A 70,290-nucleotide genomic window follows, 5' to 3' on the forward strand; every position below is an offset into this window, starting at 1 on the left:
ACTGTGACAACTGATGTCCATGGTCTATCTCCTGCTAAGCTCAAGAAGTCACTGATTTCCAAGGTTATCTATACAATTAATGCATTCCAGCAAGTTCTTTTTTTTTAATATTAACAAACTTATTTTAAAGTTTATATGGAGAGGCAAAGACTCACAATATTCAACATAGTGTTGAAGGAGAACAAGCCTGAGGACTGACTTCAAAGTTTACCATAACGATGGGGCGCCTGGGTGGCTCAGTGGGTTAGGCCTCTGCCTTCGGCTCAGGTAATGATCCCAGGGGCCTGGGATCGAGTCCCGCATTGGGCTCTCTGCTCAGCAGGGAGCCTGCTTCTCCTCATCTCTCTCTCTGTCCGTCTCTCTGCCTATTTGTGATCTCTCTCTCTGTCAAATAAATAAATAAAATCTTAAAAAAAGTATACCATAACGATAATTGTAAGCAAGATATTGTAATACCACAGAAAGGCTAGATTAAAGGAACAGAATATATATTATCAATTATATTTTATATTTAATATAAAAGCAAAAGCAATACAAGAGAGCAAAATACAATCTTTTAAACAAATGGTTCTGGAGTAATGGTGAAGCTAAATGTAAAAAATATAAAATAAAAATAAAATAAAATAATAAAAAAAAATAAATCCAGGCAGATATCATACACTCTTCACAAAAATTAACTCAGATTGGATTATAAACCTAAACATGAAACATGTAGAAGGTAATATATAAGAAAATTTAAATGACCTTGGTTTTGGAAATAACTTTAGCTACAAAAGCACAAGCACTGAAATTAAAAATGTCTACTCTGTGAAACACAATGCCAAGAGAATGAAAAGGCAAAGCACAGACTATGAGAAAAAATTTGCAAAATACACATCTGGCAAAGGACTGTTAATCAAAAATACACAAAGAACCCTTAAAACTCAACAATGGGGGAAAAACCTGATTAAAAATGAGCCAAAGACCTTAGCAGATACCTCACAAAAGAAAATATTACAGATGGCAAATAAGCATATAAAAAGATGCTTCACATCATATGTCATCCGGAAAATGCAAATTAAAACAAAAAAGAGACACCAGTACATACCCAGAATCCAGAACACTGACAACAGAACATGAAAATGTTGGTGAGGATGTGGAGCAACAGGAATGTTCTTCCATGTCTATTGAGAATAAAGAATGGAAAACAACTTGGCAGTTTTTCTTACAAAACTAAACATATTCTTGCCAGATGATTCAGCAGTAGCTGACAGCCCTTTTCTCGAGGGAGCTGTTTCTGCGAATTCAGGGTATGGTGCCTGGTAGCAAGCCCAAGTCTACCCTACGGACTGTTGTCCAAGGAGATGCTGTGCCCTTGGGACCAGAGGCACAGGACAGGGCCTGCCTTCTGCCCAGACTCCTTCCTCAGAGGGGAGCACGCGCCCCTGCCCTAGTCGTCCCCTCATGTCTCCTTAGCAGCCAGGCTTCCATCTCTCCGCACAGGGAACGGGTGACACTTGTCTTGCCACCAGCCTGCTGTACGTGCCACGGCAGCCTATCCTGCTTCCCGAGCGTTTTCAGACCCCAAGGCCAAGGGCTCCTCTTCTCCGGGGGCAGCGTGCTGCGCCTTCCCCAGACGTGCTCCATGGGAGGGCGGGGACAGACATGTCCCTTTCCTTAAGGCCCTTTCAGATGTGCAAACACATTTCTCTCTCAGGCAGAGGGGATGCTAGGGCAAAGAGAATTTCGCTCCATGCGGGTATCTTCCACCGTGCTGTGGGGACTAGCTCAGGCAAGCAGCAGCAGCATCCCCAAACCCAACTCTGATTTCCCAATGAATGCTGCGCTTTCCCAGAGGAGATGCCCGGGCAAAGAGCCTTAAGCTGTATGCGAGTTTCTCCCACCGTGAGACTGGGCTCAGGCAACCAGCCCACAGTACCGACTCTGATTTCTCAGCGAATGTTGTGCTTTGACAGAGGCTTTGGGCTTGGAGCAAACCGCACTTCACCACTGCTTCCTCAGCAAGGCTTCGTTCGTAACAGGGAAGAAGAGCTGCCTGAAAGCTGGTGCCTCTTGGGCCTTGCTTTCCTGGGCTCCAAGTTCGCGCCCGGGGTTCACCTTGCTAAGCCGAACTAAGCAGACAGTCACAACCCTGCAGCAGCATGCGTGTCCTAGCATGGCACTCTATACCTATTACCATCTCCTGGGGTAGGTAAGGCTTTGCCTTTTGTTCCGGCGCTCAGGCAGACATGGGGTCTAGGCCAGTGCCTTCACCACAGGAGGACGCGACAGGATCCTTGCACACGGCCCGTAAACTTGGATGGGGAACTGTGGGGGACAGTCTCCACTCCTTCCCCGGCACACCCCCTGCCACCCACATCGCTGCCACATCTAGGTGGAAGACGGCATCTGACTGCCCGTTTCTCCATGGGGTTGTTTCTGCGAGTTGCGGGTATGGCACCTGGTGGCAAGCCCAAGTCTGCCCTTGGGACAGGTGGCCAAGGAGATGCTGTCCCCTTGGGACCAGAGGCACAGGACAGGCCTGCCTTCTGCCCAGACTCCTTCCTCAGAGTGGAGCACGCGCCCCTGCCCTAGTCGTCCCCTCATGTCTCCTTAGCAGCCAGGCTTCCATCTCTCTGCACAGGGAGCGGGGGACACTTGTCTTGCCACTGGCCTGCTGTTCGTGCCACGGCAGGCTATCTTGCTTCCCGAGCGTTTCACGACCCCAAGGCCAACGGCTCCTTCTCTCCTCTGGGGGCGGCGTGCCGTGCCTTCCCCCACACTTGCTCCTGGGGGAGCGCGGTGACAGACGTGTGCAACCACGCTTCTCTCTCAGGCAGAGGGGATGCTAGGGCAAAGAGTATTTCGCTCCATGCAGGTATCTTCCACTGTGCTGCGGAGACTAGCTCAGCAAGCAGCAGGAGCAGCCCCAAACCCAACTCAGATTTCCCAATGAATGCTGCGCTTTCCCAGAGGAGATGCCCGGGCAAAGAGCCTTTAAGCTGTATGCGAGTTTCTCCCACCGTGAGACAGGGCTCAGGCAAGCAGCAGCAGCCCGAAGAACATTTCTCAGCGAATGCTGTGCTTTCGCAGAGGCTTTGGCTTGGAGCGAACAGCACTTCGCCCCTGTTTCCTCAGAAAGGCTTCAGTCGCGTCAGGGAAGAAGAGCTGCGGGAGAGCTGGTGCCTCTTGGGCCTTGCTTTCCCGGGCTCCATGTTCGCGCCCTGGGTTCACCCTGCCAGGCGAACTAAGACACAGCCACAACCCTGCAGCAACGTGCGTGGGCCTAGGATGGCACTCTATGCACACTACCATCTCCCGGTGTCGGCAACGCTTGGCCTTTGGCACTGGACCCTCAGGTGGACTCGCGGACTAGGTCAGTGCCTTCCTCACAGGAGAGGAGAGGCGACAGGATCCCTGAACACTGCCCGTTACTGGAATGGGGAGCTTTCGGGGATTGTTGCCACTCCTTTCCGGCTCACCCCCTGCCACCGACAACGCTGTCACATCCTGGAGGAAGATGGCATCTGACTGCCCGTTTCTCAAGGGAGCTGTTTCTGCGAGTTCAGGGTATGGTGCCTGGTAGCAAGCCCAAGTCTGCCCTACGGACAGTTGTCCAAGGAGATGCTGTGCCCTTGGGACCGGACGCAAAGGACAGGCCTGCCTTCTTCCCAGACTCCATCCTCAGAGTGGAGCATGCGTCCCTTCCCTAGTCGTCCCTTCATGTCTCCTTAGCAGCCCGGCTTCGTCTCTCCGCACAGGGAGTGGGTGACATTTGTCTTGCGACCGGCCTGCTGTTCCTGCAAGGGCAGGCTCTCCTGCTTCCCGACCGTTTCCCGACCACAAGGCCAACGGCTCCTTCTCTTCTCTGGGGGCGGCGTCCTGCGCCTTCCCCAGACTTGCTCCTGTGGAGCTTGGTGACAGACGTGTCCCTTTCCTTAAGGGCCTTTCAGTTGTGCAACCATATTTCTTTATTAGGCAAAGGGGGTGCTAGGGCAAAGAGGATTTCGCTCCATGCGGGCATCTTCCACCATGCTGCGGAGACTAGCTCAGGCATTCAGCTGCAGCATCACACACATCCATCCGATTCTGATTTCCCAACGAATGCTGTGCTTTCCCAGAGGAGATGCCCGGGCAAAGAGGCTTTCGCTGTATGCGGGTTTCTCCCACAGCGAGACTGGGCACAGGCAAGCAGCAGAAGAGCCCGCAGAACCGACGACTCTGATTTCTCAGCAAATGCTGTGCTTTCGCAGAAGCTTTGGCTTGAAGCGAACAGCACTTCGCCGCTGCCTCTTCAGCAAGGCTTCAGTCGCGTCAGGGAAGAAGTGCTGCGGGAGAGCTGGTGCCTCTTGGGGCCTTGCTATCCCGGGCTCCAAGTTCACATCCTGGGTTCATCCTGCCAAGCTGAAATAAGCAGAGACACAGCCTCGACCCTGCAGCAGCGTGCGTGGCCTAGGATGGCACTCTGCTCACAATGCCATCTCTCAGCATAGGCATGGCCGGCCCTTTTGCTCTGGCATTCAGGTGGACAGGGGACTAGGCCAGTGCCTTCCCCATCCTTGAGGAGACGCGAGAGGATCACTGCACACCGCCCGTGTCCTGGGATGGGGAGTAATGGGTAACTGTCCCTGTTTCCCCGGGACACCCCCTGCCTCCGCCAATGCTGCCACATCCTGGAGGAAGACGGCATCTGATTGCCCGTTCCTCCAGGAGGTGTTTCTGCAAGTTCAGGGCCGGGAGCTTGGTGGCAAGCCCACGTCTGCCCTCTGGACAGGTGGCCAAGGGAGATGCTTTCCACTTGGGACCAGAGGCACAGGAAAGGCCTTCCTTCTGTCCAGACTCTTTCCTCAGATTGGAGCACGTTCCCCGGCCCAATCGTCCCCTCATGTCTCCTTAGCAGCCAGGCTTCGTCTCTCTGCACAGGGAGTGGGTGACACTTGTCTTGCCACTGGCCCACTGTTCCTGTCAGGGCTGGCTCTCCAGCTTCGCGACCGTTTCCCGACCACAAGGCCAATGGCTCCTTCTCTTCTCCTGGGGCAGCTTGCTGCACTTTCCCCAGACAGGCTCCTGAGGAGCCCAGTGACAGACATGTCCCTTTCCTTAAGGCTCTTTCCACAGGCGCAACCACGGTTCTCTCTCAGTTAGTGGGGATGCCTAGGCAAAGAGGATTTCGCTCCATGCAGGTTTATTACACCGTGCTCTGGAGTCTTGCTCAGGCAAGCAGCAGCAGCATCCCACAGACCCGACTCTGATTTCCCAAAGAATGCTGTGCTTTCCCAGAGGAGATGCCCAGGCAAAGAGCCTTTCGCTGTATGAGGGTTTTTTCTCCCGCCGTGCTGAGAATACTAGGCTAAGGCAAGCAGCAACAGCAGCCCACAGAACCGACTCTGATTTCCCAGCGACTGCTATGCTTTCGCAGAGGTTTTCAGCTTGGCGCGAACGGCACTTCGCTGCTGCTTCCTCAGCAAGGCTTTTGGGTGTTCGCTCTGTCGCATCAGGGAAGAAGAGCTGCGGGAGAGCTGGTCCCTCTTGGGCCTTGCTTTCCCGGGCTCCATGTTGGCGCTCTGGGTTCACCCTGCCAGGCCGAACTAAGCAGACACAGTCACAACCCTGCAGCAACGTGCGTGGCCTAGGATGGCACTCAATGCACACTACATTCTCCCGGTGTAGGCAACGCTTGGCCTTTTGCACTGGCCCTCAGGCGGACTCATGGACAAGGCCAGTGCCTTCCCCACAGGAGAGGAGAGGCGACAGGATCCCTGAACACCGCCCGTTCACTGGAATGGGGAGCTTTGGGGGATTGTCCCCACTCCTTCCCCGGCAAACACCCTGCCACCGAAAACGCTGTCACATCTTGGGGAAAGATGGCATCTGACTGCCCGTTTCTCGAGGGAGCTATTTCTGTGAGTTCTGGGTATGGCGCCTGGTAGCTAGCCCAAGTCGGCCCTACGGACAGGTGGTCAAGGAGATGCTGTCCCCTTGGGACCCGAGGCACAGGACAGGCCTGCCTTCTGCCCAGACTCCTTCCTCAGAGTGGAGCATGCATCCCTGCCCTAGTCATCCCCTCATGTCTCCTTAGGAACCAGGCTTTGTCTCTCCGCACAGGGAGCGGGTGACACTTGTCTTGCCACTGGCCTGCTGTTCCTGCCACGGCAGGCTATTCTGCTTCTCGACTTTTCCCGACCACAAGGCCAACAGCTCCTTCTCTTCTCCTGGGGGGTGGCGTGCTGCGCCTTCCCCAGACATGCTCCTGGGGAGCGCAGTGACAGACGTGTGCAACCACGCTTCTCTCTCAGATCTCAAATACACAACATAACCCTACACCTAAAGGAGATGGAGAAAGAACAAGAAAGCCTAAACCCAGCAGAAGAGGAATAATAAAGATCAGAGCAGAAATCAATGAAATAGGAACAAATAAACAAACACACAAAAACCACAAAAACGAAGAAGAACACAACAACAACAAAAAAATAGAACAAATCAACGAAACTAGGAGCTGGTTCTTTGAAAGAATTTATAAGATTGATAAACCCCTTTCCAGACTTATCAAAAAGAAAAGAGAAAGAACCCAAATAAATAAATTCATGAATGAAAGAGGAGAGATCACAACCAACAAACACCAAAGATATACAAACAATTATAGGAACATACTATGAGCAACTCTACGCCAACAAATTCAACAATCTGGAAGAAATGGATACATTCCTAGAGACATATAAACTACCACAACTGAACCAGGAAGAAATAGGAAACCTGAAGAGACCCATAACCAGTACAGAGATTGAAACAGTCATCAAAAATCTCCAAACAAACAAAAGCCCCGGGCCAGATGCTTCCCAGGGGAATTCTACCAAACATTTACAGAAGAATTAATTCCTATTCTCACGATACTGTTCCAAAAAAATAGAAATGGAAGGAAAACTTCCAAACTCTTTTTTTTTCTGAGGCCAGCATCATCTTGATCCCAAAACCAGACAAGGATCCCATCAAAAAAGAGAACTACAAACCAATTTCCTTGATGAACACAGATGCGAAAATTCTCACCAAAATACTAGCCAATAAGATTCAACAGTACATTAAAAGGATTATTCACCACGACCAAGTGGGATTTATTCCAGGGCTACAAGGTTGGTTCAACATCTGCAAATCAATCAATGTGATACAACACATTAATAAAAAGAAAGAAACAAGAACCATATGATACTCTCCATAGATGCTGAAAAAGCATTTGGCAAAGTGCAGTGTCCCTACCTGATTAAAACTCTTCAAAGTGTAGGGACAGAGGGCACATATTATTAATATTATCAAAGCCATCTATGAAAAAACTCACTGCAAATATCATTCTCAATGGAGAAAAACTGAATACTTTTCCGCTGAGGTCAGGAACCCGGCAGGGATGTCCGTTATCACCACTGCTATTCAACATCGTACTAGAAGTCCTAGCCTCAGCAATCAGACAACAAAAAGAAATTAAGGGCATCCAAACTTTGCCAAATTGGCAAAAGAGAAGTCAAACTATCCCTGTTTGCAGACGATATGACACTGTATGTGGAAAGCTTAAAGGACTCCACTCCAAATCTGCTATAACTTGTATAGGAATTCTGTAAAGTGTCAGAATATAAAATCAATGCACAGAAATTGGTTGCAGTTTTTTTTTATACCAACAACTGACTGAAGAAATAGAAATTAAGGAGTGAATCCCATTTACAATTGCACCCAAAACCCTAAGATACCTAGGAATAAACCTAACCAAAGAGACAAAGAATCTATACTCAGAAAACTCTAAAGTACTCATGAAAGAAATTGAAGAAGACACAAAGAAATGGAAAAATGTTCCATGCTCCTGTATTGGAAGAACAAATATTGTGAAAATGTCTATGCTACCTAAAGCAATCTACACATTTAATGCAAACCCTATCAAAATCCCATCCATTTTTTTCAAAGAAATGGGACAAATCTTCCTAAAATATATATGGAACCAGAAAATACCTCGAATAGCCAGAGGAATATTGAAAAAGAAAGCCAAAGTTGTTGGCATCACAATTCCAGACTTCAAGCTCTATTTCAAAGTCGTCATCATCAAGATAGTAGGGAACTGTCCCCAAAACAGACATAGATCAATGGAACAGAATAGAGAGCCCAGAAATACACACCCTCAACTCTATGGTCAACTAATCTTCAACAAAGCAGGAAGGAATGTCCTATGGAAAAGAGACAGCCTCTTCAACAAATGGTGTTGGGAAAATTGAACAGCCACATGCAGAAAAATGAAGTTGGACCATTTCCTTACACCATACATGAAAATAGACTGGAAATGGATGAAGAAGCATAATGTGAGAAAGGAATCCATCAAAATCCTTGAGGAGAGAACAGGTAGCAACCTCTTTGACCTCAGCAGCAGCAACTTCTTCTTCCTAGGAACATCGCCAAAGGCAAGGGAAGCAAGGGCAAGAATGAACTATTGGGATTTCATCAAATCAACTATTTTGATTTCATCAAAAAGCTTTTGCACAGCAAAGGAAACAGTTAACAAAGCCAAAAGATGACTGTCAGAAGTTATCTGGGAGAAGATATTTGCAAATGACATACCAGATAAAGGGCCAGTATCTATCCAAAATCTATAAAGAGCTTATCAAACTCAACACCCTAAGAACAAATAATCCAATGAAGAAATGGGCAGAGGACATGAACAGACATTTCTGCAAAGAATACATCCAAATGGCCAACAGACACATGAAAAAATGCTCCACATCACTCGGCATCAGGGAAATACAAATCAAAACCAGAATGAGATACCACCTCACACCTTTCAGAATGGCTAAAATGAACAAGTCAGTCAATGACAGATGCTGGCGAGGATGTGGAGAAAGGGCAACCCTCCTACACTGTACGTGGGAATGCAAGCTGGTGCAACCACTCTGGAAAACAGCGTGGAGGTGCCTCAAAAAGCTGAAAATAGAACTAGCCTATGACCCAGTGATTGTAGTACTGGGTATATACCCTCAAGATACAAACGTGGCATTCTGAAGGGGCACATGCACCCAAATGTTTATAGCAGCAATGTCCACAATAGGTAAACTATGGAAAGAACCTAAATGTCCTTCAACAGATGAATCAATAAATAAGATGTGGTATATATGTACAATGGGATACTATGCAGCCATCAAAAGAAATGAAATCCTGCTATTTGTGATGACGTGGATGGAACTAGAGGGTATTATGCTTGGCGAAATAAATCAATCTGAGAAAGACAACTATCATATGATCTCCCTGATATGATGAAGTGGAGATGCAACATAGGCGGTTTCGGGCGTACGAAAAAGAAAAATAAAAGAAGATGGGATTGGGAGGGAGAAAAACCATAAAAGACTGAATCTCACAAAACAGACTGAGGGTTGCTGGGGGGGAGGTGTGTTGGGAGAGGATGGTGGGGGGTATGGACATTGGGGAGGGCAGGTGCTATGGTGAGTGATGGTGAGTGCTGTGAAATGTGTAAACCTGGTGATTCACAGACCTGTACCCCGAGGGATAAAAACACATTATATGTTTATAAAAAATTAAAAAAAATAATTTAAAAAATCCATTAAAGAAAAAAACACATATTGCAAGCCCAGAGCTAATCTCATATTCAATCAAAAAAGTTTGAAAGTTTTCCCCTTAAAGATCAGAAAAAAGACAAGTGTGTCCACTTTCACTACTCTCATTTGACATAGTACTGGATGTCCTAGCCAGAGAAACAAGGAACACAAAGAAATAAAAGACTCCAAAAAAAAGGAAGAAGTAAAATTTTCTTTTTTTTGGATAACATGAACTTACATGTAAAAGAATCCTAAAAAATTCATAAAAATTTTGAATAAACAAATTTAGTAAAGCTGCCAAATACAAGATAAATATATAAAAGACAAGAATTTTGTTTTGTTTCGTATTTTTAATAGTTTTTCATGTCATCCTTGCTCAGTGATCACGCTAATCTCTGCATCATTCCAATTTTAGTATATGTGCTGCCAAAGTAAGCACAAGACAGGAGCATTTTAACACTCTAATGATGAACTATCTGAAAAAATAAAGAGAACAATCTAATTCACACTAGCATCAAAACTAATAAAATACTTAGGAAAAGATTTAACTAAGAAGATGAATGATCTGTACCCCCATAAACTATGACATTGATAAAGAAATTGAAGGAGACACAAATGGAAAGATAACTCATATTTATGAATGGTAAGAATTAACATTGTTAAAATGTCCATACTACCGAAAACCATCTGTAAATTCAATTCCTATCAAAAATCCAATGTTAGGGGCGCCTGGGTGGCTCAGTGGGTTAAGCTGCTGCCTTCGGCTCAGGACATGATCCCAGGGTCCTGGGATCGAGCCCCGCATCAGCCTCTCTGCTCAGCAGGAAGCTGCTACCTCTTCTCTCTCTGCCTGCCTCTCTGCCTGCTTGTCATCTCTCTCTCTCTCAAATAAATAAATAAATAATCTTTAAAAAAAATCCAATATTGTGTTTTTTTACAGAAGTAAGTAAAGAATCCTAAAATTTATATGAGACAAACAAATAATCAAAGCAGTTCTGAGAAAGAATGAAGAAGCGAAATTACACTTCTTGATTTGAAACTATACTACAAAGCCCCCATGCTCAAAACAATAAAGTATACTGGCATAAAAACAGACCAATAAACAAGTAGAACAGAATTGAGAGTCCAGAAATAAATCTTTTCATACAGTCACCTAATATTTGACAGGGGCCAACATATGTAATGGGTAAAGATAGTCTGTTTCAGTAAATGATATTTAAAACTGAATAGTCACATAAACCAGCATGAAACTGGAACCTTATATCACTCATAAATCTTAACTTGAAATAGATTAAAGACTTAAATGTGATGCATGAAACTAAATTTCCTAAAGGAAAACATAGGAAAAATTCTCCTTGACATTGGTCTTGCCAATAGTTTTTTGGATACCAGACCAAAAACACAAGCAAAAAAAAAAAGCAAAAATAAATAAATGGTATTATATCAAACTAAAGTTTCTGCATTGCCAAAACAAAGGGAATGAAAACTCAATCCACAGAATGGAAGAAAATACTTACAAATCTTATATCTGAAAAGAGGTTAATAACCAACAGATACAAATAGAAAATAATATATAATTAAAAAAATAGCAAGAAGGATCTCAATAGACTTTTTATTCAAAAAAGTTATATAAATGACCAACAGGAGCATTAAAAAGTGCTCAACGTAAAAAAACTCAGGGCAAAGTCATTATGTGTTGTTTTTGTTTACCTCTGAAAAACACAGCAAGATATTACTACCTATTAGAATATATACTACCAAAAAATTAAAACTAACAAATTTTGGTAAATATTGGGGAAAATGGGGAACTTATGCACTGTGATAGGGATATAAATTTGTATGGAAAACAGTATGGAGACTATTCATATTATTAAAAGTAAAATTACCATATGATTCAGTAATCCCACCTCTAGGTATATATCTAAAGGAAACAAAGTCACTATTCGAAGACATATCTGCACTCTTATGTTCATTATAAAATTATTAACTCTAAGCAAGAGATGGAAATAACTTCAGTATCCATTAATGGATGAATGAATAAAATAAGTATGGTAAATATATACTATGGAATACTACTTAACCATGAAAAATTAAGAAATACTGCCATTTACAATACCATGGATGGATCTTGAAGGTATTATACTAAGTGAAATATTTCAAAGATTTTATATATTTTTTTTAATATATAATTTTTTATTTTTTATAAACATATATTTTTATCCCCAGGGGTACAGGTCTGTGAATCACCAGGTTTACACACTTCACAGCACTCACCAAAACACATACCCTCCCCAATGTCCATAATACCACCCCCTTCTCCCAAACCCCCTCCCCCCAACAACCCTCAGTTTGTTTTGTGAGATTAAGAGTCACTTATGGTTTGTCTCCCTCCCAATCCCATCTTCTTTCATTTATTCTTCTCGTACCCACTTAAGCCCCCATGTTGCATCACCACTTCCTCATATCAGGGAGATCATATGATAGTTGTCTTTCTCCGCTTGACTTATTTCGCTAAGCATGATACGCTCTAGTTCCATCCATGTTGTCGCGAATGGCAAGATTTCATTTCTTTTGATGGCTGCATAGTATTCCATTGTGCATATATACCACATCTTCTTGATCCATTCATCTGTTGATGGACATCTAGGTTCTTTCCATAGTTTGGCTATTGTGGACATTGCTGCTATAAACATTCGAGTACACGTGCCCCTTTGGATCACTACGTTTGTATCTTTAGGGTAAATGCCCAATAGTGCAATTGCTGGGTCATAGGGCAGTTCTATTTTCAACATTTTGAGGAACCTCCATGCTGTTTTCCAGAGAGGTTGCACCAGCTTGCATTCCCACCAACAGTGGAGGAGGGTTCCCCTTTCTCTGCATCCTCGCCAGCATCTGTCATTTCCTGACTTGTTGATTTTAGCCATTCTGACTGGTGTGAGGTGATATCGCATTGTGGTTTTGATTTGTATTTCCCTGATGCCGAGTGATATGGAGCACTTTTTCATGTGTCTGTTGGCCATCTGGATGTCTTCTTTGCAGAAATGTCTGCTCATGTCCTCTGCCCATTTCTTGATTGGATTATTTGTTCTTTGGGTGTTGAGTTTGCTAAGTTTCTTTATAGATTCTGGACACTAGTCCTTTATCTGATATGTCGTTTGCAAATATCTTCTCCCATTCTGTCAGTTGTCTTTTGATTTTGTGAACTGTTTCCTTTGCTGTGCAAAAGCTTTTGATCTTGATGAAATCCCAATAGTTCATTTTTGCCCTTGCTTCCCTTGCCTTTGGCGTTGTTCCTAGGAAGATGTTGCTGCGGCTGAGGTCAAAGAGGTTGCTGCCTGTGTTCTCCTCAAGGATTTTGATGGATTCCTTTTGCACATTGAGGTCCTTCATCCATTTTGAGTCTATTTTTGTGTGTGGTGTAAGGAAATGGTCCAATTTCATTTTTCTGCATGTGGCTGTCCAATTTTCCCAGCACCATTTATTGAAGAGGCTGTCTTTTTTCCATTGGACATTCTTTCCTGCTTTGTCGAAGATTAGTTGACCATAGAGTTGAGAGTCTATTTCTGGGCTCTCTATTCTGTTCCATTGATCTATGGGTCTGTTTTTGTGCCAGTACCATGCTGTCTTGATGATGACAGCTTTGTAATAGAGCTGGAAGTCCGGGATTGTGATGCCACCAACGTTGGCTTTCTTTTTCAATATCCCTTTAGCTATTCGAGGTCTTTTCTGGTTCCATATAAATTTTAGATTTGTTCCATTTCTTTGAAAAAGATGGATGGTACTTTGATAGGAATTGCATTAAATGTGTAGATTGCTTTAGGTAGCATAGACATTTTCACAATATTTATTCTTCCAATCCAGGAGCATGGAACATTTTTCCATTTCTTTGTGTCTTCTTCAATTTCTTTCATGAGTACTTTATAGTTTTCTGAGTATAGATTCTGTGTCTCTTTGGTTAGGTTTATTCCTAGGTATCTTATGGTTTTGGGTGCAATTGTAAATGGGATTGACTCCTTAATTTCCCTTTCTTCTGTCTTGCTGTTGGTGTATATTTTTAAATTTATGTATTATGATAACCCTTACATACAGAATCTGAAGAAAAAGCAAACTAATGGAAACTTAGAGTTGAGTTGACAAGGGGTGAACCTGGGGTGGAATAAGGTGGTCAAAGTGTACAAACTTGCAACTATAATAGGAAAAAGTTCTGGAGATCTAATGTACAGCATGATGATCATAGTTAATAATATATACATACTTTTTAAATTGTGCTTCCCTTTATTAAATTTTGCATATATCACATTCTTACAAGTTGAAAGTTTATAGCAATCTTGTATAAAATAGGTCTGCTGCCACCATTTTTCTAACAACATTTGTTCATTTTGTGTCTCTCTGTCACATGTTGGTAATTCTTGCAATATTTCAAGTTTTTTCATTATTATTGTATTTGTTATGGTGATCTGTGATCAGTAATTATGACCCACTGAAAACTCAGAACTAGTTTACTTAAAGTATATGAATTGTTTTTTCTTTAAAGACATAATGCTTTTGAACAGTACAGTATAGTGTTTATTTTTTTATATGCACTGGGAAACATAATTTTTTATTTGCACTGGGAAACCAAAAAAAAAATAATGATTTGACTTAGTTTATTGAGATCATCACTTTATTGAGGCGGTCTGGAACAAAACCCACAAGACCTCTGAAGTTTATCTCTACTGTACGATATACATTAAAGTTGCTAAGAGAGTAGATCTTAAAATTCCTTACAATACATGCATAAAAAAGAGAGGCAACTATATGAGATAGTAGATGCATTAACATTTTTATGTAGATTATATTGCAATACAGATGTATACCAATTTATCAAATGGTACAAAATTTACACAATGTTAAAAGTTTTGCAGTGTTATAAAGAAATCATTTCTTAAATTTACAAATTATAATATGTCAATTATTTTTCAATAAAGCTGGAAATAACTTTTAGTAGAATTAATCTGTTTTTCAAAAAAGGAAGTAAGTAAATAGAAACTGCAACTCACTCTGAAATAATAGAATACAAAATCCATTTTAGTTATATACACTGTGACAAACACTATTAGTTAGTTTACAATGAAGGAATACTTATAAACCATGAAGGATGGTCTATAAATAAGGCTGAAAGAGCTCAGTTTTAAGGTTTAAATTTAAAATCTTCTTTTGAAATACTAAACTGACCACCCAGTTTTCCAAACATAAATGTCTTCACTGCATGAATTTATTTCATACAACTCTATAATCTAGTTTCATAAGAAAGCAGCATGCAAATTTTGAATAAGACAGACTTGCTTAAGTTTCTTTATGTTCAACAGTAAAGGATACTTCCCTAAAAAGAAGAAAAATCAGCATACTTATTATGATAATTATTATTATTATGATAATTATTATTCATAATGAGATTCATATTGAATTCATATTGAATTAGGGAATATATAGCCTCAGAGGGGGTAAAGTAAAATGAAATTTATTTTGGTAAATGTGTCTATGAATAGTCAATACAATGCCTCAATATAAATGAATATTATCATTTTGAACAATTTAATTACTATTATTAGAATTATTATAAGTATAAAAATAGCTATCATTTTAGCATGGAATATGAGACTCTCATGCTCCATGCTTCATTACATCCACACAACAACTCTGCATAATAAGTATTATCATCACCATTTCAGGGGTGAAAAAACTGAGGCTAACACATTTAGATAACTGGTTTATGATTACATGGCTGATAAAGATGCATCACACTAATTTAGGCTTTATGATTTCAGAATTGTACTCTTTCCACTTCACATTCTATTACTCTGTAAATACTTGGCTTGTTTTCATTTAGTTCTTTAATTTTATTCATGTGGCGATGGCTTAAAGCTTCATTTAAAGGAAGCTTAAAAAAATTCATTTAACCAAAAGCTCCCAAGAATTAAAAATGTCATGGAGCTAATGTAGACATTAGTTAATGGGTAACCATATATTTTCCACTCTAGTGAGATAAAAATCAGAGTATTTTTCTAAGTTTTAGTCTCTGAGTATTAAAAAGGACTTTGTTAAAATAGAAATATTTAGACAAAGGTGATCAAAAGTCTGGATCAGGTCACCTTAAGATAAATATTAGAAAACTGAGGAAACAAATGGAGATTCGAACACTGAGCTATGATATAATGAATGGTTTAAAGTATTTAGTAGAGCATAGAAAAGCCCTTTAAAGCCTGGTCTTAGCCTAGCATTGCAGCTTCTGGGATATCTGTCTATCTATCATCTATCTATTTAGATATAAATTTGAAAATTTTTTAACTTAAAGATTTTGAGAAATAGAACATAATCGGCACCATAGAAGATCTGTTTATGATAACAACGTAGCCCCTTCTCCCAGTTTGTTAATATTCTCTCTTATTTAATGTAACATTGTGCAAATATACCACTGCTGATCTGTGTTATGAGTGAAATAACTATAATCATCTGTTTTCATATCCTGGTGAAAATATTCATTTAGTTCAATGTTGTATTTCTAGGAATGGACCAAATTTTTTTTTAATTTTTAAGTTTTCTAAATATTGTCCAACTTACCTGAAATGTTTTATTATGGGCACTGTCATTCTTTCACATTCTTGCAAGACATTTTTACTGTTTCCCAATATGGTAAGTGTGTAATAGTATGCCATTCTAGCTTTTAATTTATTTTGTATTTAATTTAATTTAATTCCAGATTCATAATAAAGATAAACAGTTTTTACATATGAGTGGCCATTTGGATTACCTTTCTGTAAAGTACATGCTCCAATCTTTTGATATCTTAACATTGTGTCATACTGACTTCTTTAATAGTAGATTTTCTGAATGAACTTTTAGCTGTGTAGGTCTTCTCTATTTTATTTTGAACTTGCTTTCATATCAAAAACTTTATATTATTTTCATAATCTGCTTTTATTTTGCTTTGTCTATTATCTATATATCTATCTATTTATTTATTTGCAAGCAAGAGAGAGCGAGCGAGTGAGAGTGCAGGGAGGGATAGAAAAAGAAGGGAAAAGAATCTAAAGCAGGCTCCAGGCTCAGCACAGAGCCCAACTCTGGGCTCTATTTCAAAACCCTGACATCATGACATAAGCCAAAATGAAAGAAATGAAATAAAATTAAGGTGTTAAATAAAAAGGAAAAAGAATTGGAGGCTTAATTAAGTGAGCCACCCAGGCACCCTTGTGTAATCTTAAATTGGCTGTCATATCTTTAAAGTTCTAGAGTATCCATTTGGTTCATTTATAAAATCTTTCTCAATATCATTTTTTAGTTTCAGTTTTGCGCTTCTCTCTCAGGCAGATGGGATGCTCAGGCAAACAGGATTTCGCTCCATGCGGGTTTATTACACCGTGCTGTGGAGACCAGCTCAGGCAAACAGGAGCATCCCTCATACTGGACGCTGATTTCCCAAAGAATGCTGTGCTTTCCCAGAGGGGATGCCGGACAAAGAGGCTTTCGCTCTATGCGGGTTTCTCCCATCCGGCTATGAACACTAGGCTAAGGCAAGGAGCAACAGCAGCCAACAGAACCGACACTGATTTCCCAGCGACTGCTATGCTTTCGCAGAGGTTTTCAGTGCGAATGCGCCTGTGGAAAGAGCCTTAAGGAAAGGGACACGTCTTTCACTGGGCTTCCCAGGAGCATCTGTGGAAGGTGCAGCACGCTGCCCAGGGAGAAGAGCAGGAGCCGTGGGCCTTCTGGTCTGGAAACGGTTGTGAAGCAGGAGAGCCGGCCCTGGCAGGCACAGCGGCCGGTGGCAATACAAGTGTCTCCCGCTCCCTGTACAGAGAGACGGAAGCCTGGCTACTAAGGAGACAGGAGGAGATGAGTATGGCAGGGCGCGTGCTCCACTCTTAGGAAGGAGGCTGGGTAGTAGAAAGCATGCCTGACCTGAGCCTGTGGGCCAAGGAGACAGCAGCTCCTTGGCCTCCTGTCCCTAGGGCAGACATGCTCTAGCCACGAGGCGCCTACCCTGAACTCGCAGAAACAGCTCCCTGAAATAACGGGGAGTCAGATGCCGTCTTCCTCCAGGATGTGGAAGCTTAGAGGAGGCACGGGGGGTTTAGGGGAAGGAGTGGGGACAGTCCCCCAAAGCTCCCTATTCAGTGTACGGGCGGTGTGCAGGGATCCTGTCACCTCTCCTTTCCTGTGGGAAAGCACTGGCCTAGTCCGCGAGTTCGCCTGAGCGCCAGAGTAAAAGGCCAAGCGATGCCTACACCGGGACAGGGTAGTGTGCATAGAGTGCCATCCTAGGCTACGCATGCTACTGTAGGGTTGTGGCTGGGTCTGCTTAGTTCCGCCTGGCAGGGTGAACCCAGGACGCGAACAATGAGCCAGGGAAAGTAAGGCCCAAGAGGCACCAGCTCTCCCGAAGCTCTTCTTCCCTGACGCGACAGAAGCCTTGCTGAGGAAGCAGCAGCGAAGTGCTGTTCGCTCCAAGCCAAAGCCTCTGCGAAAGCACAGCATTCGCTGAGAAATGTTCTGCGGGCTGCTGCTGCTTGCCTGAGCCCAGTCGCGCATTGGGAGAAACCCGCATACAGCGAAAGCCTCTTTGCCTGGGCATCTCCCCTGGGAAAGCACAGCGTTCCTTGGGAAATCAGAGTTGGATTTGGGGATGCTGCTGCTGCTTGCCTGGGCTAGTCTCCGCAGCTCGGTGGAAGATACCCGCATGGAGCGAAATACCCTTTGCCCTAGCATCCCCTCTGCCTGAGAGAGAAGCCACCTGTGGGGGAAGGCGCAGCATGCCGCCCCCGGAGAGAAGAGAAGGAGCCGTTGGCCTTGGGGTCGGGAAACGCTCGGGAAGCAGGATAGCCTGCCGTGGCACGAACAGCAGGCCGGTGGCAAGACAAGTGTCCCCCGCTCCCTGTGCAGAGAGATGGAAGCCTGGCTGCTAAGGACACATGAGGGGACGACTAGGGCAGGGGCGCGTGCTCCACTCTGAGGAAGGAGTCTGGGCAGAAGGCAGGCCTGTCCTGTGCCTCTGGTCCCAAGGGGACAGCATCACCTTGGACACCTGTCCCAAGGGCAGACTTGGGCTTGCCACCAGGTGCCATACCCGGAACTCGCAGAAACAGCCCCATGGAGAAACGGGCAGTCAGATGCCGTCTTCCACCAGGATGTGGCAGGGAATTGGGTGGCAGGGCGTGTGCCAGGGAAGGAGTGCAGACTGTCCCCCACAGTTTCCCATCCCAGTGCACGGGTCGTGTGCAGTGATCCTGTCGCCTCCTCTCCCCTGTGGTGAAGGACTGGCCTAGACCCCGAGTCAGCCTGAGCACTGGACAAAAGGCAAAGCCTTACCTACCCCTGGAGATGGTAATAGGCATAGAGTGCCATGCTAGGACACGCACGCAGCTGCAGGGTTGTGACTGTGTCTGCTTAGTTCGGCTTAGCAAGGTGAACCCCGGGCGTGAACTTGGAGCCCGGGAAAGTAAGTCCCAAGAGGCACCAGCTCTCCCTCGGCTCTTCTTCCTCCCGCGACAGAGCGAACGCCCAAATTCTTGCTGAGGAAGCAGCAGTGACGTGCGGTTCATGCCAAGCTGAAAACCTCTGCGAAAGCATAGCAGTCGCTGGGAAATCAGAGTCGCTTCTGTGGGCTGCTGTTGCTGCTTGCCTTAGCCTAGTGTTCATAGCCAGATGAGAGAAACCCGCATAGAGCGAAAGCCTCTTTGTCCGGCATCCCCTCTGGGAAAGCACAGCATTCTTTGGGAAATCAGAGTCCAGTCTGAGGGATGCTCCTGTTTGCCTGAGCTGGTCTCCACAGCACGGTGTAATAAACCCGCATGGAGGGAAATCCTCTTTGCCTGGGCATCCCCTCTGCCTGAGAGAGAAGCGCGGTTGCGCCTGTGGAAAGAGCCTTAAGGAAAGGGACACGTCTTTCCCTGGGCTCCCCAGGAGCATCTGTGGAAGGTGCAGCACGCTGCCCAGGGAGAAGAGCAGGAGCCGTTGGCCTTCTGGTCTGGAAACGGTTGCGAAGCAGGAGAGCCGGCCCTGGCAGGCACAGCGGCCGGTGGCAATACAAGTGTCTCCCGCTCCCTGTGCACAGAGACGGAAGCCTGGCTGCTAAGGAGACAGGAGGAGATGATTATGTCAGAGCGCGTGCTCCACTCTTAGGAAGGAGTCTGCGTAGAAAGCATGCCTGACATGAGCCTGTGGGCCAAGTAGACAGCAGCTCCTTGGCCACCTGTCCCTAGGGCAGACATGCTGTAGCCACGAGGCGCCTACCCTGAACTCGCAGAAACAGCTCCCTGAAATAACGGGGAGTCAGATGCCGTCTTCCTCCAGGATGTGGAAGCTTGGAGGAGGCACGGGGTTTAAGGGGAAGGAGTGGGGACTGTCCCCCAAAGCTCCCTATTCAGTGTACGGGCGGTGTGCAGGGATCCTGTCACCTCTCCTTTCCTGTGGGAAAGCACTGGCCTAGTCGGCGAGTTCGCCTGAGCGCCAGAGTAAAAGGCCAAGCGATGCCTACACCGGGACAGGGTAGTGTGCATAGAGTGCCATCCTAGGCTACGCATGCTACTGTAGGGTTGTGGCTGGGTCTGCTTAGTTCCACCTGGCAGGGTGAACCCAGGACGCGAACAATGAGCCAGGGAAAGTAAGGCCGAAGAGGCACCAGCTCTCCCGAAGCTCTTCTTCCCTGACGCGACAAAAGCCTTGCTGAGGAAGCAGCACCGAAGTGCTCTTCGCTCCCAGCCAAAGCCTCTGCGAAAGCACAGCATTCGCTGAGAAATGTTCTGCGGGCTGATGCTGCTTGCCTGAGCCCAGTCGCGCATTGTGAGAAACCGGCATACAGCGAAAGCCTCTTTGCCTGGGCATCTCCCCTGGGAGAGCACAGCGTTCCTTGGGAAATCAGAGTTGGATTTGGGGATGCTGCTGCTGCTTGCCTGGGCTAGTCTCCGCAGCTCGGTGGAAGATACCCGCATGGAGCGAAATACCCTTTGCCCTAGCATCCCCTCTGCCTGAGAGAGAAGCCACCTGTGGGGAAGGCGCAGCATGCCGCCCCCGGAGAAGAGAAGGAGCCGTTGGCCTTGGGTTCGGGAAACGCTCGGGAAGCAGGATAGCCTGCCGTGGCACGAACAGCAGGCCGGTGGCAAGACAAGTGTCCCCCGCTCCCTGTGCAGAGAGATGGAAGCCTGGCTGCTAAGGACACATGAGGGGACGACTAGGGCAGGGGCGCGTGCTCCACTCTGAGGAAGGAGTCTGGGCAGAAGGCAGGCCTGTCCTGTGCCTCTGGTCCCAAGGGGACAGCATCACCTTGGCCAACTGTCCCAAGGGCAGACTTGGGCTTGCCACCAGGTGCCATACCCGGAATTCGCAGAAACAGCCCCATGGAGAAACGGGCAGTCAGATGCCGTCTTCCACCAGGATGTGGCAGGGAATTGGGTGGCAGGGCGTGTGCCAGGGAAGGAGTGGAGACTGTCCCTCGCAGTTCCCCATCCCCGTGCACGGGTCGTGTGCAGTGTTCCTGTCGCCTCCTCTCCCCTGTGGTGAAGGACTGGCCTAGACCCCGAGTCAGCCTGAGCACTGGACAGAAGGCAAAGCCTTACCTACCCCCGGAGACGGTAATAGGAATAGAGTGCCATGCTAGGACACGCACGCAGCTGCAGGGTTGTGACTGTGTCTGCTTAGTTCGGCTTAGCAAGGTGAAACCCGGGCGGGAACTTGGAGCCCGGGAAAGCAAGTCCCAAGAGGCACGAGCTCTCCCGCGGCTCTTCTTCCCTGCCGCGACAGAGCGAAAACCCAAATTCTTGCTGAGGCAGCAGCAGTGACGTGCGGTTCATGCCAAGCTGAAAAACCTCTGCGAAAGCATAGCAGTCGCTCGGAAATCAGAGTCTCTTCTGTGGGCTGCTGTTGCTGCTTGCCTTAGCCTAGTGTTCATAGCCGGATGGGAGAAACCCGCATAGAGCGAAAGCCTCTTTGTCCGGCATCCCCTCTGGGAAAGCACAGCATTCTTTGGGAAATCAGAGTCCAGTCTGAGGGATGCTCCTGTATGCCTGAGCTGGTCTCCACAGCACGGTGTAATAAACCCGCATGGAGGGAAATCCTCTTTGCCTGGGCATCCCCTCTGCCTAAGAGAGACGCGCGGTTGCGCCTGTGGAAAGAGCCTTAAGGAAAGGGACACGTCTTTCCCTGGGCTCCCCAGGAGCATCTGTGGAAGGTGCAGCACGCTGCCCAGGGAGAAGAGCAAGAGCCGTTGGCCTTCTGGTTGCGAAGCAGGAGAGCCGGCCCTGGCAGGCACAGCGGCCTGTGGCAATACAAGTGTCTCCCGCTCCCTGTGCACAGAGACGGAAGCCTGGCTGCTAAGGAGACAGGAGGAGATGAGTATGGCAGGGTGCGTGCTCCACTCTTAGGAAGGAGTCTGGGTAGAAAGCATGCCTGACCTGAGCCTGTGGGCCAAGGAGACAGCAGCTCCTTGGCCACCTGTCCCTAGGGCAGACATGCTCTAGCCACGAGGCTCCTACCCTGAACTCGCAGAAACAGCTCCCTGAAATAACGGGGAGTCAGATGCTGTCTTCCTCCAGGATGTGGAAGCTTGGAGGAGGCACAGGGTTTAAGGGGAAGGAGTGGGGACAGTCCCCCAAAGCTCCCTATTCAGTGTACGGGCGGTGTGCAGGGATCCTGTCACCTCTCCTTTCCTGTGGGAAAGCACTAGCCTAGTCGCGAGTTCGCCTGAGCGCCAGAGTAAAAGGCCAAGCGATGCCTACACTGGGAGATGGTAGTGTGCCTAGAGTGCCATCCTAGGCTACGCACGCTACTGCAGGGTTGTGGATGTATCTGCTTAGTTCTGTCTGGCAGCGTGAACACAGGACGCGAACATGGAGCCCGGGAAAGCAAGGCCCAAGAGGCACCAGCTCTCCCGCAGCTCTTCTTCCCTGACGCGACAGAGAGAATGACCAAAGACTTGATGAGGAAGCAGCAGTGAAGTGCGGTTCGTGCCAAGCTGAAAACCTCTGCGAAAGCATAGCAGTCGCTGGGAAATGAGAGTTGGTTCTGTGAGCTGCTGTTGCTGCTTGCCTCAGCCTATTATTCGCAGCAGGATGGGTGGAACCTTTATAGAGCGAAAACCTCCTTTTTTCGGGAATCCACTCTGGGAAAGTACAGCATTCTTTGCGAAATCAGATTTGGGTCTGAGGGATTCCACTGTTGCCTGAGTTGGTCTAATCAGCACGGTGTAATAAACCCGCATGGAGCGAAATCCACTATGCCTGGCAATCCCCCCGCCTGAGAGAGAAGCGCGCTTGCGCCTGTGGAAAGAGCCTTAAGGAAAGGGACACGTCTTTCACTGTGTTCCCCAGGAGCATGTCTGTGCACGGTGCAGCACGCTCCCCAGGGAGAAGAGCAGGAGCCCTTGGCCTTCTGGTCTGGAAACAGTTGCAAAGCAGGAGAGTCGGCCCTGGCAGGCACAGCGGCCGGTGGCAGTACAAGTGTCACTGGCTCCCTGTACAGAGAGACGGAAGCCTGGCTGCAAAGAGACAGGAGAGGATGAGGTGGGCCGGGCGCGTTCTCCTCTCTTAGGAAGGAGTCTGGACAGGAAGAAAGCCTGTCCTGAGCTACTGGGCCCAAGGAGACAGCAGACCCTTGGCCACCTGTCCCTGGGGTAGACATGCGCTAGCCGCCAGGCGCTTACCCTGTACTCGCAGAAACAGCTCCCTGAAATAACGGGGAGTCAGATGCCTTTTTCCTCCAGGATGTGGAAGCTTGGAGGAGGCACGGGGTTTAAGGGGAAGGAGTGGGGACAGTGCACCAAAGCTCCCTGTTCAGTGTACGGGCGGAGTACAGGGATCCTGTCACCTCTCCTTTCCTGTGGGGAAAGCACTGGCCTAGTCCGCGAATCCGCCTGAGCAACAGAGTAAAAGGCCAAGCGATGCCTACACTGGGTGATGGTAATGTGCCTAGAGTGCCATCCTAGGCTGCGCACGCTACTGCAGGGTTGTGGCTGTGTGTCCTTAGTTCGACCTGACAGGGTGAACCCAGGACGCAAACATGGAGCCCGGGATAGCAAGGCCCAAGTGGCACCAGCTCTCCTGCAGCTCTTCTTCCCTGACGCGACAGACGCCTTGCTGAGGAAGCAGCAGCGTAGTGCTGTTCGCTCCAAGCCAAACCCTCTGTGAAAGCACAGCATTCGCTGAGAAATGTTCTGCGGGCTGCTGCTGCTTGCCAGAGCCCAGTCTCGCGGTGGGAGAAACCCTCATACAGAGAAAGCCTCTTTGCCTGGGCATCTCCCCTGGAAACACACCGTTCCTTGGGAAATCAGAGTTGGGTTTGGGGATGCTGCTGCTGCTTGCCTGAGCTAGTCTCCGCAGCTCCGTGGAAGATACCCGCATGGAGCGAAATACCCTTTGCCCTAGCATCCCCTCTGCCTGAGAGAGAAGCCAAGTGAGGGTAGGCGCAACACGCCGCCCCCGGAGAAGAGGAGCCGTTGGCCTTGTGCTCGAGAAATGCTCTGGCTGCAGGATAGCCTGCCGTGGCACGAAGAGCAGGCGGTTGGCAAGACAAGTGTCACCTGCTCCCTGTGCGGAGAGATGGAAGCCTGTCTGCTAAGGAGACATGAGGGGACTACTAGGGCAGGGGCGCGTGCTCCACTATGAGGAAGGAGTCTGGGCAGAATGCAGGCCTGTCTGTGCCTCTGGCCCGAGGGGACAGCATCTCCTTGGCCACCTGTCCCAAGGGCAGACTTGGGCTTGACACCAGGTGCCATACCCGGAACTCGCAGAAACAACCCCATGGAGAAACGGGCAGTCAGATGCCGTCTTCCACCAGGATGTGGCAGCGATGTGGGGTGACAGGGGTTGTGCCGGGGAAAGAGTGGAGACAGTCCCCCAGAATTCCGCATCCCAGTGCACGGGCCGTGTACAGTGATCTTGTCGCCTCCTCTCTCCTGTGGTGAAGGCACTGGCCTAGACCCTGAGACTGCCTGAGCACCGGAGCAAAAGGCAAAGCCTTACCTGCCCCAGGAGATGGTAATAGGCATAGAGTGCCATGCTAAGACACACACGTTGCTGCAGGGTTGTGACTGTCTGTGCATGCGATGTCTTCCCCTGAGTTCCCCAAAGCAAGGTGAACTCCGGCTGTGAACTTGGAGACCGGGGAAAGCAAGTCCGAAGAGGCACCAACTCTCCCGCGGCTCTTCTTCCCTGCCGCAACAGAATGAACACCCAAAGTCTTTCTGAGGAAGCAGCAGCGAAGTGCGGTTCGTGCCAACTTGAATACCTCTGCGAAAGCATAGAAGTCGCTGGGTAATCAGAATCGGTTCTGTGGGCTGCTTTGTTGCTTGCCTTAGCCTAGTATTCCCTGCACTATGGGAGAATCTCGCATAGAGCAAAAGACTCTTTACCCCGCCATCCCCTCTGGGAAAGCACAGCTTTCTTGGGAAATCAGAGTCGGGTCTGAGGGATTCTCCTGTTGCCTGAGCTGGTCTCCTCAGCACGGTGTAATAAACCCGCATGGAGCGAAATCCTCTATGCCTGGGCATCCCCTCTGCCTGAGAGAGAAGCGCGGTTGCGCGTGTGGAAACAGCCTTAAGGAATGGGACACGTTTTTCACTGCGGTCCCCAGGAGCAGGTCCGCAGAAGGGGCAGCACGCTGCCTGGGGTGAAGAGCAGGAGCCGTTGGTCTTCTGCTCTGGAAACGGTTGCGAAGCAGGAGAGCCGGCCCTGATAGGCAGAGCGGCCGGTGGTAATACAAGTGTCACCTGCACCCAGTGCAGAGAGATAGAAGCCTGGCTGCTAAGGAGACAGGAGGGGATGAGTATGGCAGGGCGGGTGCTCCACACTTAGGAAGGAGTCTGGGTAGAAAGCATGCGTGTCCTGAGCCTGTGAGCCAAGGACGCAGCAGCTCCTTGGCCACCTGTCCCGGGGGCAGACATGCTCTTGCCACCAGGGGCCTACGCTGAAATCGCAGAAACAGCTCCCTGAAATAACGGGGAGTCAGATGCCGACTTCCTCCAGGATGTGGAAGCTTGGAGGAGGCACGGGGTTTAAGGGGAAGGAGTGGGGACAGTCCCCCAAAGCTCCCTATTCAGTGCATGGGCGGTGTGCTGGCATCCTGTCACCTCTCCTTTCCTGTGGGGAAAGCACTGTCCTAGTCCGAAAAATCCGCCTGAGCGCCAGAGTAAAAGGCCAAGCGATGCCTACACTGGGAGATGGTAGTGTGCCTAGAGTGCCATCCTAGGCTACGCACGCTACTGCAGGGTTGTGGCTGTATATGCTTAGTTCGGTCTGGCAGCGTGAACACAGGACGCGAACATGGAGCCCCGGGAAAGCAAGGCCCAAGAGGCACCAGCTCTCCCGCAGCTCTTCTTCCCTGACGCGACAGAGGGAATGACCAAAGACTTGATGAGGAAGCAGCAGTGAAGTGCGGTTCGTGCCAAGCTGAAAACCTCTGCGAAAGCATAGCAGTCGCTGAAAAATCAGAGTCGGTTCTGTGGGCTGCTGTTGCTGCTTGCCTCAGCCTATTATTCGTAGCAGGATGGGTGGAACCCTTATAGAGCGAAAACCTCCTTTTTTTCGGGAATCCACTCTGGGGAAAGCACAGCATTTTTTTTGCGAAATCAGAGTTGGGTCTGAGCGATTCCCCTGTTGCCTGAGTTGGTCTCCTCAGCACGGTGTAATAAACCCGCATGGAGCGAAATCCACTATGCCTGGGCATCCCCTCTGCCTGGGAGAGAAGCGCGCTTACGGCTATGGAAAGAGCCTTAAGGAAAGGGACACGTCTTTCACTGCGCTCCCCAGGAGCATGTCTGTGCACGGTGCAGCACGCTCCCCAGGGAGAAGAGCAGGAGCCCTTGGCCTTCTGGTCTGGAAACAGTTGCGAAGCAGGAGAGTCGGCCCTGGCAGGCACAGCGGCCGGTGGCAGTACAAGTGTCACTGGCTCCCTGTGCAGAGAGACGGAAGCCTGGCTGCTAAGAGACAGGAGGGGATGAGGTGGGCCAGGCGCGTGCTCCTCTCTTAGGAAGGATTCTGGACAGAAAGAAAGCCTGTCCTGAGCTTCTGGGCCCAAGGAGACAGCAGATCCTTGGCCACCTGTCCCTGGGGCAGACATGCGCTAGCCGCCAGGCGCGTACCCTGTACTCGCAGAAACAGCTCCCTGAAATAACGGGGAGTCAGGTGCCTTTTTCCTCCAGGATGTGGAAGCTTGGAGGAGGCACGGGGTTTAAGGGGAAGGAGTGGGGACAGTGCACCAAAGCTCCCTATTCAGTGCACGGGCGGTGTACAGGGATCCTGTCACCTCTCCTTTCCTGTGGGGAAAGCACTGGCCTAGTCCGCGAGTCCCGCTGAGCACCAGAGTAAAAGGCCAAGCGATGCCTACACTGGGAGATGGTAGTGTGCCTAGAGTGCCATCCTAGGCTGCGCACGCTACTGCAGGGTTGTGGCTGTGTGTCCTTAGTTCGACCTGGCAGGGTGAACCCAGGATGCAAACATGGAGCCCGGGATAGCAAGGCCCAAGTGGCACCAGCTCTCCTGCAGCTCTTCTTCCCTGACGCGACAGACGCCTTGCTGAGGAAGCAGCAGCGTAGTGCTGTTCGCTCCAAGCCAAAGCCTCTGCGGAAGCACAGCATTCACTGAGAAATATTCTGCGTGCTGCTGCAGCTTGCATGAGCCCAGTCTCGCGGTGGGAGAAACCCTCATACAGCGAAAGCCTCTTTGCCTGGGCATCTCCCCTGGGAAACACAGCGTTCCTTTGAAAATCAGAGTTGGGTTTGGGGATGCTGCTGCTGCTTGCCTGAGCTAGTCTCCGCAGCTCCGTGGAAGATACCCGCATGGAGCGAAATACCCTTTGCCCTAGCATCCCCTCTGCCTGAGAGAGAAGCCAAGTGTGGGGAAGGCGCAGCACGCCGCCCCCGGAGAAGAGGAGCCGTTGGCCTTGTGCTCGAGAAATGCTCTGGCTGCAGGATAGCCTGCCGTGGCACGAAGAGCAGGCGGGTGGCAAGACAAGTGTCACCTGCTCCCTGTGCGGAGAGATGGAAGCCTGTCTGCTAAGGAGACATGAGGGGACTACTAGGGCAGAGGCGCGTGCTCCACTCTGAGGAAGGAGTCTGGGCAGAATGCAGGCCTGTCTGTGCCTCTGGGCCCGAGGGGACAGCATCTCCTTGGCCACCTGTCCCAAGGGCAGACTTGGGCTTGCCACCAGGTGCCATACCCGGAACTCGCAGAAACAACCCCATGGAGAAACGGGCAGTCAGATGCCGTCTTCCACCAAGATGTGGCAGCGATGTGGGTGACAGGGGTTGTGCCGGGGAAAGAGTGGAGACAGTCCCCCCACAATTCCGCATCCCAGTGCACGGGCCGTGTACAGTGAACTTGTCGCCTCCTCTCTCCTGTGGTGAAGGCACTGGCCTAGACCCCGAGACTGCCTGAGCACCGGAGCAAAAGGCAAAGCCTTACCTGCCCCAGGAGATGGTAATAGGCATAGAGTGCCATGCTAAGACACACACGCTGCTGCAGGGTTGTGACTGTGTGTGCTGAGTTCCCCAAAGCAAGGTGAACTCCGGCTGTGAACTTGGAGACCGGAAAGCAAGTCCCAAGAGGCACCAGCTCTCCCGCGGCTCTTCTTCCCTGCCGCAACAGAATGAACACCCAAAGTCTTTCTGAGGAAGCAGCAGCGAAGTGCGGTTCGTGCCAAGTTGAAAACCTCTGCAAAAGCATAGAAGTCGCTGGGAAATCAGAGTCGGTTCTTGGGCTGTTTTGTTGCTTGCCTTAGCCTAGTATTCGCTGCACTATGAGAGAATCTCGCATAGAGCAAAAGACTCTTTACCCCGCCATCCCCTCTGGGAAAGCACAGCTTTCTTGGGAAATCAGAGTCGGGTCTGAGGGATTCTCCTGTTGCCTGAGCTGGTCTCCTCAGCACGGTGTAATAAACCCGCATGGAGCGAAATCCTCTATGCCTGGGCATCCCCTCTGCCTGAGAGAGAAGCGCGCTTGCGCGTGTGGAAACAGCCTTAAGGAATGGGACACGTTTTTCACTGCGGTCCCCAGGAGCAGGTCCGCAGAAGGGGCAGCACGCTGCCTGGGGTGAAGAGCAGGAGCCGTTGGTCTTCTGGTCTGGAAACGGTTGCGAAGCAGGAGAGCCGGCCCTGATAGGCAGAGCGGCCGGTGGTAATACAAGTGTCACCTGCACCCAGTGCAGAGAGATAGAAGCCTGGCTGCTAAGGAGACAGGAGGGGATGAGTATGGCAGGGCTGGTGCTCCACACTTAGGAAGGAGTCTGGGTAGAAAGCATGCGTATCCTGAGCCTGTGAGCCAAGGAGACAGCAGCTCCTTGGCCACCAGTCCCGGGGGCAGACATGCTCTTGCCACCAGGGGCCTACGCTGAACTCGCAGAAACACCTCCCTGAAATAACGGGGAGTCAGATGCCGACTTCCTCCAGGATGTGGAAGCTTGGAGGAGGCACGGGGTTTAAGGGGAAGGAGTGGGGACAGTCCCCCAAAGCTCCCTATTCAGTGCATGGGCGGTGTGCTGGCATCCTGTCACCCTCCTTTCCTGTGGGGAAAGCACTGTCCAAGTCCGAAAATCCGCCTGAGCGCCAGACTAAAAGGCCAAGCGATGCCTACACTGGGAGATGGTAGTGTGCCTAGAGTGCCATCCTAGGCTACGCACGCTTCTGCAGGGTTGTGGCTGTATCTGCTTAGTTCGGTTTGGCAGCCTGAACACAGGACGCGAACATGGAGCCCGGGAAAGCAAGGCCCAAGAGGCACCAGCTCTCCCGCAGCTCTTCTTCCCTGACGCGACAGAGAGAATGACCAAAGACTTGATGAGGAAAGCAGCAGTGAAGTGCGGTTCGTGCCAAGCTGAAAACCTCTGCGAAAGCATAGCAGTCGCTGGGAAATCAGAGTCGGTTCTGTGGGCTGCTGTTGCTGCTTGCCTCAGCCTATTATTCGTAGCAGGATGGGTGGAACCCTTATAAAGTGAAAACCGTTTTTTTTCGGGAATCCACTCTGGGAAAGCACAGCATTTTTTGCGAAATCAGAGTTGGGTCTGAGGGATTCCCCTGTTGCCTGAGTTGGTCTCCTCAGCACGGTGTAATAAACCCGCATGGAGCGAAATCCACTATGCCTGGGCATCCCCTCTGCCTGAGAGAGAAGCGCGTTTGCGGCTATGGAAAGAGCCTTAAGGAAAGGGACACGTCTTTCACTGCGCTCCCCAGGAGCATGTCTGTGCACGGTGCAGCACGCTCCCCAGGGAGAAGAGCAGGAGCCCTTGGCCTTCTGGTCTGGAAACAGTTGCGAAGCAGGAGAGTCGGCCCTGGCAGGCACAGCGGCCGGTGGCAGTACAAGTGTCACTGGCTCCCTTTGTAGAGAGACGGAAGCCTGGCTGCTAAGAGACAGGAGAGGATGAGGTGGGCCGGGCGCGTTCTCCTCTCTTAGGAAGGAGTCTGGACAGAAAGAAAGCCTGTCCTGAGCTTCTGGGCCCAAGGAGACAGCAGATCCTTGGCCACCTGTCCCTGGGGCAGACATGCGCTAGCCGCCAGGCGCCTACCCTGTACTCGCAGAAACAGCTCCCTGAAATAACGGGGAGTCAGATGCCTTTTTCCTCCAGGATGTGGAAGCTTGGAGGAGGCACGGGGTTTAAGGGGAAGGAGTGGGGACAGTGCACCAAAGCTCCCTATTCAGTGCACGGGCGGTGTACAGGGATCCTGTCACCTCTCCTTTCCTGTGGGGAAAGCACTGGCCTACTCCACGAGTCCGCCTGAGCACCAGAGTAAAAGGCCAAGCAATGCCTACACTGGGAGATGGTAGTGTGCCTAGAGTGCCATCCTAGGCTGCGCACGCTACTGCAGGGTTGTGGCTGTGTGTCCTTAGTTTCGACCTGGCAGGGTGAACCCAGGATGCAAACATGGAGCCCGGGATAGCAAGGCCCAAGTGGCACCAGCTCTCCTGCAGCTCTTCTTCCCTGACGCGACAGACGCCTTGCTGAGGAAGCAGCAGCGTAGTGCTGTTCGCTCCAAGCCAAAGCCTCTGCGGAAGCACAGCATTCACTGAGAAATATTCTGCGTGCTGCTGCAGCTTGAATGAGCCCAGTCTCGCGGTGGAGAGAAACCCTCATACAGCGAAAGCCTCTTTGCCTGGGCATCTCCCCTGGGAAACACAGCGTTCCTTTGAAAATCAGAGTTGGGTTTGGGGATGCTGCTGCTGCTTGCCTGAGCTAGTCTCCGCAGCTCCGTGGAAGATACCCGCATGGAGCGAAATACCCTTTGCCCTAGCATCCCCTCTGCCTGAGAGAGAAGCCAAGTGTGGGGAAGGCGCAGCACGCCGCCCCCGGAGAAGAGGAGCCGTTGGCCTTGTGCTCGAGAAATGCTCTGGCTGCAGGATAGCCTGTCGTGGCACGAAGAGCAGGCGGGTGGCAAGACAAGTGTCACCTGCTCCCTGTGCGGAGAGATGGAAGCCTGTCTGCTAAGGAGACATGAGGGGACTACTAGGGCAGAGGCGCGTGCTCCACTCTGAGGAAGGAGTCTGGGCAGAATGCACGACTGTCTGTGCCTCTGGCCCGAGGGGACAGCATCTCCTTGGCCACCTGTCCCAAGGGCAGACTTGGGCTTGCCACCAGGTGCCATACCCGGAACTCGCAGAAACAACCCCATGGAGAAACGGGCAGTCAGATGCCGTCTTCCACCAAGATGTGGCAGCGATGTGGGTGACAGGGGTTGTGCCGGGGAAAGAGTGGAGACAGTCCCCCACAATTCCGCATCCCAGTGCACGGGCCGTGTACAGTGAACTTGTCGCCTCCTCTCTCCTGTGGTGAAGGCACTGGCCTAGACCCCGAGACTGCCTGAGCACCGGAGCAAAAGGCAAAGCCTTACTTGCCCCAGGAGATGGTAATAGGCATAGAGTGCCATGCTAAGACACACACGCTGCTGCAGGGTTGTGACTGTGTGTGCTGAGTTCCCCAAAGCAAGGTGAAACTCCGGCTGTGAACTTGGAGACCGGAAAGCAAGTCCCAAGAGGCACCAGCTCTCCCGCGGCTCTTCTTCCCTGCCGCAACAGAATGAACACCCAAAGTCTTTCTGAGGAAGCAGCAGCGAAGTGCGGTTCGTGCCTAGTTGAAAACCTCTGCAAAAGCATAGAAGTCGCTGGGAAATCAGAGTCGGTTCTGTGGGCTGTTTTGTTGCTTGCTTGCCTTAGCCTAGTATTCGCTGCACTATGGGAGAATCTCGCATAGAGCAAAAGACTCTTTTACCCCGCCATCCCCTCTGGGAAAGCACAGCTTTCTTGGGATATCAGAGTCCGGTCTGAGGGATTCTCCTGTTTGCCTGAGCTGGTCTCCTCAGCACGGTGTAATAAACCCGCATGGAGCGAAATCCTCTATGCCTGGGCATCCCCTCTGCCTGAGAGAGAAGCGCGGTTGCGCGTGTGGAAACAGCCTTAAGGAATGGGACACGTTTTTCACTGCGGTCCCCAGGAGCAGGTCCGCAGAAGGGGCAGCACGCTGCCTGGGGTGAAAGAGCAGGAGCCGTTGGTCTTCTGCTCTGGAAACGGTTGCGAAGCAGGAGAGCCGGCCCTGATAGGCAGAGCGGCCGGTGGTAATACAAGTGTCACCTGCACCCAGTGCAGAGAGATAGAAGCCTGGCTGCTAAGGAGACAGGAGGGGATGAGTATGGCAGGGCGGGTGCTCCACACTTAGGAAGGAGTCTGGGTAGAAAGCATGCGTGTCCTGAGCCTGTGAGCCAAGGACGCAGCAGCTCCTTGGCCACCTGTCCCGGGGGCAGACATGCTCTTGCCACCAGGGGCCTACGCTGAAATCGCAGAAACAGCTCCCTGAAATAACGGGGAGTCAGATGCCGACTTCCTCCAGGATGTGGAAGCTTGGAGGAGGCACGGGGTTTAAGGGGAAGGAGTGGGGACAGTCCCCCAAAGCTCCCTATTCAGTGCATGGGCGGTGTGCTGGCATCCTGTCACCTCTCCTTTCCTGTGGGGAAAGCACTGTCCTAGTCCGAAAATCCGCCTGAGCGCCAGAGTAAAAGGCCAAGCGATGCCTACACTGGGAGATGGTAGTGTGCCTAGAGTGCCATCCTAGGCTACGCACGCTACTGCAGGGTTGTGGCTGTATATGCTTAGTTCGGTCTGGCAGCGTGAACACAGGACGCGAACATGGAGCCCGGGAAAGCAAGGCCCAAGAGGCACCAGCTCTCCCGCAGCTCTTCTTCCCTGACGCGACAGAGAGAATGACCAAAGACTTGATGAGGAAGCAGCAGTGAAGTGCGGTTCGTGCCAAGCTGAAAACCTCTGCGAAAGCATAGCAGTCGCTGGGAAATCAGAGTCGGTTCTGTGGGCTGCTGTTGCTGCTTGCCTCAGCCTATTATTCGTAGCAGGATGGGTGGAACCCTTATAGAGCGAAAACCTCCTTTTTTCGGGAATCCACTCTGGGAAAGCACAGCATTTTTTGCGAAATCAGAGTTGGGTCTGAGCGATTCCCCTGTTGCCTGAGTTGGTCTCCTCAGCACGGTGTAATAAACCCGCATGGAGCGAAATCCACTATGCCTGGGCATCCCCTCTGCCTGGGAGAGAAGCGCGCTTGCGGCTTGGAAAGAGCCTTAAGGAAAGGGACACGTCTTTCACTGCGCTCCCCAGGAGCATGTCTGTGCACGGTGCAGCACGCTCCCCAGGGAGAAGAGCAGGAGCCCTTGGCCTTCTGGTCTGGAAACAGTTGCGAAGCAGGAGAGTCGGCCCTGGCAGGCACAGCGGCCGGTGGCAGTACAATTGTCACTGGCTCCCTGTGCAGAGAGACGGAAGCCTGGCTGCTAAGAGACAGGAGAGGATGAGGTGGGCCAGGCACGTGCTCCTCTCTGAGGAAGGAGTCTGGACAGAAAGAAAGCCTGTCCTGAGCTTCTGGGCCCAAGGAGACAGCAGATCCTTGGCCACCTGTCCCTGGGGCAGACATGCGCTAGCCGCCAGGCGCCTACCCTGTACTCGCAGAAACAGCTCCCTGAAATAACGGGGAGTCAGATGCCTTTTTCCTCCAGGATGTGGAAGCTTGGAGGAGGCACGGGGTTTAAGGGGAAGGAGTGGGGACAGTGCACCAAAGCTCCCTATTCAGTGCACGGGCGGTGTACAGGGATCCTGTCACCTCTCCTTTCCTGTGGGGAAAGCACTGGCCTAGTCCGCGAGTCCGCCTGAGCACCAGAGTAAAAGGCCAAGCGATGCCTACACTGGGAGATGGTAGTGTGCCTAGAGTGCCATCCTAGGCTGCGCACGCTACTGCAGGGTTGTGGCTGTGTGTCCTTAGTTCGACCTGGCAGGGTGAACCCAGGATGCAAACATGGAGCCCCGGGATAGCAAGGCCCAAGTGGCACCAGCTCTCCTGCAGCTCTTCTTCCCTGACGCGACAGACGCCTTGCTGAGGAAGCAGCAGCGTAGTGCTGTTCGCGCCAAGCCAAAGCCTCTGCGGAAGCACAGCATTCACTGAGAAATATTCTGCGGGCTGCTGCAGCTTGCATGAGCCCAGTCTCGCGGTGGGAGAAACCCTCATACAGCGAAAGCCTCTTTGCCTGGGCATCTCCCCTGGGAAACACAGCGTTCCTTTGAAAATCAGAGTTGGGTTTGGGGATGCTGCTGCTGCTTGCCTGAGCTAGTCTCCGCAGCTCCGTGGAAGATACCCGCATGGAGCGAAATACCCTTTGCCCTAGCATCCCCTCTGCCTGAGAGAGAAGCCAAGTGTGGGGAAGGCGCAGCACGCCGCCCCCGGAGAAGAGGAGCCGTTGGCCTTGTGCTCGAGAAATGCTCTGGCTGCAGGATAGCCTGCCGTGGCACGAAGAGCAGGCGGGTGGCAAGACAAGTGTCACCTGCTCCCTGTGCGGAGAGATAGAAGCCTTTCTGCTAAGGAGACATAAGGGGACTACTAGGGCAGAGGCGCTTGCTCCACTCTGAGGAAGGAATCTGGGCAGAATGCAGGCCTGTCTGTGCCTCTGGCCCGAGGGGACAGCATCTCCTTGGCCACCTGTCCCAAGGGCAGACTTGGGCTTGCCACCAGGTGCCATACCCGGAACTCGCAGAAACAACCCCATGGTGAAACGGGCAGTCAGATGCCGTCTTAGACCAAGATGTGGCAGCGATGTGGGTGACAGGGGTTGTGCCAGGGAAAGAGTGGAGACAGTCCCCCACAATTCCGCATCCCAGTGCACGGGCCGTGTACAGTGATCTTGTCGCCTCCTCTCTCCTGTGGTGAAGGCACTGGCCTAGACCCCGAGACTGCCTGAGCACCGGAGCAAAAGGCAAGCCTTACTGCCCTTACCTGCCCCAGGAGATGGTGCCATGCTAAGACACACACGCTGCTGCAGGGTTGTGACTGTGTGTGCTGAGTTCCCCAAAGCAAGGTGAACTCCGGCTGTGAACTTGGAGACCGGAAAGCAAGTCCCAAGAGGCACCAGCTCTCCCGCGGCTCTTCTTCCCTGCCGCAACAGAATGAACACCCAAAGTCTTTCTGAGGAAGCAGCAGCGAAGTGCGGTCGTGCCAAGTTGAAATCCTCTGCGAAAGCATAGAAGTCGCTGGGAAATCAGAGTCGGTTCTGTGGCCTGTTTTGTTGCTTGCCTTAGCCTAGTATTCGCCGCACTATGGGAGAATCTCGCATAGAGCAAAAGAATCTTTACCCCGCCATCCCCTCTGGGAAAGCACAGCTTTCTTGGGAAATCAGAGTCGGGTCTGAGGGATTCTCCTGTTGCCTGAGCTGGTCTCCTCAGCACGGTGTAATAAACCCGCATGGAGCGAAATCCTCTATGCCTGGGCATCCCCTCTGCCTGAGAGAGAAGCGCGGTTGCGCGTGTGGAAGCAGCCTAAAGGAATGGGACTCGTTTTTCACTGCGGTCCCCAGGAGCAGGTCCGCAGAAGGGGCAGCACGCTTCCTGGGGTGAAGAGCAGGAGCCGTTGGTCTTCTGGTCTGGAAACGGTTGCGAAGCAGGAGAGCCGGCCCTGATAGGCAGAGCGGCCGGTGGTAATACAAGTGTCACCTGCACCCAGTGCAGAGAGATAGAAGCCTGGCTGCTAAGGAGACAGGAGGGGATGAGTATGGCAGGGCGGGTGCTCCACACTTAGGAAGGAGTCTGGGTAGAAAGCATGCGTGTCCTGAGCCTGTGAGCCAAGGAGGCAGCAGCTCCTTGGCCACCTGTCCCGGGGGCAGACATGCTCTTGCCAGCAGGGGCCTACGCTGAACTCGCAGAAAAAGCTCCCTGAAATAACGGGGAGTCAGATGCCGACTTCCTCCAGGATGTGGAAGCTTGGAGGAGGCACGGGGTTTAAGGGGAAGGAGTGGGGACAGTCCCCCAAAGCTCCATATTCAGTGCATGGGCGGTGTGCTGGCATCCTGTCACCTCTCCTTTCCTGTGGGGAAAGCACTTTCCAAGTCCGAAAATCCGCCGGAGCGCCAGACTAAAAGGCCAAGCGATGCCTACACTGGGAGATGGTAGTGTGCCTAGAGTGCCATCCTAGGCTACGCACGCTACTGCAGGGTTGTGGCTGTATCTGCTTAGTTCGGTCTGGCAGCGTGAACACAGGACGCGAACATGGAGCCCGGGAAAGCAAGGCCCAAGAGGCACCAGCTCTCCCGCAGCTCTTCTTCCCTGACGCGACAGAGGGAATGACCAAAGACTTGATGAGGAAGCAGCAGTGAAGTGCGGTTCGTGCCAAGCTGAAAACCTCTGCGAAAGCATAGCAGTCGCTGAAAAATCAGAGTCGGTTCTGTGGGCTGCTGTTGCTGCTTGCCTCAGCCTATTATTCGTAGCAGGATGGGTGGAACCCTTATAGAGCGAAAACCTCCTTTTTTTTCGGGAATCCACTCTGGGAAAGCACAGCATTTTTTGCGAAATCAGAGTTGGGTCTGAGCGATTCCCCTGTTGCCTGAGTTGGTCTCCTCAGCACGGTGTAATAAACCCGCATGGAGCGAAATCCACTATGCCTGGGCATCCCCTCTGCCTGAGAGAGAAGCGCGTTTGCGGCTATGGAAAGAGCCTTAAGGAAAGGGACACGTCTTTCACTGCGCTCCCCAGGAGCATGTCTGTGCACGTGTGCAGCACGCTCCCCAGGGAGAAGAGCAGGAGCCCTTGGCCTTCTGGTCTGGAAACAGTTGCGAAGCAGGAGAGTCGGCCCTGGCAGGCACAGCGGCCGGTGGCAGTACAAGTGTCACTGGCTCCCTTTTGTAGAGAGACGGAAGCCTGGCTGCTAAGAGACAGGAGAGGATGAGGTGGGCCGGGCGCGTTCTCCTCTCTTAGGAAGGAGTCTGGACAGAAAGAAAGCCTGTCCTGAGCTTCTGGGCCCAAGGAGACAGCAGATCCTTGGCCACCTGTCCCTGGGGCAGACATGCGCTAGCCGCCAGGCGCCCTACCCTGTACTCGCAGAAACAGCTCCCTGAAATAACGGGGAGTCAGATGCCTTTTTCCTCCAGGATGTGGAAGCTTGGAGGAGGCACGGGGTTTAAGGGGAAGGAGTGGGGACAGTGCACCAAAGCTCCCTATTCAGTGCACGGGCGGTGTACAGGGATCCTGTCACCTCTCCTTTCCTGTGGGGAAAGCACTGGCCTACTCCACGAGTCCGCCTGAGCACCAGAGTAAAAGGCCAAGCAATGCCTACACTGGGAGATGGTAGTGTGCCTAGAGTGCCATCCTAGGCTGCGCACGCTACTGCAGGGTTGTGGCTGTGTGTCCTTAGTTTCGACCTGGCAGGGGTGAACCCAGGATGCAAACATGGAGCCCGGGATAGCAAGGCCCAAGTGGCACCAGCTCTCCTGCAGCTCTTCTTCCCTGACGCGACAGACGCCTTGCTGAGGAAGCAGCAGCGTAGTGCTGTTCGCTCCAAGCCAAAGCCTCTGCGGAAGCACAGCATTCACTGAGAAATATTCTGCGTGCTGCTGCAGCTTGCATGAGCCCAGTCTCGCGGTGGGAGAAACCCTCATACAGCGAAAGCCTCTTTGCCTGGGCATCTCCCCTGGGAAACACAGCGTTCCTTTGAAAATCAGAGTTGGGTTTGGGGATGCTGCTGCTGCTTGCCTGAGCTAGTCTCCGCAGCTCCGTGGAAGATACCCGCATGGAGCGAAATACCCTTTGCCCTAGCATCCCCTCTGCCTGAGAGAGAAGCCAAGTGTGGGGAAGGCGCAGCACGCCGCCCCCGGAGAAGAGGAGCCGTTGGCCTTGTGCTCGAGAAATGCTCTGGCTGCAGGATAGCCTGCCGTGGCACGAAGAGCAGGCGGGTGGCAAGACAAGTGTCACCTGCTCCCTGTGCGGAGAGATGGAAGCCTGTCTGCTAAGGAGACATGAGGGGACTACTAGGGCAGAGGCGCGTGCTCCACTCTGAGGAAGGAATCTGGGCAGAATGCAGGCCTGTCTGTGCCTCTGGCCCGAGGGGACAGCATCTCCTTGGCCACCTGTCCCAAGGGCAGACTTGGGCTTGCCACCAGGTGCCATACCCGGAACTCGCAGAAACAACCCCATGGAGAAACGGGCAGTCAGATGTCGTCTTCCACCAAGATGTGGCAGCGATGTGGGTGACAGGGGTTGTGCCGGGGAAAGAGTGGAGACAGTCCCCCACAATTCCGCATCCCAGTGCACGGGCCGTGTACAGTGAACTTGTCGCCTCCTCTCTCCTGTGGTGAAGGCACTGGCCTAGACCCCGAGACTGCCTGAGCACCGGAGCAAAAGGCAAAGCCTTACCTGCCCCAGGAGATGGTAATAGGCATAGAGTGCCATGCTAAGACACACACGCTGCTGCAGGGTTGTGACTGTGTGTGCTGAGTTCCCAAAAGCAAGGTGAACTCCGGCTGTGAACTTGGAGACCGGAAAGCAAGTCCCAAGAGGCACCAGCTCTCCCGCGGCTCTTCTTCCCTGCCGCAACAGAATGAACACCCAAAGTCTTTCTGAGGAAGCAGCAGCGAAGTGCGGTTCGTGCCAAGTTGAAAACCTCTGCAAAAGCATAGAAGTCGCTGGGAAATCAGAGTCGGTTCTTGGGCTGTTTTGTTGCTTGCCTTAGCCTAGTATTCGCTGCACTATGAGAGAATCTCGCATAGAGCAAAAGACTCTTTACCCCGCCATCCCCTCTGGGAAAGCACAGCTTTCTTGGGAAATCAGAGTCGGGTCTGAGGGATTCTCCTGTTGCCTGAGCTGGTCTCCTCAGCACGTGTGTAATAAACCCGCATGGAGCGAAATCCTCTATGCCTGGGCATCCCCTCTGCCTGAGAGAGAAGCGCGGTTGCGCGTGTGGAAACAGCCTTAAGGAATGGGACACGTTTTTCACTGCGGTCCCCAGGAGCAGGTCCGCAGAAGGGGCAGCACGCTGCCTGGGGTGAAGAGCAGGAGCCGTTGGTCTTCTGCTCTGGAAACGGTTGCGAAGCAGGAGAGCCGGCCCTGATAGGCAGAGCGGCCGGTGGTAATACAAGTGTCACCTGCACCCAGTGCAGAGAGATAGAAGCCTGGCTGCTAAGGAGACAGGAGTGGGGGATGAGTATGGGCAGGGCGGGTGCTCCACACTTAGGAAGGAGTCTGGGTAGAAAGCATGCGTGTCCTGAGCCTGTGAGCCAAGGACGCAGCAGCTCCTTGGCCACCTGTCCCGGGGGCAGACATGCTCTTGCCACCAGGGGCCTACGCTGAAATCGCAGAAACAGCTCCCTGAAATAACGGGGAGTCAGATGCCGACTTCCTCCAGGATGTGGAAGCTTGGAGGAGGCACGGGGTTTAAGGGGAAGGAGTGGGGACAGTCCCCCAAAGCTCCCTATTCAGTGCATGGGCGGTGTGCTGGCATCCTGTCACCCTCCTTTCCTGTGGGGAAAGCACTGTCCAAGTCCGAAAATCCGCCTGAGCGCCAGACTAAAAGGCCAAGCGATGCCTACACTGGGAGATGGTAGTGTGCCTAGAGTGCCATCCTAGGCTACGCACGCTTCTGCAGGGTTGTGGCTGTATCTGCTTAGTTCGGTCTGGCAGCCTGAACACAGGACGCGAACATGGAGCCCGGGAAAGCAAGGCCCAAGAGGCACCAGCTCTCCCGCAGCTCTTCTTCCCTGACGCGACAGAGAGAATGACCAAAGACTTGATGAGGAAGCAGCAGTGAAGTGCGGTTCGTGCCAAGCTGAAAACCTCTGCGAAAGCATAGCAGTCGCTGGGAAATCAGAGTCGGTTCTGTGGGCTGCTGTTGCTGCTTGCCTCAGCCTATTATTCGTAGCAGGATGGGTGGAACCCTTATAAAGTGAAAACCGTTTTTTTTCGGGAATCCACTCTGGGAAAGCACAGCATTTTTTGCGAAATCAGAGTTGGGTCTGAGGGATTGCCCTGTTGCCTGAGTTGGTCTCCTCAGCACGGTGTAATAAACCCGCATGGAGCGAAATCCACTATGCCTGGGCATCCCCTCTGCCTGAGAGAGAAGCGCGTTTGCGGCTATGGAAAGAGCCTTAAGGAAAGGGACACGTCTTTCACTGCGCTCCCCAGGAGCATGTCTGTGCACGGTGCAGCACGCTCCCCAGGGAGAAGAGCAGGAGCCCTTGGCCTTCTGGTCTGGAAACAGTTGCGAAGCAGGAGAGTCGGCCCTGGCAGGCACAGCGGCCGGTGGCAGTACAAGTGTCACTGGCTCCCTGTGTAGAGAGACGGAAGCCTGGCTGCTAAGAGACAGGAGAGAATGAGGTGGGCCGGGCGCGTTCTCCTCTCTTAGGAAGGAGTCTGGACAGAAAGAAAGCCTGTCCTGAGCTTCTGGGCCCAAGGAGACAGCAGATCCTTGGCCACCTGTCCCTGGGGCAGACATGCGCTAGCCGCCAGGCGCCTACCCTGTACTCGCAGAAACAGCTCCCTGAAATAACGGGGAGTCAGATGCCTTTTTCCTCCAGGATGTGGAAGCTTGGAGGAGGCACGGGGTTTAAGGGGAAGGAGTGGGGACAGTGCACCAAAGCTCCCTATTCAGTGCACGGGCGGTGTACAGGGATCCTGTCACCTCTCCTTTCCTGTGGGGAAAGCACTGGCCTACTCCACGAGTCCGCCTGAGCACCAGAGTAAAAGGCCAAGCAATGCCTACACTGGGAGATGGTAGTGTGCCTAGAGTGCCATCCTAGGCTGCGCACGCTACTGCAGGGTTGTGGCTGTGTGTCCTTAGTTCGACCTGGCAGGGTGAACCCAGGATGCAAACATGGAGCCCGGGATAGCAAGGCCCAAGTGGCACCAGCTCTCCTGCAGCTCTTCTTCCCTGACGCGACAGACGCCTTGCTGAGGAAGCAGCAGCGTAGTGCTGTTCGCTCCAAGCCAAAGCCTCTGCGGAAGCACAGCATTCACTGAGAAATATTCTGCGTGCTGCTGCAGCTTGAATGAGCCCAGTCTCGCGGTGGGAGAAACCCTCATACAGCGAAAGCCTCTTTGCCTGGGCATCTCCCCTGGGAAACACAGCGTTCCTTTGAAAATCAGAGTTGGGTTTGGGGATGCTGCTTCTGCTTGCCTGAGCTAGTCTCCGCAGCTCCGTGGAAGATACCCGCATGGAGCGAAATACCCTTTGCCCTAGCATCCCCTCTGCCTGAGAGAGAAGCCAAGTGTGGGGAAGGCGCAGCACGCCGCCCCCGGAGAAGAGGAGCCGTTGGCCTTGTGCTCGAGAAATGCTCTGGCTGCAGGATAGCCTGTCGTGGCACGAAGAGCAGGCGGGTGGCAAGACAAGTGTCACCTGCTCCCTGTGCGGAGAGATGGAAGCCTGTCTGCTAAGGAGACATGAGGGGACTACTAGGGCAGAGGCGCGTGCTCCACTCTGAGGAAGGAGTCTGGGCAGAATGCACGACTGTCTGTGCCTCTGGCCCGAGGGGACAGCATCTCCTTGGCCACCTGTCCCAAGGGCAGACTTGGGCTTGCCACCAGGTGCCATACCCGGAACTCGCAGAAACAACCCCATGGAGAAACGGGCAGTCAGATGCCGTCTTCCACCAAGATGTGGCAGCGATGTGGGTGACAGGGGTTGTGCCGGGGAAAGAGTGGAGACAGTCCCCCACAATTCCGCATCCCAGTGCACGGGCCGTGTACAGTGAACTTGTCGCCTCCTCTCTCCTGTGGTGAAGGCACTGGCCTAGACCCCCGAGACTGCCTGAGCACCGGAGCAAAAGGCAAAGCCTTACCTGCCCCAGGAGATGGTAATAGGCATAGAGTGCCATGCTAAGACACACATGCTGCTGCAGGGTTGTGACTGTGTGTGCTGAGTTCCCCAAAGCAAGGTGAACTCCGGCTGTGAACTTGGAGACCGGAAAGCAAGTCCCAAGAGGCACCAGCTCTCCCGCGGCTCTTCTTCCCTGCCGCAACAGAATGAACACCCAAAGTCTTTCTGAGGAAGCAGCAGCGAAGTGCGGTTCGTGCCAAGTTGAAAACCTCTGCGAAAGCATAGAAGTCGCTGGGAAATCAGAGTCGGTTCTGTGGGCTGTTTTGTTGCTTGCCTTAGCCTAGTATTCGCTGCACTATGGGAGAATCTCGCATAGAGCAAAAGACTCTTTACCCCGCCATCCCCTCTGGGAAAGCACAGCTTTCTTGGGATATCAGAGTCCGGTCTGAGGGATTCTCCTGTTGCCTGAGCTGGTCTCCTCAGCACGGTGTAATAAACCCGCATGGAGCGAAAACCTCTATGCCTGGGCATCCCCTCTGCCTGAGAGAGAAGCGCGGTAGCGCGTGTGGAAACAGCCTTAAGGAATGGGACACGTTTTTCACTGCGGTCCCCAGGAGCAGGTCCGCAGAAGGGGCAGCACGCTGCCTTGGGTAAAGAGCAGGAGCCGTTGGTATTCTGGTCTGGAAACGGTTGCGAAGCAGGAGAGCCGGCCCTGATAGGCAGAGCGGCCGGTGGTAATACAATTGTCACCTGCACCCAGTGCAGAGAGATAGAAGCCTGGGAGGGGATGAGTATGGCAGGGCTGGTGCTCCACACTTAGGAAGGAGTCTGGGTAGAAAGCATGCGTGTCCTGAGCCTGTGAGCCAAGGACGCAGCAGCTCCTTGGCCACCTGTCCAGGGGGCAGACATGCTCTTGCCACCAGGGGCCTACGCTGAACTCGCAGAAACAGCTCCCTGAAATAACGGGGAGTCAGATGCCGACTTCCTCCAGGATGTGGAAGCTTGGAGGAGGCACGGGATTTAAGGGGAAGGAGTGGGGACAGTCCCCCAAAGCTCCCTATTCAGTGCATGGGCGGTGTGCTGGCATCCTGTCACCTCTCCTTTCCTGTGGGGAAAGCACTGTCCTAGTCCGAAAATCCGCCTGAGCGCCAGAGTAAAAGACCAAGCGATGCCTACACTGGGAGATGGTAGTGTGCCTAGAGTGCCATCCTAGGCTACGCACGCTACTGCAGGGTTGAGGCTGTGTGTCCTTAGTTCGACCTGGCAGGGTGAACCCAGGATGCAAACATGGAGCCCGGGATAGCAAGGCCCAAGTGGCACCAGCTCTCCTGCAGCTCTTCTTCCCTGACGCGACAGACGCCTTGCTGAGGAAGCAGCAGCGTAGTGCTGTTCGCTCCAAGCCAAAGCCTCTGCGGAAGCACAGCATTCACTGAGAAATATTCTGCGTGCTGCTGCAGCTTGCATGAGCCCAGTCTCGCGGTGGGAGAAACCCTCATACAGCGAAAGCCTCTTTGCCTGGGCATCTCCCCTGGGAAACACAGCGTTCCTTTGAAAATCATCTCCTTGGCCACCTGTCCCAAGGGCAGACTTGGGCTTGCCACCAGATGCCATACCCGGAATTTAGCCACCATGGAGAAACGGGATGATGCCGTCTTCCACCAGGATGTGCAGGATGTGGGTGGTAGGGCGTGTGCCAGGGAAAGAGTGGAGACTGTCCCTCACAGTTCCCCATCCCCGTGCACGGGTCGTGTGCAGTGTTCCTGTCGCCTCCTCTCCCCTGTGGTGAAGGACTGGCCTAGACCCCGATCCAGCCTGAGCACTGGACAGAAGGCAAAGCCTTACCTACCCCCGGAGACGGTAATAGGCATAGAGTGCCATGCTAGGACACGCACTCAGCTGCAGGGTTGTGACTGTGTCTGCTTAGTTCGGCTTAGCAAGGTGAAACCTGTGCGTGAACTTGGAGCCCGGGAAAGCAAGTCCCAAGAGGCACCAGCTCTCCCGCGGCTCTTCTTCCCTGCCGCGACAGAGCGAAAACCCAAATTCTTGCTTAAGAAGCAGCAGTGACGTGCGGTTCATGCCAAGCTGAAAAACCTCTGCGAAAGCATAGCAGTCGCTCGGAAATCAGAGTCTCTTCTGTGGGCTGCTGTTGCTGCTTGCCTTAGCCTAGTGTTCATAGCCGGATGGGAGAAACCCGCATAGAGCGAAAGCCTCTTTGTCCGGCATCCCCTCTGGGAAAGCACAGCATTCTTTGGGAAATCAGAGTCCAGTCTGAGGGATGCTCCTGTATGCCTGAGCTGGTCTCCACAGCACGGTGTAATAAACCCGCATGGAGGGAAATCCTCTTTGCCTGGGCATCCCCTCTGCCTGAGAGAGACGCGCGGTTGCGCCTGTGGAAAGAGCCTTAAGGAAAGGGACACGTCTTTCCCTGGGCTCCCCAGGAGCATCTGTGGAAGGTGTAGCACGCTGCCCATGGAGAAGAGCAGGAGCCGTTGGCCTTCTGGTTGCGAAGCAGGAGAGCCGGCCCTGGCAGGCACAGTGGCCGGTGGCAATACAAGTGTCTCCCGCTCCCTGTGCACAGAGACGGAAGCCTGGCTGCTAAGGAGACAGGAGGAGATGAGTATGGCAGGGTGCGTGCTCCACTCTTAGGAAGGAGTCTGGGTAGAAAGCATGCCTGACCTGAGCCTGTGGGCCAAGGAGACAGCAGCTCCTTGGCCACCTGTCCCTAGGGCAGACATGCTCTAGCCACGAGGCGCCTACCCTGAATTCGCAGAAACAGCTCCCTGAAATAACGGGGAGTCAGATGCCGTCTTCCTCCAGGATGTGGAAGCTTGGAGGAGGCACGGGGTTTAAGGGGAAGGAGTGGGGACAGTCCCCCAAAGCTCCCTATTCAGTGTACGGGCGGTGTGCAGGGATCCTGTCACCTCTCCTTTCCTGTGGGAAAGCACTGGCCTAGTCCGCGAGATCGCCTGAGCGCCAGAGTAAAAGGCCAGACGATGCCTACACTGGGAGATGGTAGTGTGCCTAGAGTGCCATCCTAGGCTACGCACGCTACTGCAGGGTTGTGGATGTATCTGCTTAGTTCGGTCTGGCAGCGTGAACACAGGACGCGAACATGGAGCCCGGGAAAGCAAGGCCCAAGAGGCACCAGCTCTCCCGCAGCTCTTCTTCCCTGACGCGACTGAGAGAATGACCAAAGACTTGATGAGGAAGCAGCAGTGAAGTGCGGTTCGTGCCAAGCTGAAAACCTCTGCGAAAGCATAGCAGTCGCTGGGAAATCAGAGTCGGTTCTGTGGGCTGCTGTTGCTGCTTGCCTCAGCCTATTATTCGTAGCAGGATGGGTGGAACCCTTATAGAGCGAAAACCTCCTTTTTTCGGGAATCCACTCTGGGAAAGTACAGCATTCTTTGCGAAATCAGATTTGGGTCTGAGGGATTCCACTGTTGCCTGAGTTGGTCTAATCAGCACGGTGTAATAAACCCGCATGGAGCGAAATCCACTATGCCTGGCAATCCCCCCGCCTGAGAGAGAAGCGCGCTTGCGGCTGTGGAAAGAGCCTTAAGGAAAGGGACACGTCCTTCACTGTGTTCCCCAGGAGCATGTCTGTGCACGGTGCAGCACGCTCCCCAGGGAGAAGAGCAGGAGCCCTTGGCCTTCTGGTCTGGAAACAGTTGCAAAGCAGGAGAGTCGGCCCTGGCAGGCACAGCGGCCGGCCGGTGGCAGTACAAGTGTCACTGGCTCCCTGTACAGAGAGACGTAAGCCTGGCTGCAAAGAGACAGGAGAGGATGAGGTGGGCCGGGCGCGTTCTCCTCTCTTAGGAAGGAGTCTGGACAGGAAGAAAGCCTGTCCTGAGCTACTGGGCCCAAGGAGACAGCAGACCCTTGGCCACCTGTCCCTGGGGTAGACATGCGCTAGCCGCCAGGCGCTTACCCTGTACTCGCAGAAACAGCTCCCTGAAATAACGGGGAGTCAGATGCTTTTTTCCTCCAGGATGTGGAAGCTTGGAAGAGGCACGGGGTTTAAGGGGAAGGAGTGGGGACAGTGCACCAAAGCTCCCTGTTCAGTGCACGGGCGGAGTACAGGGATCCTGTCACCTCTCGTTTCCTGTGGGGAAAGCACTGGCCTAGTCCGCGAATCCGCCTGAGCAACAGAGTAAAAGGCCAAGCGATGCCTACACTGGGTGATGGTAGTGTGCCTAGAGTGCCATCCTAGGCTGCGCACGCTACTGCAGGGTTGTGGCTGTGTGTCCTTAGTTCGACCTGACAGGGTGAACCCAGGACGCAAACATGGAGCCCGGGATAGCAAGGCCCAAGTGGCACCAGCTCTCCTGCAGCTCTTCTTCCCTGACGCGACAGACGCCTTGCTGAGGAAGCAGCAGCGTAGTGCTGTTCGCTCCAAGCCAAACCCTCTGTGAAAGCACAGCATTCGCTGAGAGAAATGTTCTGCGGGCTGCTGCTGCTTGCCTGAGCCCAGTCTCGCGGTGGGGAGAAACCCTCATACAGAGAAAGCCTCTTTGCCTGGGCATCTCCCCTGGAAACACACCGTTCCTTGGGAAATCAGAGTTGGTTTTGGGGATGCTGCTGCTGCTTGCCTGAGCTAGTCTCCGCAGCTCCGTGTAAGATACCCGCATGGAGCGAAATACCCTTTGCCCTAGCATCCCCTCTGCCTGAGAGAGAAGCCAAGTGTGGGGAAGGCGCAACACGCCCCCCCCCGGAGAAGAGGAGCCGTTGGCCTTGTGCTCGAGAAATGCTCTGGCTGCAGGATAGCCTGCCGTGGCACGAAGAGCAGGCGGGTGGCAAGACAAGTGTCACCTGCTCCCTGTGCGGAGAGATGGAAGCCTGTCTGCTAAGGAGACATGAGGGGACTACTAGGGCAGGGGCGCGTGCTCCACTATGAGGAAGGAGTCTGGGCAGAATGCAGGCCTGTCTGTGCCTCTGGCCCGAGGGGACAGCATCTCCTTGGCCACCTGTCCCAAGGGCAGACTTGGGCTTGCCACCAGGTGCCATACCCGGAACTCGCAGAAACAACCCCATGGAGAAACGGGCAGTCAGATGCCGTCTTCAACCAGGATGTGGCAGCGATGTGGGTGACAGGGGTTGTGCCGGGGAAAGAGTGGAGACAGTCCCCCAGAATTCCGCATCCCAGTGCACGGGCCGTGTACAGTGATCTTGTCGCCTCCTCTCTCCTGTGGTGAAGGCACTGGCCTAGACCCCGAGACTGCCTGAGCACCGGAGCAAAATGCAAAGCCTTACCTGCCCCAGGAGATGGTAATAGGCATAGAGTACCATGCTAAGACACACACGTTGCTGCAGGGTTGTGACTGTGTGTGCTGAGTTCCCCAAAGCAAGGTGAACTCCGGCTGTGAACGTGGAGACCGGGAAAGCAAGTCCGAAGAGGCACCAACTCTCCCGCGGCTCTTCTTCCCTGCCGCAACAGAATGAACACCCAAAGTCTTTCTGAGGAAGCAGCAGCGAAGTGCGGTTCGTGCCAACTTGAAAACCTCTGCGAAAGCATAGAAGTCGCTGGGAAATCAGAATCGGTTCTGTGGGCTGTTTTGTTGCTTGCCTTAGCCTAGTATTCGCTGCACTATGGGAGAATCTCGCATAGAGCAAAAGACTCTTTACCCCGCCATCCCCTCTGGGAAAGCACAACTTTCTTGGGAAATCAGAGTCGGGTCTGAGGGATTCTCCTGTTGCCTGAGCTGGTCTCCTCAGCACGGTGTAATAAACCCGCATGGAGCGAAATCCTCTATGCCTGGGCATCCCCTCTGCCTGAGAGAGAAGCGCGCTTGCGCGTGTGGAAACAGCCTTAAGGAATGGGACACGTTTTTCACTGCAGTCCCCAGGAGCAGGTCCGCAGAAGGGGCAGCACGCTGCCTGGGGTAAAGAGCAGGAGCCGTTGGTCTTCTGGTCTGGAAACGGTTGCGAAGCAGGAGAGCCGGCCCTGATAGGCAGAGCGGCCGGTGGTAATACAATTGTCACCTGCACCCAGTGCAGAGAGATAGAAGCCTGGGAGGGGATGAGTATGGCAGGGCTGGTGCTCCACACTTAGGAAGGAGTCTGGGTAGAAAGCATGCGTGTCCTGAGCCTGTGAGCCAAGGACGCAGCAGCTCCTTGGCCACCTGTCCCGGGGGCAGACATGCTCTTGCCACCAGGGGCCTACGCTGAACTCGCAGAAACAGCTCCCTGAAATAACGGGGAGTCAGATGCCGACTTCCTCCAGGATGTGGAAGCTTGGAGGAGGCACGGGATTTAAGGGGAAGGAGTGGGGACAGTCCCCCAAAGCTCCCTATTCAGTGCATGGGCGGTGTGCTGGCATCCTGTCACCTCTCCTTTCCTGTGGGGAAAGCACTGTCCTAGTCCGAAAATCCGCCTGAGCGCCAGAGTAAAAGACCAAGCGATGCCTACACTGGGAGATGGTAGTGTGCCTAGAGTGCCATCCTAGGCTACGCACGCTACTGCAGGGTTGAGGCTGTGTGTCCTTAGTTCGACCTGGCAGGTGAACCCAGGATGCAAACATGGAGCCCGGGATAGCAAGGCCCAAGTGGCACCAGCTCTCCTGCAGCTCTTCTTCCCTGACGCGACAGACGCCTTGCTGAGGAAGCAGCAGCATAGTGCTGTTCGCTCCAAGCCAAAGCCTCTGCGGAAGCACAGCATTCACTGAGAAATATTCTGCGTGCTGCTGCAGCTTGCATGAGCCCAGTCTCGCGGTGGGAGAAACCCTCATACAGCGAAAGCCTCTTTGCCTGGGCATCTCCCCTGGGAAACACACAGCGTTCCTTTGAAAATCATCTCCTTGGCCACCTGTCCCAAGGGCAGACTTGGGCTTGCCACCAGGTGCCATACCCGGAATTCGCAGAAATAGCCCCATGGAGAAACGGGCAGTCAGATGCCGTCTTCCACCAGGATGTGGCAGCGATGTGGGTGGTAGGGCGTGTGCCAGGGAAAGAGTGGAGACTGTCCCTCACAGTTCCCCATCCCCGTGCACGGGTCGTGTGCAGTGTTCCTGTCGCCTCCTCTCCCCTGTGGTGAAGGACTGGCCTAGACCCCGATCCAGCCTGAGCACTGGACAGAAGGCAAAGCCTTACCTACCCCCGGAGACGGTAATAGGCATAGAGTGCCATGCTAGGACACGCACTCAGCTGCAGGGTTGTGACTGTGTCTGCTTAGTTCGGCTTAGCAAGGTGAAACCTGTGCGTGAACTTGGAGCCCGGGAAAGCAAGTCCCAAGAGGCACCAGCTCTCCCGCGGCTCTTCTTCCCTGCCGCGACAGAGCGAAAACCCAAATTCTTGCTTAAGAAGCAGCAGTGACGTGCGGTTCATGCCAAGCTGAAAAAACCTCTGCGAAAGCATAGCAGTCGCTCGGAAATCAGAGTCTCTTCTGTGGGCTGCTGTTGCTGCTTGCCTTAGCCTAGTGTTCATAGCCGGATGGGAGAAACCCGCATAGAGCGAAAGCCTCTTTGTCCGGCATCCCCTCTGGGAAAGCACAGCATTCTTTGGGAAATCAGAGTCCAGTCTGAGGGATGCTCCTGTATGCCTGAGCTGGTCTCCACAGCACGGTGTAATAAACCCGCATGGAGGGAAATCCTCTTTGCCTGGGCATCCCCTCTGCCTGAGAGAGACGCGCGGTTGCGCCTGTGGAAAGAGCCTTAAGGAAAGGGACACGTCTTTCCCTGGGCTCCCCAGGAGCATCTGTGGAAGGTGTAGCACGCTGCCCATGGAGAAGAGCAGGAGCCGTTGGCCTTCTGGTTGCGAAGCAGGAGAGCCGGCCCTGGCAGGCACAGCGGCCTGTGGCAATACAAGTGTCTCCCGCTCCCTGTGCACAGAGACGGAAGCCTGGCTGCTAAGGAGACAGGAGGAGATGAGTATGGCAGGGTGCGTGCTCCACTCTTAGGAAGGAGTCTGGGTAGAAAGCATGCCTGACCTGAGCCTGTGGGCCAAGGAGACAGCAGCTCCTTGGCCACCTGTCCCTAGGGCAGACATGCTCTAGCCACGAGGCGCCTACCCTGAATTCGCAGAAACAGCTCCCTGAAATAACGGGGAGTCAGATGCCGTCTTCCTCCAGGATGTGGAAGCTTGGAGGAGGCACGGGGTTTAAGGGGAAGGAGTGGGGACAGTCCCCCAAAGCTCCCTATTCAGTGTACGGGCGGTGTGCAGGGATCCTGTCACCTCTCCTTTCCTGTGGGAAAGCACTGGCCTAGTCCGCGAGTTCGCCTGAGCGCCAGAGTAAAAGGCCAGACGATGCCTACACTGGGAGATGGTAGTGTGCCTAGAGTGCCATCCTAGGCTACGCACGCTACTGCAGGGTTGTGGATGTATCTGCTTAGTTCGGTCTGGCAGCGTGAACACAGGACGCGAACATGGAGCCCGGGGAAAGCAAGGCCCAAGAGGCACCAGCTCTCCCGCAGCTCTTCTTCCCTGACGCGACTGAGAGAATGACCAAAGACTTGATGAGGAAGCAGCAGTGAAGTGCGGTTCGTGCCAAGCTGAAAACCTCTGCGAAAGCATAGCAGTCGCTGGGAAATCAGAGTCGGTTCTGTGGGCTGCTGTTGCTGCTTGCCTCAGCCTATTATTCGTAGCAGGATGGGTGGAAACCTTATAGAGAGCGAAAACCTCCTTTTTTCGGGAATCCACTCTGGGAAAGTACAGCATTCTTTGCGAAATCAGATTTGGGTCTGAGGGATTCCACTGTTGCCTGAGTTGGTCTAATCAGCACGGTGTAATAAACCCGCATGGAGCGAAATCCACTATGCCTGGCAATCCCCCCGCCTGAGAGAGAAGCGCGCTTGCGGCTGTGGAAAGAGCCTTAAGGAAAGGGACACGTCCTTCACTGTGTTCCCCAGGAGCATGTCTGTGCACGGTGCAGCACGCTCCCCAGGGAGAAGAGCAGGAGCCCTTGGCCTTCTGGTCTGGAAACAGTTGCAAAGCAGGAGAGTCGGCCCTGGCAGGCACAGCGGCCGGTGGCAGTACAAGTGTCACTGGCTCCCTGTACAGAGAGACGTAAGCCTGGCTGCAAAGAGACAGGAGAGGATGAGGTGGGCCGGGCGCGTTCTCCTCTCTTAGGAAGGAGTCTGGACAGGAAGAAAGCCTGTCCTGAGCTACTGGGCCCAAGGAGACAGCAGACCCTTGGCCACCTGTCCCTGGGGTAGACATGCGCTAGCCGCCAGGCGCTTACCCTGTACTCGCAGAAACAGCTCCCTGAAATAACGGGGAGTCAGATGCCTTTTTCCTCCAGGATGTGGAAGCTTGGAAGAGGCACGGGGTTTAAGGGGAAGGAGTGGGGACAGTGCACCAAAGCTCCCTGTTCAGTGCACGGGCGGAGTACAGGGATCCTGTCACCTCTCGTTTCCTGTGGGGAAAGCACTGGCCTAGTCCGCGAATCCGCCTGAGCAACAGAGTAAAAGGCCAAGCGATGCCTACACTGGGTGATGGTAGTGTGCCTAGAGTGCCATCCTAGGCTGCGCACGCTACTGCAGGGTTGTGGCTGTGTGTCCTTAGTTCGACCTGACAGGGTGAACCCAGGACGCAAACATGGAGCCCGGGATAGCAAGGCCCAAGTGGCACCAGCTCTCCTGCAGCTCTTCTTCCCTGACGCGACAGACGCCTTGCTGAGGAAGCAGCAGCGTAGTGCTGTTCGCTCCAAGCCAAACCCTCTGTGAAAGCACAGCATTCGCTGAGAAATGTTCTGCGGGCTGCTGCTGCTTGCCTGAGCCCAGTCTCGCGGTGGGAGAAACCCTCATACAGAGAAAGCCTCTTTGCCTGGGCATCTCCCCTGGAAACACACCGTTCCTTGGGAAATCAGAGTTGGTTTTGGGGATGCTGCTGCTGCTTGCCTGAGCTAGTCTCCGCAGCTCCGTGTAAGATACCCGCATGGAGCGAAATACCCTTTGCCCTAGCATCCCCTCTGCCTGAGAGAGAAGCCAAGTGTGGGGAAGGCGCAACACGCCGCCCCCGGAGAAGAGGAGCCGTTGGCCTTGTGCTCGAGAAATGCTCTGGCTGCAGGATAGCCTGCCGTGGCACGAAGAGCAGGCGGGTGGCAAGACAAGTGTCACCTGCTCCCTGTGCGGAGAGATGGAAGCCTGTCTGCTAAGGAGACATGAGGGGACTACTAGGGCAGGGGCGCGTGCTCCACTATGAGGAAGGAGTCTGGGCAGAATGCAGGCCTGTCTGTGCCTCTGGCCCGAGGGGACAGCATCTCCTTGGCCACCTGTCCCAAGGGCAGACTTGGGCTTGCCACCAGGTGCCATACCCGGAACTCGCAGAAACAACCCCATGGAGAAACGGGCAGTCAGATGCCGTCTTCAACCAGGATGTGGCAGCGATGTGGGTGACAGGGGTTGTGCCGGGGAAAGAGTGGAGACAGTCCCCCAGAATTCCGCATCCCAGTGCACGGGCCGTGTACAGTGATCTTGTCGCCTCCTCTCTCCTGTGGTGAAGGCACTGGCCTAGACCCCGAGACTGCCTGAGCACCGGAGCAAAATGCAAAGCCTTACCTGCCCCAGGAGATGGTAATAGGCATAGAGTACCATGCTAAGACACACACGTTGCTGCAGGGTTGTGACTGTGTGTGCTGAGTTCCCCAAAGCAAGGTGAACTCCGGCTGTGAACGTGGAGACCGGGAAAGCAAGTCCGAAGAGGCACCAACTCTCCCGCGGCTCTTCTTCCCTGCCGCAACAGAATGAACACCCAAAGTCTTTCTGAGGAAGCAGCAGCGAAGTGCGGTTCGTGCCAACTTGAAAACCTCTGCGAAAGCATAGAAGTCGCTGGGAAATCAGAATCGGTTCTGTGGGCTGTTTTGTTGCTTGCCTTAGCCTAGTATTCGCTGCACTATGGGAGAATCTCGCATAGAGCAAAAGACTCTTTACCCCGCCATCCCCTCTGGGAAAGCACAGCTTTCTTGGGAAATCAGAGTCGGGTCTGAGGGATTCTCCTGTTGCCTGAGCTGGTCTCCTCAGCACGGTGTAATAAACCCGCATGGAGCGAAATCCTCTATGCCTGGGCATCCCCTCTGCCTGAGAGAGAAGCGCGCTTGCGCGTGTGGAAACAGCCTTAAGGAATGGGACACGTTTTTTACTGCAGTCCCCAGGAGCAGGTCCGCAGAAGGGGCAGCACGCTGCCTGGGGTGAAGAGCAGGAGCCGTTGGTCTTCTGGTCTGGAAACGGTTGCGAAGCAGGAGAGCCGGCCCTGATAGCCAGAGCGGCCGGTGGTAATACAAGTGTCACCTGCACCCAGTGCAGAGAGATAGAAGCCTGGGAGGGGATGAGTATGGTAGGGCGGGTGCTCCACACTTAGGAAGGAGTCTGGGTAGAAAGCATGCGTGTCCTGAGCCTGTGAGCCAAGGAGGCAGCAGCTCCTTGGCCACCTGTCCCGGGGGCAGACATGCTCTTGCCACCAGGGGCCTATGCTGAACTCGCAGAAACAGCTCCCTGAAATAACGGGGAGTCAGATGCCGACTTCCTCCAGGATGTGGAAGCTTGGAGGAGGCACGGGGTTTAAGGGGAAGGAGTGGGGACAGTCCCCCAAAGCTCCCTATTCAGTGCATGGGCGGTGTGCTGGCATCCTGTCACCTCTCCTTTCCTTTGGGGAAAGCACTGTCCTAGTCCGAAAATCCGCCTTAGCGCCAGAGTAAAAGGCCAAGCGATGCCTACACTGGGAGATGGTAGTGTGCCTAGAGTGCCATCCTAGGCTACGCACGCCACTGCTGGGTTGTGGCTGTATCTGCTTAGTTCGGTCTGGCAGCGTGAACACAGGACGCGAACATGGAGCCCGGGAAAGCAAGGCCCAAGAGGCACCAGCTCTCCCGCAGCTCTTCTTCCCTGACGCGACAGAGAGAATGACCAAAGACTTGATGAGGAAGCAGCAGCAGTGAAGTGCGGTTCGTGCCAAGCTGAAAACCTCTGCGAAAGCATAGCAGTCGCTGGGAAATCAGAGTCGGTTCTGTGGGCTGCTGTTGCTGCTTGCCTCAGCCTATCATTCGTAGCAGGATGGGTGGAACCCTTATAAAGCGAAAACCTCCTTTTTTCGGGAATCCACTCTGGGAAAGCACAGCATTTTTTGCGAAATCAGAGTTGGGTCTGAGGGATTCCCCTGTTGCCTGAGCTGGTCTCCTCAGCACGGTGTAATAAACCCGCATGGAGCGAAATCCACTATGCCTGGGCATCCCCTCTGCCTGATAGAGAAGCGCGCTTGCGGCTATGGAAAGAGCCTTAAGGAAAGGGACACGTCTTTCACTGCGCTCCCCAGGAGCATGTCTGTGCACGGTGCTGCACGCTCCTCAGGGAGAAGAGCAGGAGCCCTTGGCCTTCTGGTCTGGAAACAGTTGCGAAGCAGGAGAGTCGGCCCTGGCAGGCACAGCGGCCGGTGGCAGTACAAGTGTCACTGGCTCCCTGTGCAGAGAGACGGAAGCCTGGCTGCTAAGAGACAGGAGAGGATGAGGTGGGCCGGGCTCGTGCTCCTCTCTTAGGAAGGAGTCTGGACAGAAAGAAAGCCTCTCCTGAGCTTCTGGGCCCAAGGAGACAGCAGATCCTTGGCCACCTGTCCCGGGGGCAGACATGCGCTAGCCGCCAGGCGCGTACCCTGTACTCGCAGAAAAAGCTCCCTGAAATAACGGGGAGTCAGATGCCGTCTTCCTCCAGGATGTGGAAGCTTGGAGGAGGCACGGGGTTTAAGGGGAAGGAGTGGGGACAGTGCACCAAAGCTCCCTATTCAGTGCACGGGCGGTGTACAGGGATCCTGTCACTTCTCCTTTCCTGTGGGGAAAGCACTGGCCTAGTCCGCGAGTCCGCCTGAGCACCAGAGTAAAAGGCCAAGCGATGCCTACACTGGGAGATGGTAGTGTGCCTAGAGTGCCATCCTAGGCTGCGCACGCTACTGCAGGGTTGTGGCTGTGTGTCCTTAGTTCGACCTGGCAGGGTGAACCCAGGATGCAAACATGGAGCCCGGGATAGCAAGGCCCAAGTGGCACCAGCTCTCCTGCAGCTCTTCTTCCCTGACGCGACAGACGCCTTGCTGAGGAAGCAGCAGCGTAGTGCTGTTCGCTCCAAGCCAAAGCCTCTGTGGAAGCACAGCATTCACTGAGAAATATTCTGCGGGCTGCTGCAGCTTGCATGAGCCCAGTCTCGCGGTGGGAGAAAAACCCTCATACAGCGAAAGCCTCTTTGCCTGGGCATCTCCCCTGGGAAACACAGCGTTCCTTTGAAAATCAGAGTTGGGTTTGGGGATGCTGCTGCTGCTGCTTGCCTGAGCTAGTCTCCGCAGCTCCGTGGAAGATACCCGCATGGAGCGAAATACCCTTTGCCCTAGCATCCCCTCTGCCTGAGAGAGAAGCCAAGTGTGGGGAAGGCGCAGCACGCCGCCCCCGGAGAAGAGGAGCCGTTGGCCTTGTGCTCGAGAAATGCTCTGGCTGCAGGATAGCCTGCCGTGGCACGAAGAGCAGGCGGGTGGCAAGACAAGTGTCACCTGCTCCCTGTGCGGAGAGATGGAAGCCTGTCTGCTAAGGAGACATGAGGGGACTACTAGGGCAGAGGCGCGTGCTCCACTCTGAGGAAGGAGTCTGGGCAGAATGCAGGCCTGTCTGTGCCTCTGGCCCGAGGGGACAGCATCTCCTTGGCCACCTGTCCCAAGGGCAGACTTGGGCTTGCCACCAGGTGCCATACCCGGAACTCGCAGAAACAACCCCATGGAGAAACGGGCAGTCAGATGCCGTCTTCCACCAAGATGTGGCAGCGATGTGGGTGACAGGGGTTGTGCCGGGGAAAGAGTGGAGACAGTCCCCCACAATTCCGCATCCCAGTGCACGGGCCGTGTAGAGTGATCTTGTCGCCTCCTCTCTCCTGTGGTGAAGGCACTGGCCTAGACCCCGAGACTTCCTGAGCACCGGAGCAAAAGGCAAAGCCTTACCTGCCCCAGGAGATGGTGCCATGCTAAGACACACACGCTGCTGCAGGGTTGTGACTGTGTGTGCTGAGTTCCCCAAAGCAAGGTGAACTCCGGCTGTGAACTTGGAGACCGGGAAAGCAAGTCCGAAGAGGCACCAGCTCTCCCGCGGCTCTTCTTCCCTGCCGCAACAGAATGAACACCCAAAGTCTTTCTGAGGAAGCAGCAGCGAAGTGCGGTTCGTGCCAAGTTGAAATCCTCTGCGAAAGCTTAGAAGTCGCTGGGAAATCAGAGTCGGTTCTGTGGGCTTTTTTGTTGCTTGCCTTAGCCTAGTATTCGCCGCACTATGGGAGAATCTCGCATAGAGCAAAAGACTCTTTACCCCGCCATCCCCTCTGGGAAAGCACAGCTTTCTTGGGAAATCAGAGTCCGGTCTGAGGGATTCTCCTGTTGCCTGAGCTGGTCTCCTCAGCACGGTGTAATAAACCCGCATGGAGCGAAATCCTCTATGCCTGGGCATCCCCTCTGCCTGAGAGAGAAGCGCGGTTGCGCGTGTGGAAGCAGCCTTAAGGAATGGGACTCGTTTTTCATAGCGGTCCCCAGGAGCAGGTCCGCAGAAAGGGCAGCACGCTGCCTGGGGTGAAGAGCAGGAGCCGTTGGTCTTCTGGTCTGGAAACGGTTGCGAAGCAGGAGAGCCGGCCCTGATAGGCAGAGCGGCCGGTGGTAATACAAGTGTCACCTGCACCCAGTGCAGAGAGATAGAAGCCTGGCTGCTAAGGAGACAGGAGGGGATGAGTATGGCTGGGTGGTGCTCCACACTTAGGAAGGAGTCTGGGTAGAAAGCATGCGTGTCCTGAGCCTGTGAGCCAAGGTGGCAGCAGCTCCTTGGCCACCTGTCCCGGGGGCAGACATGCTCTTGCCACCAGGGGCCTACGCTGAACTCGCAGAAACACCTCCCTGAAATAACGGGGAGTCAGATGCCGACTTCCTCCAGGATGTGGAAGCTTGGAGGAGGCACGGGGTTTAAGGGGAAGGAGTGGGGACAGTCCCCCAAAGCTCCCTATTCAGTGCATGGGCGGTGTGCTGGCATCCTGTCACCTCTCCTTTCCTGTGGGGAAAGCACTGTCCTAGTCCGAAAATCCGCCTGAGCGCCAGAGTAAAAGACCAAGCGATGCCTACACTGGGAGATGGTAGTGTGCCTAGAGTGCCATCCTAGGCTACGCACGCTACTGCAGGGTTGAGGCTGTGTGTCCTTAGTTCGACCTGGCAGGGTGAACCCAGGATGCAAACATGGAGCCCGGGATAGCAAGGCCCAAGTGGCACCAGCTCTCCTGCAGCTCTTCTTCCCTGACGCGACAGACGCCTTGCTGAGGAAGCAGCAGCATAGTGCTGTTCGCTCCAAGCCAAAGCCTCTGCGGAAGCACAGCATTCACTGAGAAATATTCTGCGTGCTGCTGCAGCTTGCATGAGCCCAGTCTCGCGGTGGGAGAAACCCTCATACAGCGAAAGCCTCTTTGCCTGGGCATCTCCCCTGGGAAACACAGCGTTCCTTTGAAAATCATCTCCTTGGCCACCTGTCCCAAGGGCAGACTTGGGCTTGCCACCAGGTGCCATACCCGGAATTCGCAGAAATAGCCCCATGGAGAAACGGGCAGTCAGATGCCGTCTTCCACCAGGATGTGGCAGCGATGTGGGTGGTAGGGCGTGTGCCAGGGAAAGAGTGGAGACTGTCCCTCACAGTTCCCCATCCCCGTGCACGGGTCGTGTGCAGTGTTCCTGTCGCCTCCTCTCCCCTGTGGTGAAGGACTGGCCTAGACCCCGATCCAGCCTGAGCACTGGACAGAAGGCAAAGCCTTACCTACCCCCGGAGACGGTAATAGGCATAGAGTGCCATGCTAGGACACGCACTCAGCTGCAGGGTTGTGACTGTGTCTGCTTAGTTCGGCTTAGCAAGGTGAAACCTGTGCGTGAACTTGGAGCCCGGGAAAGCAAGTCCCAAGAGGCACCAGCTCTCCCGCGGCTCTTCTTCCCTGCCGCGACAGAGCGAAAACCCAAATTCTTGCTTAAGAAGCAGCAGTGACGTGCGGTTCATGCCAAGCTGAAAAACCTCTGCGAAAGCATAGCAGTCGCTCGGAAATCAGAGTCTCTTCTGTGGGCTGCTGTTGCTGCTTGCCTTAGCCTAGTGTTCATAGCCGGATGGGAGAAACCCGCATAGAGCGAAAGCCTCTTTGTCCGGCATCCCCTCTGGGAAAGCACAGCATTCTTTGGGAAATCAGAGTCCAGTCTGAGGGATGCTCCTGTATGCCTGAGCTGGTCTCCACAGCACGGTGTAATAAACCCGCATGGAGGGAAATCCTCTTTGCCTGGGCATCCCCTCTGCCTGAGAGAGACGCGCGGTTGCGCCTGTGGAAAGAGCCTTAAGGAAAGGGACACGTCTTTCCCTGGGCTCCCCAGGAGCATCTGTGGAAGGTGTAGCACGCTGCCCATGGAGAAGAGCAGGAGCCGTTGGCCTTCTGGTTGCGAAGCAGGAGAGCCGGCCCTGGCAGGCACAGCGGCCTGTGGCAATACAAGTGTCTCCCGCTCCCTGTGCACAGAGACGGAAGCCTGGCTGCTAAGGAGACAGGAGGAGATGAGTATGGCAGGGTGCGTGCTCCACTCTTAGGAAGGAGTCTGGGTAGAAAGCATGCCTGACCTGAGCCTGTGGGCCAAGGAGACAGCAGCTCCTTGGCCACCTGTCCCTAGGGCAGACATGCTCTAGCCACGAGGCGCCTACCCTGAATTCGCAGAAACAGCTCCCTGAAATAACGGGGAGTCAGATGCCGTCTTCCTCCAGGATGTGGAAGCTTGGAGGAGGCACGGGGTTTAAGGGGAAGGAGTGGGGACAGTCCCCCAAAGCTCCCTATTCAGTGTACGGGCGGTGTGCAGGGATCCTGTCACCTCTCCTTTCCTGTGGGAAAGCACTGGCCTAGTCCGCGAGTTCGCCTGAGCGCCAGAGTAAAAGGCCAGACGATGCCTACACTGGGAGATGGTAGTGTGCCTAGAGTGCCATCCTAGGCTACGCACGCTACTGCAGGGTTGTGGATGTATCTGCTTAGTTCGGTCTGGCAGCGTGAACACAGGACGCGAACATGGATCCCGGGAAAGCAAGGCCCAAGAGGCACCAGCTCTCCCGCAGCTCTTCTTCCCTGACGCGACTGAGAGAATGACCAAAGACTTGATGAGGAAGCAGCAGTGAAGTGCGGTTCGTGCCAAGCTGAAAACCTCTGCGAAAGCATAGCAGTCGCTGGGAAATCAGAGTCGGTTCTGTGGGGCTGCTGTTGCTGCTTGCCTCAGCCTATTATTCGTAGCAGGATGGGTGGAACCCTTATAGAGCGAAAACCTCCTTTTTTCGGGAATCCACTCTGGGAAAGTACAGCATTCTTTGCGAAATCAGATTTGGGTCTGAGGGATTCCACTGTTGCCTGAGTTGGTCTAATCAGCACGGTGTAATAAACCCGCATGGAGCGAAATCCACTATGCCTGGCAATCCCCCCGCCTGAGAGAGAAGCGCGCTTGCGGCTGTGGAAAGAGCCTTAAGGAAAGGGACACGTCCTTCACTGTGTTCCCCAGGAGCATGTCTGTGCACGGTGCAGCACGCTCCCCAGGGAGAAGAGCAGGAGCCCTTGGCCTTCTGGTCTGGAAACAGTTGCAAAGCAGGAGAGTCGGCCCTGGCAGGCACAGCGGCCGGTGGCAGTACAAGTGTCACTGGCTCCCTGTACAGAGAGACGTAAGCCTGGCTGCAAAGAGACAGGAGAGGATGAGGTGGGCCGGGCGCGTTCTCCTCTCTTAGGAAGGAGTCTGGACAGGAAGAAAGCCTGTCCTGAGCTACTGGGCCCAAGGAGACAGCAGACCCTTGGCCACCTGTCCCTGGGGTAGACATGCGCTAGCCGCCAGGCGCTTACCCTGTACTCGCAGAAACAGCTCCCTGAAATAACGGGGAGTCAGATGCCTTTTTCCTCCAGGATGTGGAAGCTTGGAAGAGGCACGGGGTTTAAGGGGAAGGAGTGGGGACAGTGCACCAAAGCTCCCTGTTCAGTGCACGGGCGGAGTACAGGGATCCTGTCACCTCTCGTTTCCTGTGGGGAAAGCACTGGCCTAGTCCGCGAATCCGCCTGAGCAACAGAGTAAAAGGCCAAGCGATGCCTACACTGGGTGATGGTAGTGTGCCTAGAGTGCCATCCTAGGCTGCGCACGCTACTGCAGGGTTGTGGCTGTGTGTCCTTAGTTCGACCTGACAGGGTGAACCCAGGACGCAAACATGGAGCCCGGGATAGCAAGGCCCAAGTGGCACCAGCTCTCCTGCAGCTCTTCTTCCCTGACGCGACAGACGCCTTGCTGAGGGAAGCAGCAGCGTAGTGCTGTTCGCTCCAAGCCAAACCCTCTGTGAAAGCACAGCATTCGCTGAGAAATGTTCTGCGGGCTGCTGCTGCTTGCCTGAGCCCAGTCTCGCGGTGGGAGAAACCCTCATACAGAGAAAGCCTCTTTGCCTGGGCATCTCCCCTGGAAACACACCGTTCCTTGGGAAATCAGAGTTGGTTTTGGGGATGCTGCTGCTGCTTGCCTGAGCTAGTCTCCGCAGCTCCGTGTAAGATACCCGCATGGAGCGAAATACCCTTTGCCCTAGCATCCCCTCTGCCTGAGAGAGAAGCCAAGTGTGGGGAAGGCGCAACACGCCGCCCCCGGAGAAGAGGAGCCGTTGGCCTTGTGCTCGAGAAATGCTCTGGCTGCAGGATAGCCTGCCGTGGCACGAAGAGCAGGCGGGTGGCAAGACAAGTGTCACCTGCTCCCTGTGCGGAGAGATGGAAGCCTGTCTGCTAAGGAGACATGAGGGGACTACTAGGGCAGGGGCGCGTGCTCCACTATGAGGAAGGAGTCTGGGCAGAATGCAGGCCTGTCTGTGCCTCTGGCCCGAGGGGACAGCATCTCCTTGGCCACCTGTCCCAAGGGCAGACTTGGGCTTGCCACCAGGTGCCATACCCGGAACTCGCAGAAACAACCCCATGGAGAAACGGGCAGTCAGATGCCGTCTTCAACCAGGATGTGGCAGCGCGATGTGGGTGACAGGGGTTGTGCCGGGGAAAGAGAGTGGAGACAGTCCCCCAGAATTCCGCATCCCAGTGCACGGGCCGTGTACAGTGATCTTGTCGCCTCCTCTCTCCTATGGTGAAGGCACTGGCCTAGACCCCGAGACTGCCTGAGCACCGGAGCAAAATGCAAAGCCTTACCTGCCCCAGGAGATGGTAATAGGCATAGAGTACCATGCTAAGACACACACGTTGCTGCAGGGTTGTGACTGTGTGTGCTGAGTTCCCCAAAGCAAGGTGAACTCCGGCTGTGAACGTGGAGACCGGGAAAGCAAGTCCGAAGAGGCACCAACTCTCCCGCGGCTCTTCTTCCCTGCCGCAACAGAATGAACACCCAAAGTCTTTCTGAGGAAGCAGCAGCGAAGTGCGGTTCGTGCCAACTTGAAAACCTCTGCGAAAGCATAGAAGTCGCTGGGAAATCAGAATCGGTTCTGTGGGCTGTTTTGTTGCTTGCCTTAGCCTAGTATTCGCTGCACTATGGGAGAATCTCGCATAGAGCAAAAGACTCTTTACCCCGCCATCCCCTCTGGGAAAGCACAGCTTTCTTGGGAAATCAGAGTCGGGTCTGAGGGATTCTCCTGTTGCCTGAGCTGGTCTCCTCCTCAGCACGGTGTAATAAACCCGCATGGAGCGAAATCCTCTATGCCTGGGCATCCCCTCTGCCTGAGAGAGAAGCGCGCTTGCGCGTGTGGAAACAGCCTTAAGGAATGGGACACGTTTTTTACTGCAGTCCCCAGGAGCAGGTCCGCAGAAGGGGCAGCACGCTGCCTGGGGTGAAGAGCAGGAGCCGTTGGTCTTCTGGTCTGGAAACGGTTGCGAAGCAGGAGAGCCGGCCCTGATAGCCAGAGCGGCCGGTGGTAATACAAGTGTCACCTGCACCCAGTGCAGAGAGATAGAAGCCTGGGAGGGGATGAGTATGGTAGGGCGGGTGCTCCACACTTAGGAAGGAGTCTGGGTAGAAAGCATGCGTGTCCTGAGCCTGTGAGCCAAGGAGGCAGCAGCTCCTTGGCCACCTGTCCCGGGGGCAGACATGCTCTTGCCACCAGGGGCCTATGCTGAACTCGCAGAAACAGCTCCCTGAAATAACGGGGAGTCAGATGCCGACTTCCTCCAGGATGTGGAAGCTTGGAGGAGGCACGGGGTTTAAGGGGAAGGAGTGGGGACAGTCCCCCAAAGCTCCCTATTCAGTGCATGGGCGGTGTGCTGGCATCCTGTCACCTCTCCTTTCCTTTGGGGAAAGCACTGTCCTAGTCCGAAAATCCGCCTTAGCGCCAGAGTAAAAGGCCAAGCGATGCCTACACTGGGAGATGGTAGTGTGCCTAGAGTGCCATCCTAGGCTACGCACGCCACTGCTGGGTTGTGGCTGTATCTGCTTAGTTCGGTCTGGCAGCGTGAACACAGGACGCGAACATGGAGCCCGGGAAAGCAAGGCCCAAGAGGCACCAGCTCTCCCGCAGCTCTTCTTCCCTGACGCGACAGAGAGAATGACCAAAGACTTGATGAGGAAGCAGCAGTGAAGTGCGGTTCGTGCCAAGCTGAAAACCTCTGCGAAAGCATAGCAGTCGCTGGGAAATCAGAGTCGGTTCTGTGGGCTGCTGTTGCTGCTTGCCTCAGCCTATCATTCGTAGCAGGATGGGTGGAACCCTTATAAAGCGAAAACCTCCTTTTTTCGGGAATCCACTCTGGGAAAGCACAGCATTTTTTGCGAAATCAGAGTTGGGTCTGAGGGATTCCCCTGTTGCCTGAGCTGGTCTCCTCAGCACGGTGTAATAAACCCGCATGGAGCGAAATCCACTATGCCTGGGCATCCCCTCTGCCTGATAGAGAAGCGCGCTTGCGGCTATGGAAAGAGCCTTAAGGAAAGGGACACGTCTTTCACTGCGCTCCCCAGGAGCATGTCTGTGCACGGTGCTGCACGCTCCTCAGGGAGAAGAGCAGGAGCCCTTGGCCTTCTGGTCTGGAAACAGTTGCGAAGCAGGAGAGTCGGCCCTGGCAGGCACAGCGGCCGGTGGCAGTACAAGTGTCACTGGCTCCCTGTGCAGAGAGACGGAAGCCTGGCTGCTAAGAGACAGGAGAGGATGAGGTGGGCCGGGCTCGTGCTCATCTCTTAGGAAGGAGTCTGGACAGAAAGAAAGCCTCTCCTGAGCTTCTGGGCCCAAGGAGACAGCAGATCCTTGGCCACCTGTCCCGGGGGCAGACATGCGCTAGCCGCCAGGCGCGTACCCTGTACTCGCAGAAACAGCTCCCTGAAATAACGGGGAGTCAGATGCCGTCTTCCTCCAGGATGTGGAAGCTTGGAGGAGGCACGGGGTTTAAGGGGAAGGAGTGGGGACAGTGCACCAAAGCTCCCTATTCAGTGCACGGGCGGTGTACAGGGATCCTGTCACTTCTCCTTTCCTGTGGGGAAAGCACTGGCCTAGTCCGCGAGTCCGCCTGAGCACCAGAGTAAAAGGCCAAGCGATGCCTACACTGGGAGATGGTAGTGTGCCTAGAGTGCCATCCTAGGCTGCGCACGCTACTGCAGGGTTGTGGCTGTGTGTCCTTAGTTCGACCTGGCAGGGTGAACCCAGGATGCAAACATGGAGCCCGGGATAGCAAGGCCCAAGTGGCACCAGCTCTCCTGCAGCTCTTCTTCCCTGACGCGACAGACGCCTTGCTGAGGAAGCAGCAGCGTAGTGCTGTTCGCTCCAAGCCAAAGCCTCTGTGGAAGCACAGCATTCACTGAGAAATATTCTGCGGGCTGCTGCAGCTTGCATGAGCCCAGTCTCGCGGTGGGAGAAACCCTCATACAGCGAAAGCCTCTTTGCCTGGGCATCTCCCCTGGGAAACACAGCGTTCCTTTGAAAATCAGAGTTGGGTTTGGGGATGCTGCTGCTGCTTGCCTGAGCTAGTCTCCGCAGCTCCGTGGAAGATACCCGCATGGAGCGAAATACCCTTTGCCCTAGCATCCCCTCTGCCTGAGAGAGAAGCCAAGTGTGGGGAAGGCGCAGCACGCCGCCCCCGGAGAAGAGGAGCCGTTGGCCTTGTGCTCGAGAAATGCTCTGGCTGCAGGATAGCCTGTCGTGGCACGAAGAGCAGGCGGGTGGCAAGACAAGTGTCACCTGCTCCCTGTGCGGAGAGATGGAAGCCTGTCTGCTAAGGAGACATGAGGGGACTACTAGGGCAGAGGCGCGTGCTCCACTCTGAGGAAGGAGTCTGGGCAGAATGCACGACTGTCTGTGCCTCTGGCCCGAGGGGACAGCATCTCCTTGGCCACCTGTCCCAAGGGCAGACTTGGGCTTGCCACCAGGTGCCATACCCGGAACTCGCAGAAACAACCCCATGGAGAAACGGGCAGTCAGATGCCGTCTTCCACCAAGATGTGGCAGCGATGTGGGTGACAGGGGTTGTGCCGGGGAAAGAGTGGAGACAGTCCCCCACAATTCCGCATCCCAGTGCACGGGCCGTGTAGAGTGATCTTGTCGCCTCCTCTCTCCTGTGGTGAAGGCACTGGCCTAGACCCCGAGACTGCCTGAGCACCGGAGCAAAAGGCAAAGCCTTACCTGCCCCAGGAGATGGTAATAGGCATAGAGTGCCATGCTAAGACACACACGCTGCTGCAGGGTTGTGACTGTGTGTGCTGAGTTCCCCAAAGCAAGGTGAACTCCGGCTGTGAACTTGGAGACCGGAAAGCAAGTCCCAAGAGGCACCAGCTCTCCCGCGGCTCTTCTTCCCTGCCGCAACAGAATGAACACCCAAAGTCTTTCTGAGGAAGCAGCAGCGAAGTGCGGTTCGTGCCAAGTTGAAATCCTCTGCGAAAGCTTAGAAGTCGCTGGGAAATCAGAGTCGGTTCTGTGGGCTGTTTTGTTGCTTGCCTTAGCCTAGTATTCGCTGCACTATGGGAGAATCTCGCATAGAGCAAAAGACTCTTTACCCCGCCATCCCCTCTGGGAAAGCACAGCTTTCTTGGGAAATCAGAGTCGGGTCTGAGGGATTCTCCTGTTGCCTGAGCTGGTCTCCTCAGCACGGTGTAATAAACCCGCATGGAGCGAAATCCTCTATGCCTGGGCATCCCCTCTGCCTGAGAGAGAAGCGCGCTTGCAGGTGTGGAAACAGCCTTAAGGAATGGGACACGTTTTTCACTGCGGTCCCCAAGAGCAGGTCCGCAGAAGGGGCAGCACGCTGCCTGGGGTGAAGAGCAGGAGCCGTTGGTCTTCTGGTCTGGAAACGGTTGCGAAGCAGGAGAGCCGGCCCTGATAGGCAGAGCGGCCGGTGGTAATACAAGTGTCACCTGCACCCAGTGCAGAGAGATAGAAGCCTGGCTGCTAAGGAGACAGGAGGGGATGAGTATGGCTGGGTGGTGCTCCACACTTAGGAAGGAGTCTGGGTAGAAAGCATGCGTGTCCTGAGCCTGTGAGCCAAGGTGGCAGCAGCTACTTGGCCACCTGTCCCGGGGGCAGACATGCTCTTGCCACCAGGGGCCTGAAATAACGGGGAGTCAGATGCCGACTTCCTCCAGGATGTGGAAGCTTGGAGGAGGCACGGGGTTTAAGGGGAAGGAGTGGGGACAGTCCCCCAAAGCTCCCTATTCAGTGCATGGGCGGTGTGCTGGCATCCTGTCACCTCTCCTTTCCTGTGGGGAAAGCACTGTCCTAGTCCGAAAATCCGCCTGAGCGCCAGAGTAAAAGGCCAAGCGATGCCTACACTGGGAGATGGTAGTGTGCCTAGAGTGCCATCCTAGGCTACGCACGCTACTGCAGGGTTGTGGCTGTATCTGCTTAGTTCGGTCTGGCAGCGTGAACACAGGACGCGAACATGGAGCCCGGGAAAGCAAGGTCCAAGAGGCACCAGCTCTCCCGCAGCTCTTCTTCCCTGACGCGACAGAGAGAATGACCAAAGACTTGATGAGGAAGCAGCAGTGAAGTGCGGTTCGTGCCAAGCTGAAAACCTCTGCGAAAGCATAGCAGTCGCTGGGAAATCAGAGTCGGTTCTGTGGGCTGCTGTTGCTGCTTGCCTCAGCCTAATATTCGTAGCAGGATGGGTGGAACCCTTATAAAGTGAAAACCGTTTTTTTTTCGGGAATCCACTCTGGGAAAGCACAGCATTTTTTGCGAAATCAGAGTTGGGTCTGAGGGATTCCCCTGTTGCCTGAGTTGGTCTCCTCAGCACGGTGTAATAAACCCGCATGGAGCGAAATCCACTATGCCTGGGCATCCCCTCTGCCTGAGAGAGAAGCGCGTTTGCGGCTATGGAAAGAGCCTTAAGGAAAGGGACACGTCTTTCACTGCGTTCCCCAGGAGCATGTCTGTGCACGGTGCAGCACGCTCCCCAGGGAGAAGAGCAGGAGCCCTTGGCCTTCTGGTCTGGAAACAGTTACGAAGCAGGAGAGTCGGCCCTGGCAGGCACAGCGGCCGGTGGCAGTACAAGTGTCACTGGCTCCCTGTGCAGAGAGACGGAAGCCTGGCTGCTAAGAGACAGGAGAGGATGAGGTGGGCCGGGCGCGTTCTCTTCTCTTAGGAAGGAGTCTGGACAGAAAGAAAGCCTGTCCTGAGCTTCTGGGCCCAAGGAGACAGCAGATCCTTGGCCACCTGTCCCTGGGGCAGACATGCGCTAGCCGCCAGGCGCCTACCCTGTACTCGCAGAAACAGCTCCCTGAAATAACGGGGAGTCAGATGCCGTCTTCCTCCAGGATGTGGAAGCTTGGAGGAGGCACGGGGTTTAAGGGGAAGGAGTGGGGACAGTGCACCAAAGCTCCCTATTCAGTGCACAGGCGGTGTACAGGGATCCTGTCACATCTCCTTTCCTGTGGGGAAAGCACTGGCCTAGTCCACGAGTCCGCCTGAGCACCAGAGTAAAAGGCCAAGCGATGCCTACACTGGGAGATGGTAGTGTGCCTAGAGTGCCATCCTAGGCTGCGCACGCTACTGCAGGGTTGTGGCTGTGTGTCCTTAGTTCGACCTGGCAGGGTGAACCCAGGATGCAAACATGGAGCCCGGGATAGCAAGGCCCAAGTGGCACCAGCTCTCCTGCAGCTCTTCTTCCCTGACGCGACAGACGCCTTGCTGTGGAAGCAGCAGCGTAGTGCTGTTCGCTCCAAGCCAAAGCCTCTGCGGAAGCACAGCATTCACTGAGAAATATTCTGCGTGCTGCTGCAGCTTGCATGAGCCCAGTCTCGCGGTGGGAGAAACCCTCATACAGCGAAAGCCTCTTTGCCTGGGCATTTCCCCTGGGAAACACAGCGTTCCTTTGAAAATCAGAGTTGGGTTTGGGGATGCTGCTGCTGCTTGCCTGAGCTAGTCTCCGCAGCTCCGTGGAAGATACCCGCATGGAGCGAAATACCCTTTGCCCTAGCATCCCCTCTGCCTGAGAGAGAAGCCAAGTGTGGGGAAGGCGCAGCACGCCGCCCCCGGAGAAGAGGAGCCGTTGGCCTTGTGCTCGAGAAATGCTCTGGCTGCAGGATAGCCTGCCGTGGCACGAAGAGCAGGCGGGTGGCAAGACAAGTGTCACCTGCTCCCTGTGCGGAGAGATGGAAGCCTGTCTGCTAAGGAGACATGAGGGGACTACTAGGGCAGAGGCGCGTGCTCCACTCTGAGGAAGGAGTCTGGGCAGAATGCAGGCCTGTCTGTGCCTCTGGCCCGAGGGGACAGCATCTCCTTGGCCACCTGTCCCAAGGGCAGACTTGGGCTTGCCACCAGGTGCCATACCCGGAACTCGCAGAAACAACCCCATGGAGAAACGGGCAGTCAGATGCCGTCTTCCACCAAGATGTAGCAGCGATGTGGGTGGCAGGGGTTGTGCCGGGGAAAGAGTGGAGACAGTCCCCCACAATTCCGCATCCCAGTGCACGGGCCGTGTACAGTGATCTTGTCGCCTCCTCTCTCCTGTGGTGAAGGCACTGGCCTAGACCCCGAGACTGCCTGAGCACCGGAGCAAAAGGCAAAGCCTTACCTGCCCCAGGAGATGGTAATAGGCATAGAGTGCCATGCTAAGACACACACGCTGCTGCAGGGTTGTGACTGTGTGTGCTGAATTCCCCAAAGCAAGGTGAACTCCGGCTGTGAACTTGGAGACCGGGAAAGCAAGTCCCAAGAGCCACCAGCTCTCCCTCGGCTCTTCTTCCCTGCCGCAACAGAATGAACACCCAAAGTCTTTCTGAGGAAGCAGCAGCGAAGTGCGGTTCGTGCCAAGTTGAAAACCTCTGCGAAAGCATAGAAGTCGCTGGGAAATCAGAGTCGGTTCTGTGGGCTGTTTTGTTGCTTGCCTTAGCCTAGTATTCGCTGCACTATGGGAGAATCTCGCATAGAGCAAAAGCCTATTTACCCCGCCATCCCCTCTGGGAAAGCAAAGCTTTCTTGGGAAATCAGAGTCCGGTCTGAGGGATTCTCCTGTTGCCTGAGCTGGTCTCCTCAGCACGGTGTAATACACCCACTTGGAGTGAAATCCTCTATGCCTGGGCATCCCCTCTGCCTGAGCGAGAAGCGCGCTTGCGCCTGTGGAAACAGCCTTAAGGAATGGGACACGTTTTTCACTGCGGTACACAGGAGCAGATCGTGGAAGGGGCAGCACGCTGCCCGGGGGGAATTGCAGGAGCCGTTGGCCTGGAAACGGTTGCGAAGCAGGAGAACCGGCCCTGAGAGGCACAGTGGCCGGTGGTCATACAAGTGTCACCTGCACCCAGTGCAGAGAGACAGAATCCTGGCTGCTAAGGAGACAGGAGGGGATGAGTACGGCAGGGCGCGTGCTCCACTCTTAGGAAGGAGTCTTACCCAGACTGGAAAGCATCCCTGTACTGAGCCTCTGGGCCAAGGAGACAGCAACTCCTTGGACACCAGTCTTGGGGCAGAATGCTGTAAACACCAGGCGCCTACGCTGAACTCGCAGAAACAGCTCCCTGAAATAACGGGGAGTCAGATGCCTTCTTCCTCCAGGATGTGAAAGCTTCGAAGAGGCACAGGGTTTAAGGGGAAGGAGTAGGGACAGTCCCCCAAAGCTCCCTATTCACTGCAAGGGCGGTGTGCAGGGATCCTGTCACTCCTCCTTTCCTGTGGGGAAAGCACTGGCCTAGTTCGAGAATCCGCCTGAGCACCAAAGTAAAAGGCCAAGCGATGCCTACACTGGGAGATGGTAGTGTGCATAGAGTGCCATCCTAGGCTACGCACGCTACTGCAGTGTTGTGGCTGTGTCTGCTTAGTTCAGCCTGGCAGGGTGAACCCAGGACGCGAACATGGAGCCCGAGAAAGCAAGGGCCAAGAGGCGCCAGCACTCCGCAGCTCTTCTTCCCTGACGCGACAGAGGGAACGCCCAAAGCGTTTGCGTGAACACGCAAAGCCTTTCTGAGGAAGAAGCAGCGAAGTGCGGTTCGTGACAAGCTGAAAACCTCTGGGAAAGCATAGCAGTCGCTGGGAAAACAGAGTCGGTTTGTGGGCTGCTTTTGTTGCTTGCCTTAGCCTAGTATTCACAGCACTATGAAAGAATCCCGCATAGAGCGAAAGCCTATTTGCCTGGGCATCTCCCCTGGGAAAGCACAGCATTCTTTGGGAAATCAGAGTCGGGTCTGTGGGATGCTGCTTCTGCTTGCGTGAGCTAGTCTCCACTGCACGGTGAAATAAACTCACCTGAAGAGAAATACTCCTTACTGCGCATCCCCGCTGCCTGAGAGAAGCGTTGTTACGCCTGTGGAAACAGCCCTAAGGAAAGAAACACGTCTGTCACTGTGCTCCCCAGGAGCATGTCTACGGAAGGCGCAGCATGCCGCCCCAGGAGAAGAGTAGGAGCCGTTGGCCTTGCTGTCCGGAAACGGTCATGAAGCAGGAGAGCCTGCCATGGCAGGAACAGAGGGCCGGTGGCCAGACAAGAGTCACCCTCTCCCTGTGTGGAGAGAATGAAGCCTGGCTGTCCTTACACACGAGCGGACGACTAGCGCAGGCGCGCGTCCTCCACTCTGAGGAAGGAGTCGGGGCAGAAGGCAGGCCTGTCCTGAGCCTCTGGGCCAAAGGGGACGGCAGCTCCTTGGCCACCTGTCCATAGGGCAGACGTGGGCTTGCCACCAGGCGCCCGGCCTTGAACTCGCAGAAACTTTTCCGTGGAGGTACGGGCAGTCAGATGCCATCTTCCTCCAGGAAGTGGCAGCGTGTACGGTGGCAGGGGTGTCTCGGGTTAGGAGGGACAGTTACCCATTACTCCCCATCCCAGGGAGCGGGCGGTGAGCAGGGATCCTGTTGCGTCTCCTCTCGGCTGGGGAAGGCACTGGCCTAGTCCCCTGTCAACCTGAACGCCAGAGCAAAAGGGCATGCCTTGCCTACGCTGGGAGATGCCATTGTTAGCAGAGTGCCATCCTAGGGCACGCACGCTGGTGCAGGGTCGAGGCCGTGTCTGCTTATTTCGCCTGGCTGGGTGAACTCAGGACGTGAACATGGAGCCCGGGACAGCAAGGCCCAAGAGGCACCAGCTCTCCCGCAGCTCTTCTTCCCTGACGCGACAGAGCGAACGCCCAAAGCCTTGCTGAGGGAGCAGCAGCGAAGTGCTGTTTGCTCCAAGCCCAAAGCCTCTGCAAAAGCACAGCATTCGCTGGGAAATCAGAGTCGGTTCTCGGGCTGCTGCTTCTGCTTGCCTGAGCCCAGTCTCACGGCGGGAGAAACCCGCAAACAGCGAAAGCCTTTTTGCCCAGGCATCTCCTTTGAGAAAGCAAAG

At 53.8% G+C, this 70,290-nt stretch overlaps 1 pseudogene; it reads right to left on the bottom strand.

Moving 5' to 3' along the window:
* Window positions 1–9,882: 9,882 nt before the first annotated feature.
* Window positions 9,883–9,996, bottom strand: LOC123387102 (annotated as a pseudogene).
* Between the last annotated feature and the right edge of the window lie 60,294 nt (window positions 9,997–70,290).

Source organism: Mustela putorius, unplaced genomic scaffold, assembly GCF_011764305.1.
Source record: "Mustela putorius furo isolate JIRA1106 unplaced genomic scaffold, ASM1176430v1.1 tig00003845_pilon_pilon_pilon, whole genome shotgun sequence".
Classification (NCBI taxonomy): domain Eukaryota; kingdom Metazoa; phylum Chordata; class Mammalia; order Carnivora; family Mustelidae; genus Mustela; species Mustela putorius.